This window comes from Ctenopharyngodon idella, chromosome 24 (genome assembly GCF_019924925.1).
Source record: "Ctenopharyngodon idella isolate HZGC_01 chromosome 24, HZGC01, whole genome shotgun sequence".
Classification (NCBI taxonomy): domain Eukaryota; kingdom Metazoa; phylum Chordata; class Actinopteri; order Cypriniformes; family Xenocyprididae; genus Ctenopharyngodon; species Ctenopharyngodon idella.
Genome location: NC_067243.1, coordinates 4086570 through 4158658, shown reverse-complemented (window position 1 = coordinate 4158658; position 72089 = coordinate 4086570). Strand labels below are relative to the sequence as shown.

Below are 72089 nucleotides of genomic sequence, written 5' to 3'. Positions count from 1 at the left end.
TGATTTTTATAAGTATTTTTGTCTTATTTACCAGTTCAAATATCTGAACATTCTTAAATCAAATCATTTACTTGATATGCAAAATGGCATAGGAAGAAATTTATAAAAATTAGGTCAGTTTGTTTAAAATAGAAAAAAATCTGCCAATGGGGTCAGAAAAAATCACTTAATTAAAAAGAAAAACAAGTTTATGTTTCTGACTGCACATATTTCATCTTATTTTAATCATAAATTTACTTAATTTTAATTATTTCTTAGACAAGACTTAAGGTATTCAGTCAGTTTGCTGCTTCTTCGATTTTAAGAAAGTTTAGATATTTGTACAGGAAAACAAGACAAAGATACTGAGAAAGACAATGTTGAATGCTAAATTTAACCCTTTATTTTCCATTTTTTAACCTTTTCAACAAGTAACACAGCATATTTAGCGTAAAATAGGTTTAAAACTAAATTCTACACTGTAAAAATAATTTTTTTATGTAAATAAAACAATTTACAACAAAAGTCTTTCTACGTCAAAATTTTACGTTTAGGCTAATTCAGTGTTATTTGCCATATGTTTGTAATTATTTGCTAGTAATTTCTGAGTGAACATTTCAAAGTAGATCCTTTACTTTCAAAGTAAATCCAATTTTTTTTCAGTGTATAAGACCAGATTCTGATATCAATATTGATGTGACATTTGTATGTATAAGAGTATCCCTGTGAATTTAAACCCAAAGAGTCGCTCAAGAAACCTGAGGAAGGGCTGGGCAGAACTGACCATTGCTGTTATGTGATGTGTGTTTGAAGAGAAGGGGGTTTGGTTTAGAGGGTCTTGAGCCCACGCTGAGGGCCGAGCTCGGGTTGTTGGGGGAGTGGCTCTGCAGGACTGCAGTAAATGGAAGAGCCATCTGCTGGAGTTGTTCTCCACATACTCTACTGTACACGTCCTGCACTGTCAGCTCACAAGCGTGATAACGTCTGCTTTGGATTTAGATGGGATGAGGCTCAAACTGAGGACATGTAGTCAAGGAACCACGGGACTTTTGGAGAACACTGTTTGATTTGGAAAGCACTGAATTGCCTGAAGACGTTGCTGAGCAAACAGGTATGGTTTTGAAACTTCAGTTTGGTGTGTATATCACATTTTAAAAGTCTTTCCTACAGGGGCTTTGAGTGCACATTTAACCTATATTTTGCTGTGTCACGTCCTACTTCTTCTAGTTATATTTGGAAGCTTTTATAAACTTCTCAGATCTAGGGCTAATTGTAGGTGGTGCAGCACAGATTTGAAGACTCTGCATGTGTATAAAGGTCTGTTGAAAAGGAAAAAGGTGTCAGAGAGGTGTGTTGTGGGTAAATATCAGAAGCTTCTAGTAATCTGGCTCCAGCCGGTCAGAACGCAGGTGGTCTTTCTCTAATGTCTTCAGTCTGTTGGGACAAGCCTTGAAACCATTTGGTCCTGGAATAACACTCGAGTTCTTCAAAGTTTGGCCAAAAGTTTGGGAGGATCACCCAAACTCTCCAAAATGAGTCTACACTGCTGTCCTTCCTTATAATGTCTAGTATTCTCTGATAACACTTTAAGTAATACATTCATCATAGGTTTTTGGCCTTTTTTTTGTCTGATAACCCTAGACTTATCCCTATCTTGGCATTTGAGCATTTTAACTGGAAATACTTTCACATATTTTCAGATAACAGTTGTATGTCTCTTGGAGGGTAAAAAAAAATAGATAATTGACAATCAGACTAATGTGCATTTGGTTGATTAACAGAAGTGGCTGATTCTAATGACAGGCAGACTAAATATTGAATTTTGAGCAGCCTGCATATTTTACATGTGAAATGGTGCTTGTTAAATCTTACTTTAATATATGTTGTGTACATCTAATTTGCCATCATTAAATTGTATCATGTATAATATATCAGCATTATTTTGGCTCTACACTGCATGTTGACCAATAGTAAAAACACAGACCTAATTATTTGCCCATATGAACATTTGAGGGTTTGAGTTTAATCTTGAGGTAGTTTAAGTTCTAGTTTGCTGTAGTTTTGGACTTGTTTGTTTTAGAAGATTCAAAGATGCTTTTGTATTCAAGTGTTTTTGGAAGTGACATGACATAACAAACGTCTGTATTTGTTGGACTGAAGTTTTATTACTGGCTCAACAGCCGTGGAGGGAAACTCCTCATTTGTGGAGCGCAGGAATCGCTCACATCGTCTGCCAGTTTTGCTGTTCTTAACATTAAATCCATAGACAGAATTCCAGCACTGACTCAGATCTGGACTGGGCCAAATTAAACAGGTTCTGACGGGCCGGACTAATGGAGCGGCATTGGTGCCAGTGGATCTGAGTATGAACATTTCCACATTTACTGGGCTTAATGAAGGCTTGTTTTTAAACACACACTATTCATAATCATCTTATTAACCACATAATTTTTAAAGCACCTATAATGAGTGTCATTCTGACTAATTTAGCTGAGAAAAATGTGGTGGTTATGCAGTAAAGCTATGTTATATTAAAAACAGTCACATCTACTGTCTCTCAAAAGTGGAATCTGTTGACCTAACAACCACTATGCTCACAGTCATCAAGTTGAATCTGGTTTAACCCAGTTAACCCATGCTATTTCTACCTCTCACATTTCTACACACCAAAGTTGTGGAAATGGGCTATTCAGTAAGATGTAATTTGTTGGGACTTGACCTGGTGTCCTCAGGACACTTATGCAAATGAATCTGTCAGAGCGATCATTTGCATTTAGTTTAACAGTTATATAATTTTGATAAGTCAAGTGAAGTTATGCATAATTTAATGTAGAAATGAAGGTGCTTAAAATGCATTTATTCACTTTTAAGTCTTCATGAAATCGGTTCTTTGCTATGCTGAGGGTCCATTACCATATGAGTCACTGGCAGTTACCCTTGTGTGATCACCCGGGGTCCATCCCCTCCCCAGGCCACTCACCCTCCACCCATATCTACCCCCCATTGAGGACCATTCAGGCCTCCCGTGGGTGGATCTAACAGATATGCATCTCAGACCTCCAAAGTCATGTTAACAAGCAGCTCTACAAGAGAGCAGGCTGTTAAACACTCTGGGCTGGAGGGCTTTTTCAGGGCGAGCAGTGCAGACAGGAACTGCCTTCGGTTCCCCGAGGTCCCTGCGATTCACTCAGAACCACTCAATCGTAAAATGGCTGTTTATTTTTGATGAAACATTAATGCAGTTTCTATTCATTTCAGTTGTTGATTAGATCTGGAGGCTCAGGAAGTGATGCTGATGGCATCTAAGACAGAAATTAGCATACTTAAGGAGACTGTTTAGCAGAAAGGGTGTTGCCACTTTGAGCTCCTTTCCTGTGTCAGTGACTTCCTTTGAAGAAAATATCATATCCTAGTGGATTTTGCACCACCAGAAGGAAGACTTGAACACATTTGTAACATGGCAGGAAATGTATCACTTCTGATAGAATTGCATTACCAGGTTAATGATTGAGGAGTCTCTTACAGGAACCTTTGTCCGGTTCTTCTGAGAAGAGTTTGGGGTATCTGATCACCTAAATTTAAGTAGTTAAGAAGTCACAGTTTTAAACATTCTGGGCCTCTGTTCTAGTGGGTTTGTCAGGGAGTCTGTATGATTTCCACTGAATTCAACTGAAGAGAATTTAAGGCCTGAACAAAAAAACAATGTTGGGTTGTTTCAGTTGTTCATCTGTAGATGGGATTGTAAAGGAGTCTGGCATGATTGCTTCAAAATCTCAAATGTGAATGAGCACAGATAAAACATCAACTTAACTGCATTGCAATACATTTATCCAGTGTTAATTGATAGCTAGGCATTCTGATTATCGTTGTATTGTGTTTTTGTGAAACCTTAATAAACAACTTTAACTACTATTTTAGATGCATGCATGTTTTGTAGGACCATTAAGATTTTTTTGGCATTACTTTTAAGAAAAATAATCACATTTTCCCTCGTCCTAAATCCCTATATATCACTACAATGCAAAAAAAAAAAAAGTCCACTCGTTCTCTTTGGTGTGAAATATAATCTGACATTTCTTGCCACTTTTTGTGAGATTCAGCCTTTCAGTGTTGATGCACATATTCTGGATGTATCTTCTCGCTCGAGTCTAAATTGCTGTGCATGTGAAACTAACACCTGTCATTGGGTTCATTCCATCCATCTCACCTGTTTTCATTCCAAAAACAGCAGCTCCAGAGATCAAAGCATCAGATGATACGTCACTCAGCAGGACGTGATGCGGTATGGCAGGTTCTAAAACACTGTCCTCAACAAACAGCACAGGGGCTTGAAGAAAGACATGGTATTCAAGCATTACCATATGGCTTTGTTATGCTTTGTGTCCTGAATGGACTTCAAAGGAGTGACAGGGAAGAACGCAAGAGATCTTGTCTTGAGAAGTTTCAGTCTTCCGTCTGTTTCAGCTGAAAGACTTCTGAACAGAGACAAGTAAACTATGTTGTTGGGAAAAATCATAAATGGCATGCATTAGTGCTCAACTTAACCAGAAAAGAGTCCCAATAGAAGGAAATGGAAAGTACCAGAAAGCTTCCACGGTGATGATGAGTCAGGAAAATGCATTAAAGTAAATAGACTGTAAAAGAGTTAGGATGGTTGAAGTTTGGAGGGAATGTCCGACCACATCACGGCAAAACTCGGCACAATAGCAGTAACAATAAAACTGCCATCGTTTTATGAGCAGAATCTCTTTAATAGGCCTCCACCCTGGGCTGGAAGTCACCGTAACTGCCATGAAATGTTTTAGGGCGCTGCATTATTCCAGTTGCGTTACTGTTCTCATCCCAATACAATGTATCTTACGAGGCGTTTTATCATGTGGTTTCGTGATCCATGACACACTGTTCCCTCTTAACCACTTCAGGAGGTCTTTCTGATGAACCTCGAGAATTCCGGCAGTTTCCACGGCGCCGCGAGGCAGCTGGACATGGAGCCGAAGGTCAACAAGCTCACGTTCGGCTTCCAGCGGAGCTCCACCTCAGATGACGACTCGGGCTGTGCCTTGGAGGAATACGCTTGGGTGCCACCAGGACTTCGACCAGAGCAGGTAATCTCTATGGGCTAGTCTAGAACTTATTGGAATATTGTCTTCACAACATAAAGCATTTAACAGAGAACTTACATTAATGCTTTGGTGTTTGTGTCAGAACAGTACACACTTCAGGCAGGAAATGGTTAGAAGGCAGCATGAAGCCAAAATGGCAACATTGTTTTCAGAGGGAAAAACTGCAAGTCCAATAAAAACCATGTCACAAAATGCAAAGCAGTCGCATATCTTCAGTTTCAGGGAAAGAGTCTGCTCTGTAATGACTGAATAGTATCATGCAGTTCAAGATGTGATATCTTAACACAATGTGCAAGTTGTTATACAATAAATATACCAGATGTGATCTTTATTAAAATTCCAAACTGTTGGTCAATCATTCTGTCAGCAGACCTAGTCACAGTCACTAAGATTTAGAGGACCTTACTGCATTTTTGCAGGCACAGCTAAACACTGTGAATGAAGCACCCCACAGGCATTTGGGAACAGGAAATGCTGCTTTTTATTTACAAACTACTTCATGGAAAATCTGCAAGTCATTATCTCAAGCTGCCAGACAAAAGGGCTTGAAATGATGAGGAAAAGCAGTTTGCTAACAGCCAAGCTCGCAGCCACAACTTTTTTTCCTGGCATTGTCCGCAAAGGCGGTCCTCTCGTGCCTGGAGGCGCGCTGATGTGGCGCTGATTCCAGTCTTCCCCCGGCTGTCCTTAAGAGCACCCTTAAATAAAATCTGAAGTGATGGGTGAGGATAAAGGTCTAAAGCAATTTGGAGACCCCTAAAATCTCAGTGCAGCTTTTGTGTTAAATGCAAGAGTCAACTGTAATGCCTTTATAGCAGCCATTCTGTGAATTGCCCTGCAGATTATAGGTGATCATTGTGGGGAAGAACACAAACACTCAGGAATAGTGTTGTTCAAGTGCCTAAGGCTCAGTACCAGAGGTAATATCAGCTTGAAATGAGGGTGATTTATGGTGCTGCTGATCATCACGTCTAAATGCCATTCCAGTAGACTGACTCGACAGCAGCAGGACTCTCTTTATGCAGGAAAAGACAAGCATAGTTCAGCTATTTATCTGGGGGCTGTTACGACCAGCACTCATAAAGAGTTCCCACTCACAAGGCATAGGTCACAGTGTAATAGAAGCACAATAGAGTACAGTAAAAACCTTTACTCAGCCCAAAACTGGTGGCTCAAGTTTTAGAAAAGGTAATTTAATGGAAATGGTAATGTTGACAGATGCACAGAAATGACAGGCCAAAAAAAAAAACAACCTGGTACACATGGTATTAACATTTGTCTCTGGAGATCTGATCACAAGTGCTCAGCTGAGAGAGATGGATTTCATTGAGGGCAGGGCAACAAAACAATACAGTGTAACTGCTTTTTTGCATACTCTACATGGAATGACTGACCCGATCTGTCTCCGTCTCACCTCTAGGTCCAGCTGTACTTCTCTTGCCTACCTGAGGACAAAGTCCCTTATGTGAACAGCCCCGGGGAAAAATACCGCATCAAGCAGCTCCTGTACCAGCTACCTCCTCATGACAATGAGGTGAGTTTACAGAAACAAAGGAAAGTGGGGCCTTCATCAGCAGCCATGAAAGCCCCTATTGTTTCCCCAGCATCGCTGCAGTCCAAAATGCCCACGCATCACATTTCAAAACCCCCTCAAATAGCTTTTTAACTGCAACGTGGTGTGGGTGTTTTTAGCTTCATGGGTTTAGAGCTTCACCACATTCTCTGTCATCACAGAAAGATGCTTTGTCACTTCATATCTCTGTGGGTGCTTGTACAATGAGACTTTTGAGCTGAAGATGGTGTGATGCTGCTTGGGGAGATTCGATCTGAGACATTGCTTTGGGTCACATAACATACTCTTTCATTGTTATCTGTGGCATCTCGACTTAAAAAATGCAGAGTGTGTGACTCTTAATTTTGCTCATTAAATCAAGAGGTGTTCCATTTTCTTGTATTAAGGTATTGTTAAAACAAAAGTACTCCATACTCAAAGAGGATGGTTTAAGCAAAACTTCCTGGCCATCCATAAAGGTGCCTACACACAAGTGTTTGCACTGCATCAGAGAAGGCTTGGAATTTAATTGGGATGAGCATAGAAGGATTGCCAAACTGATGAACCATCATGCAAAGTTGAGAGAATTTTACCTTTTGCAGCAGTGCACACTGTTGTAGACTTTTGTTGGATCCAGATGTGCTTTTGGAAACCAAATTCACTGTATTCCCAGTTGTCTTTCCACACACTCAAAACACATTGTATTCCTTTGTATTTGTCAAACTCTCCCTCAGTGCTTTCTCTAGTGTGTAAGCACATTAAAGGAGCACTCCCTTTGCTCAAAAGAACCTGCATGCGGTCTACAAGGTCTTCTTTCTTAATAGTTTAACAGCAAACATGTTTTAAATCTCTCCCTCAGGTGCGATACTGCCAGTCTCTCAGTGAAGAAGAGAAGAAGGAGCTTCACATGTTTAGTGTGCAGAGAAAGAAAGAGGCCCTTGGGCGAGGAACTCTAAGACTGCTGCCAAGGACGATGCTTCATGCCATGTGTGAACACGTAGGTGTTTAATCCAAGAGTACTGTGCTGAAGGAAGTGACTGTTTGAAGCTGATTGTTTCATTTAAACATCTTGCCTCTTCAGTGTGGAGAGAACGTCAGTGGAGGGGAGATGGTGGTGTTTGCTTCACGAGCAGGACCTAGTCAGTGTTGGCATCCATCGTGCTTCACATGTTCCACCTGCAATGAGCTCCTGGTTGATCTCATTTACTTCTACCAGGATGGGAAAGGTCCATTGTGGACGGCATCACGCTGAATTGCTAAAGCCACGCTGTTCCTCCTGTGATGAGGTAAGTTTAGTTTTTCAAAATCCAGACATATTGTTCTGTGCATGAAACAAGGCCTGTTATATCATGGATGCTATTATTCATTCATTGGTGTAATTTTCCTCACAGATAATTTTTGCGGACGAGTGCACAGAGGCAGAGGGTCGTCACTGGCATATGAAGCACTTTTCCTGCTTTGAATGCGAGACCATCCTGGGTGGTCAACGGTACATCATGAAGGATGGTCGGCCCTACTGCTGCGGTTGTTTCGAGTCTCTGTACGCGGAATACTGTGAGGCCTGCAGCGAACACATCGGTAAGCCCAAATGTGTCTCTCTGATGTCTCAACTTCATTTACCACAAACCACGTTTCGCTTTTGCCCGTAAGAAGCTGACCTTTAACTTTAACTGTTTATTTTTCTCTAGGGGTGGACCATGCCCAAATGACGTATGATGGCCTTCACTGGCACGCCACAGATGCTTGTTTTAGCTGTGCTCAGTGCAAGAGCTCCTTGCTCGGTTGTCCCTTTCTACCCAGACAAGGCAGGATCTACTGTTCCAAGGCCTGCAGTCTAGGGGAGGACGTCCAAGCCTCTGATTCTTCTGATTCAGCCTTTCAGTCCGCAAGATCTCGGGAATCACGGCGCAGTGTGAAGATGGGAAAAAGCAGCCGCTCCGCGGACCAATGTCGACAGTCTCTTCTCTTCTCACCTGCAGCCAATTACAAGTTCCCCGGACTCTCAGGGAACGCTGATGACACCTTGTCCAACAAGCTGTCACAGCTAAGCTTTGCAGACAACCACTTCTGGAGGAACAGGGAGGAGCAGGAAGCTCCCGAGGACCACGAGGAATGGGCCGAGCATGAGGACTACATGACCCAGCTCCTCCTCAAGTTTGGTGAACATGGAATGTTCCAGCAGCCGGAGGACACTAGGCCAACTGACCTCTGGACGACTGACTCTGATGTCAAAAACAAGACTGAGCCAAGGATGCCAGGCAGTGGTGGGAATGGCAGTCTGGCCAGTAAAAAGTACAAGGCAGACATGTACTGGGCACAGTCCCAGGATGGACTAGGTGACTCTGCATATGGTAGTCACCCTGGACCTGCAAGCAGTAGAAAGCTCCAGGAGCTTGATTTGGAGCATGGAGCCAGCTTTAAGCTTGAAGATAAACAGTGGTATAATGACTCATTGGAGTGTATCACAGATGAACTTAAGCAAGCAGAGCAGAACATCAGAGACTCAATGGAATCCTTGGCGCTTTCCAACATCACAGGTAAGTCTGAAGGATTGATGTCTGGGATGTTATTCTAGAAAATCAGGCACACAGTGTAATTTAAAATTCTATTTCTAGAGTATTGAATGTAATTTTGTATAATCTGAACTTCTGTGGTCCTTTCAGGTGCTTCAGTAGATGGGGATATAAAAGAGAAACAGTTGCTCTACTCATTACAAAAGTTCTCTGGGCTTGAACACTGTGAGAAAACCAGCAACATGGGTACTCTGAATTCATCAATGCTGCACAGGAGCACAAACTCCCTGAAAAGCCTCACATCCGAGCTTGAGCGTGTGGAGGTTATTGAAGAGGAGGAACAGGAGCAGGTGGTTCCCCTTCCAGAGGAGAGGCCCAAACCACCTCGCTTACCTGTCTTAAGAAGGTCCAAGTCCCAGTCCAAACCTCAGCAGGTAAAGTTTTCAGATGATGTTATAGATAACGGACGATATAATGACCTGGAGGTGCGGCAGCCTCCCATGAGCGAACGTACTCGTAGACGAGCGTACCACTTTGACGAGCAAGACCAGCAACGCCACCGGCATCACCATAGGCGAAGGAGGAGTCGTAAGTCTCGTTCGGACAATGCTCTTCACTTGGTGCCCAAAGAAAAGGCCCGTATGTGCTTTAAGGAGGACCGTCGCCAGCACGGGCCGGGTCCCAATGCTGACTACAGACAGCCTCCTTATGCCCACGCTGACTCTGACTACGGTTTACACAACCAGGCGGCAGAGAGGTTTTTACGTCTTTATGGGGACGAAGACGACTGGTGCTCTACCTGCTCCTCTTCATCATCTGAATCAGAGGAGGAAGGATTTTTCCTGGGCCAGCCTATTCCACAACCAAGACAACCTCGGTACCAATATTATGCTGATGAACTTCCCATCGGCACAAGGACAAAGTCCAAACAGAAGAGAGGACGAAAGGGCAAAAACTGTATAATTTCATAGAATTGGCAAGAACGTTTGAAACAGTTGATCTGCATCTTAATACGTCTTTTATCGAATGCCATTATGGAACTTGCTTTAAGCTGTTATTTTGAATTAGAATACATTTTGGACACAGGTTTCTCTGTCCAGGACATATTGCAGTGGTCTTGCCATAAAGTGATGTTGTTGGCCAACACAGTATTTAAACCATGCTTACTTGCTGCAATAATGCATATTAGGTGATAAGTGATTATAGTCTTTGAAAGAACCAGAAGAATATAATATTTATAAAGCCGCTTTTAGAGACTAATGGAGAGAATAATTTAACTTTGCAAAAATGAATGTATATATTGTAAAATGTTGAGTTAAAGCTAATATTTTTATATCCCTGAGTTTCAAAAGATTTTTTTTTTTTTTTAAAGAATGTTACTGATAAAAAGTACTAAAGAACAAAGGTTTGCAGCGACTCCACTTTTGTTAATCAGGGTTTTAAAAATAAATATCTAACACGCCACAGGTCAGCATTGCTGCTCAATTTGTACTAAAACATTGACTACAAACATTGTACATTACGTATTATCCAAAGCCTATTTGGGTGTCATTTTATTGATGGGTCATGCAGACAGATCACTGTAATCTGTATAAATGCAAACTGGAACGCAAGGCTAATAATAAAAAAAAAAAAAAAAGATATATATATAAAAATATATATACATGCACATTTTGTGTCTACTATGTCTTTATGTCTACAGTCCACATTAATCCTTTCTGTGGTTGAGTCTGTCAATCTGGGACACACAGGATGTTCTAGTATTCCATCTGCTGACATTTGATTGACTGTTGTATCACATCTGTATTTTAGTAGCTTGTGCCATGAGTGCAGCTTTTTAAAGCTTTTAAATCCCTAACAGATATGTTTGCTATATATGCACTGAGCCTATATATACTGTGACAAAGGTAAGCTAAACAACACTGTTAACACCAAACACTGAGGAAATAACAGTTTAATATCAAACATGTTGCTTTCTTTGGCATTCTTTTCAAAACTGTATCATCACGTAACCGCAAAAACACAACATTTCAAATGGAGATGAAAATGTGAGAAGTAAAGCTAAACTGCCAAAAAAGTATGAGTAGTATTTGGAAATCACCACGTGTATAGTTCAATACAATAAAAACACATTTACTGTAGTTACAAAATATAAGGTGAACATGAACTGTTAATTTAAACTTAACAAATGGGCTTAGGACATGTAGCTGTGCTGAATAACATGACAGCTATGTTGGCAAAAATCAAACAAGCACTTCATGGTCAGGTTATGGATTGTGGTTAGGTTTGTCTGGTTTGAGCAATGCATTCACCTCGGAGATGAATTGGCTGAGGTTTTCCAAGCATTTCGCCCCTGATATCAACCAGGTTCTTTTTCAGCGCTGTCAGGAGCTTCTGTTCAGGAGTTGGATCTTTGGATATAAGCATCTTCACCACCATTCCCAAAGTCTCGCAGTCCTGTTTGTACAACTGGAAAAGACGGACAGCTGTTGGACTCATCTGAGCTTTTAACACAATGTGAGGTACTTTAAAAAGATAAACCACTTTATTACATGTCAAAAGTATTAGTCAGGAAACATTTCTACGATAGACCTGCACAGAATCAGCAGACCTCATATTTTCTAAGCTGATTGTAGGTGAAAATCTGTAGGATTCTTTGGAATAGATTTAAATATGATCAAAATTTGTTCAAATTTTGGAAAATTCATTGGTTGCTTGTTCTGTGCAGGTTTATATATGATTAATTTTGCTGATCTATCCTGTGGAAATGATAACCAGACAAACAAATTTGTTGGCAAGTGATGTCGTGTCTCTCTGTGGTTTTTCTAACCTGAGCATTGCTTTTAAAGAGCTTGACAAAGCAGTTTCCCTGTGTACTAAACGACACTTTGACCTCCAGCGAGTAAGTCATTTGGCTGTAAACTTAACAGCCGTGTGTTGCGAGGACAGAGACTATGGGAAAATGTCCAGCAACAGGTGTGTGACAGCGCGTTTGCATGGAGACCTAAAGGCAGGAAAAGTGTTGAAGCTAGTTAGAACTGCTAAGTTATTTCACACCAGACTTTAAAGGCCAACAAATTCTCCTCGAGTTTAAAGACGTGCAAAAATGGTGCTTAAAAGGTTTATTATGCCCTGCAAATGTCCCAAGTGTGACGTCCCAAGACCAGCGGACGAGGTGCGATTCGCTTTTATTTGATCCGTGCTGTAGGCAAGGTCTGGAGTTTATGCGCATAAATGCAGATTAACGCTTCCTGTCAGGTTTTTAAGGAACGTTTTGGTTCAATATAAGTTAAGCTCTATCAACAGCATCATGTCCATTACCACAGAAGATAATTTCGACTCATCTCTTGATTTAAATATGTGAATATTATCTCACATTAAACTGGTGTGATGGAATCAGTTGCTTGTCTATGTGAAGTTGAAATATGGGATATAACTTTAACTTACCCACAGGCATCTATTAAACACTGTTTATATGAGTAAACTACAACACAATCTCACGGCAATTCATAAGTGTTTTATGTTTTGGCGAAATGGCGGCCAATTAAGAATGTTTAGATATTTGTACTGGAAAACAAGACAGAAATACTGAGGAAGAACATCGCACTAAAAGAGCAATTTAGACACTTTACAGCTAAAAATATCAAATAAAAGAGAGAAAATGAAGGGTTGAGTGCTAATTATGTTCGGATACAAATGCTGTTGTTGGAACTCAACTTATAGTGAATGTATAAAAGTAAAAAAGTAAGAGCGCTTCATTGTAAGAGATCATGAGAAAATTATAAAATTACAAGGTCCGATGGGTTAATCCTCCAGAAGTCTCTCATTTTTTTTCTTTGACCAACATCATAAAGCATCTTTAGATTTGAGCCACATCTCAGAAACAGCTTTATAATCAAGAGCTTTTGGGTCTGGAGAGGAATTATTCCACACAATCACCCTGGAGCTCTTCTGAGGTCTGAGCTGAGTGACTGAATTATATTTGATATTCCCTCAGAGAAAGAATATAAACCGGAGAAAATGTTCACATTTATTTGGAAGCATGAGAGGACAATGTGACTGATTATTTTTGCACGAAATTCAATGCCACTTTTTAATGACAGTTTCTAGAGAGAGAGAGAGAGAATCTGTCTATTTGAACACAAAACTATGGATAGAAATAAACCTTTCCATCTCCAGAAGAGAAAAGGAAATGAGGAGGATAAACATAAACCTGCTCTGGTACACAAACTCTTCTAAGATAGAGGTTTAGGTTCAAAGGTCAAGTCTAATCAGAGCGACTGGACCGGAAATGCCCATTTATTCAAAGTTTAGGTTGTGGCTCTCTGAGGACGCTGTCTTTGACTCCTGACCGGCGTCTCGCTGGTTAATCTGAACGTGAGAGGAAAAGCAGAAGCGCTCTCAGACCCGACAGATTACTGAAGTGAGTTCAACAGGGGACGAGGTCTGTTTCCTCTTATCGACAGCGTGTAGTCGGTCAGGTCCAGTTTAAAAACAGCGCAGAGATTGGAGGGGTTCTGGGCTCAATCAAAAGGTGAGCCAAGAAGAACAAAACTGCCTGAGAAAGAGAAAACATGACACGAAAACCAAAGATATTCAGGGTTTGAGACCATCCAGGTTGAATTATCTTAAACTGTCCACCTTATTTTTAACGTAAGAGCGAATGCCGTCAGAATGTTCATGGCTTGAACAGTCCATTATGCTGCTTGATATTGTTATTGTCATATTATAATTTACTCTCAAAATCATAAACACTCTGGTTTGTAGCAAATAGTTTTACCGTTTACTGCACTTTTGTTATTGTTCTAGTTATTTACCTATAGATTAGAAGTCTCACACATTCACTCACAGAAAATAACTTACATTGAAGAGTAATATTTTGATATTTATGAAATGTAAACATTAATATGTTAGGTTACACTTTAGCAACACAGCAGGGTTTCTGAATGAACTCCCATTTTGAACTAATCAATCAGGATTTATGAATGGTCCATTCATAAAGAGAGCCATTTACTTCATTCCTGAATTACCACCAACTACTGGCAGTTTTAGTTTGTTATTTAGAGTATTATTTCATAAAAAAACATGTTCCATATTAATAAAAAATTCTGTCATATATTCTCCCTCATGGCCATTGTTAGCCTAAAAGTTTGTGTAATAAATTCTATGTTGAATCAAATATAATATTTCTTTCTAAATCTACTTTTTGTGATATTTTTTCTCATTTAACACAATAATGACTTTATCTTCCAAATTTGATGTGTGATTAATTTGCGATTCATTAGTTTAATTAATCCCAGCATTGTGTAATTAATAAGATTAAAAATTTTAATAGTTTCCATATGAAGGTGGTTGATAAATAAGATTGATGACATCAGCTGAAAAGCAAAGTTGGTTCAGGAGCAAGTTATGAAATATGCCTTTTCTTTTTTAAAAGGATATTTTCAACTAAATTAAGGAGGCCCTATTATGACCTTTTACAGTCTTTGTTGTTTTTGTGCTCTACTAGAGCAGGTTTTCCTGCTTGAATGTTGATTATTTTCCTCATATTCTCCATTGTTCAGCTCCTCTCTTCCCAGTCTGTCAGTAACGCTCTGTTTAGTTCCTGTCTCTATGAAGCCCCTCCTTCTGAGAAGCACAATGTGCTCTGATTGGTCGGCTGGAGCAGTGTGTTGTGATTGGTCTTTGGGAAATGTCCCTGCCCCTTACCATAACCTCCAGTTTCAACACAATACTAACGAACTCAACCAGGCCCCGCCCCTTTATTCTGCATATGAATTATTTAAATGAGGAATATTGTGAAGAAAACTCAAGACTACAATGTGAGTTCAGAAACACTGACACTGATATAGAGAAGAACTGGAGGGACTTTTTCATGCTCAAACAGAAACACTAAAGAAGCTGAACATGGAAAAAAGCATCATAGGTCCTCTTGAACAATTTAGTTATCTAAGCAAACATCTCTCCGCTAACCCAAGGGAACTTATAGTTACTTGTCTCAACTTGGTTAAACGCTGGAGATTCCCACAAGCATCCCAGAAGGACGTAATGAGCAGGTTTCCACCCATCTGCCAGTTACAACTTCAGACTCAATTAGAGGACATTTGTTCTCGGAGCCTGTGGCGATGTCTGAAGAGTTATTGCACTTCCCAGATCCGAACGCAAATCTGGGCGAGTTTCGGTGTTCTGGCACCTGGCCGCATTCAAAAAGCAGAATCTTCCTCAGTTCTCAGGAGCTTAAAGTGCGTCGGGCAGCTTTCTGTCTCGCTGGCAAACACGCCTTGTAATCATGTGTGGCAACATCATCACGTTTGCCATGAATGTTGTGTGTGTGGGAGCGTCTGAAGCTCGTCTGCTGTCAGAGCTCTTGTAATTAGAGATTGGCACATGTACGTGACACTGATGTTTCTGCAGTCAGTGTTTTGTGTGCTTCACTTTGTCATCTGTACTAGTTTGCATCATGTTTCCACAGCTCTCTCTCTCTCCTCCAATGTGTGACACTGATTGTATTTTCACCCAAACGACGTCATTCTGTGTCTGACTCTTCAAATAAGTCCAAAATAGTTGAATCACCAGTGATAATAAACACTCAGCTAAAATTACAATAATTTCTTGTGGCGTTACAGGATCTTGTAAACCACAATGTAAAACCACAAAGATTATAATAAAACAATGACATAAAAAAGAAAACAAAAGCTCATGTTCACGACGTACAGAGGAAGTTCTCCGCCCCAGAGAGGATCTGTATTTATAGTGGTGATATTTACCAGTGAATGCTGGGAAGGTTTGTTAAAGGGAGGAAAGGTTTGACCCCGGTGTGCTTTGTTTGGTGTGGCAGCGTTTGCGTTGTTTCAACCCCCAATTGGATAGAGAGAAAGACGTGATGTGAAGCTACGATAACCGAGGACCACACAAACAGGGGCCAAACTGTCCAACACAGTGGGAACGCAATGGTCTGTAACACATTACAAATAAAACACACAACTATGGCAGCAAGTGAAGCGTCGTGCTCAAACACACACTCAAAACAAGCGGAGGTCTGTTGCAATCACAGAACGGGGGGCAATTATTTGAGGGCTGGGACACATTAGGGAATATTAGTAGGCATTTTATCACTGAGGGTCTAATAGGTCCGGGTGGATGTATTTCGTTGAGGGCGACTGGAGTGATGGATGAAGTCTGAGCAAAATCATTCCCAGCTCACGAAACGGAGCTGCAATGTGCTTTAGCTTACATGTCGAGTAAATCATATAAAACATGCCGAACGCACCTTCTCGATCTCCCGAGCTTTGTTTATGATGGCCTGAGTACAATGTTCTTCCAGAGTCGGTTCCTCCGGTTCTCCGCCCAAACCGGGAATCTTATCCTGGTCAGAAAAAAATATCTGCAACAGAGGAGATTTATTTCATTGTGCGAGGTAAACGCTCTGAGGAACAGAGTATTGTAGCTGTTTTGTTCTTCCTCAGTATTTTTGTCTTGTCAAATATAATTCTGTGTGTGTCAAGTTTCGTTAAGCTTGGTGTTCAGCAGCTATAGGTCAACTCATAAAAATGGGCATTGCCTGACCAATACTGATTGACTATTTGACTAATCAAAATTCTTTTGATAACTTTTTTCCAGCACCATCATTGGCTGCTGTGTGCCAATTTTGGTGAAGATCGGACCAACAGCCTATGAGGAGTTCGAAAAAGTAGGATTTTGGGAAGATTCAAAATGGCGGAAAAATTGTATAGGCAGAAATTAAACTAGAGATATACATTTTGTAGGGCTTGACCCAAGGATTCAACAAATTGTTTATAGCCCTTAGGGTTCCAAAGTTGCCTTATTATAGCGCCACCTAGAGCTGAATGGGTGTGTCTGTGCGCCTGTTCCAGATTCTCTCCATCTCAGCATTTATTATTGATTTCTGAGCATATCAAGAATCAGTTCTTGAGTTGTGTAAAGACACAGTTTGAATATTATTTTGCATGACCTTTACAGCTGTACTGAAAACACCAATGGAAAATTGGACACACGCTCTTCTCATTGGCTGTGATTTTGGATTGATTTTGTTGCGTCACGACAGGTATTGACAGACAAACTGCATGTCGCTGGAATCTTATGGCGTCTGATTAGGACACGGTGGAAGTTCAAGTGATAACATGGCATTGTTCTGGCTCAGAAGTAATCGATACCTTGCTGGCTGACACAGAGGCGGGTGGAGAACCTTCTTTCGATCCTCCAGAGAGATCACCGGATGGCCTGTGTTTCTCTGCAGTCACAGTGAGACAATGAAGAACGTCAGGAGAAGCAATTGCTCTTAAAAATCCAAGTCTTTAAATGTCAGACTGAGTTGAATGGAAAAAGAATCCGTCCAAAACAATATCAGAGCCATCCTTGTATAAATGAATTGTCAAACATCATCTCGGAAACGCGCTGCTGAAGGAGCATAACTGAACGTCGGAGAAGCGTGTTTATGTTTGCGTTCCCGTCGTGCCACTGTGGGTTTGAGATGTTTCTCACTACAGGCACCGATTCGCCTACAAACAACAAACATGACGGTGAAAGAAAGTTCAATCCGATTCCAGGAGTTTCCAGTTGAAACTGAACAGAATGTTTTTTTCTGGTCTTGATTCACGTTTTAATTTGATTGAACAGACGGCAGTTAGAAAAATTTTGATTTTAGTTTTTAATTAATTTAAATGATTTTTTTTAATTACATTTTGTTTGTTTATTTTCTGCTGCAATAATAAACTAATTATTAATTATATATTTTATTTGTAAGACTAAATGCACGGGTAACTTATGTACCTATACTCTGAAATCTTTTATTTTTAGTCATTTGTTATTTTTTTTATTTGTGTGTGTGTATATATATATATATAATATACACACGTGCTAACATGAAGTTTTGCTTTATCCCGGCAATCCCAACAGTGGCGGACATTCCCTGCTTTCATGTGTCCGTTCATTAGCGTCGCGGTCAGAGCAGAAGAAACGGCTTCTGTTTGCTCCAGTTTTTATTGTGTCTGTAAAAGTGAGGCGACACATTCCGCCCGTATGAGTGATGATGGGAACAAAACACAGGCCTGTTGTGAGCCGACCCTCTTAACACCAAATAAATAATGACTTTAAAGTTCACAGGCTAAAAAAAGAGCCTTAAACGGGACGTCTTGTGACTGGACGTGTCCAATTAAACCAACTAACCTGAAGTACTAAAGCTGCCTGAATGAAAATGACCCAGAATATTCATAAATGTGTCCAGATGCTTTTAAGTTTCAGCAGGGATGTGAATGTATGTGAGGATCTGATAAGCATCATGTAATGTTTATGTCATCAGTGAACGTCATTCTGAAGTGTGACTCTATTTGAGTAATGGTTGGTTCCTAACTAACTAACTAACTAGTGGAAGTTGATGGAAACAAACTCCTAATGGATTCAGCCTTCATCAGTGCCGGCTGCACTGGAAGAGTCAGATTGGACGCGGCTCCTCAAGTTTCTCATGACCGGACTGGTGAACCGTGCGGAGCTGAAACCTCATCGGATCCGTTCCACAGGCCGAAGATTCCTCTCCGAGTTTCCCCACCACAATGGAGATGAGCGTAACGCCACACGATTCAAACCAAAGTCACGGATTCAGAGCGTTTACAAGGAGGCTGTGTGGAAAAGCCATCAGCAGCTGGATCGGAGCGCCGGTGCCGTCGGTACGCTGGTCTGGAGAGAGGTTTCCAGCCGTAAAGACACGGGAATTATAGTAGGAAACATGGAAAATAAACCCACACCCCAAACTTCAACTCAGGCCACTGGATCAAGAAAACACAAACAAAGACTCGCAGAACAGCTTTAGTCTCATCGGGATTGATCGGAATGGTTCGATTATACTGTATGCAAATAAACAGTTTTATTAAACCGAACACTGAGTAAACTGTTCATTAGTTTGATTTAGTTGAACTCAAACATGGTTATTTAAGTTTCATTAATATAATACAATACTTTTTATTAATATTTTGAATATTAATAAAACTTGTTTTAATTTTAGTTGAAGTTTTATTAATTTTGTTTTGTGTTTTTGTCAATTTAATTAGGTTTTTCATAAATAAAATGTATAAATTGTCCAAACATTTTTCAGTTTTTTTTTTCATTCTTCCATTTTTTTCAGTTTTTAATTAAACTGAAACAGTATTGTTTTAGTTTCATAAATATACATATTATAGTTTGTATTAATATTTTGAATTTTTTTTATAAATTGTATTTTTTTATTTTAGTTAAAGTTTTATTAATTAAGTTTTATTTGTTTTGCGTTTCTGTCATTTTTATTACTCATTTCATAAATCATATTTTCAGTTATTATTTTAGTTTTTATTAATATTTCATTTTAATATTATTTTAATAATGTCAATATTTAGTTATTTTAGTAGTTATTTTATTTTACTACTTCAAGTTAACTAAATAATTACAAATGTCGCCTCGGCAATTAGTTGATTTAAATTTTATTTCAGATAACTTTTTCCAAGTAACAAAAATAAAATGTTTTTAGTGGTTTTAATTTTAGTTAATGATAATAACCTTGAACTGAAGAGAGATTTATAAACCTCATAAAAACATCTGGTATCATAAAGTGTCCTGACAGAAAGGCAAGCAGAGTAAAAGGTGAAAAATGAAGTGAATTTACATGATGTGAATTAAACAGTGATTGTGTCAGACCTGGTTTAGTGCAGATCTGCGGGCGAGCAGGCGGGGGCGTCGCGGCGCTGGTGTTTTGGTGTTGTTTGTGCACACAGGCGGATCTGGAGCTGGACGGGGCGAGTCTGCGTCTGACGGAGTCACCATCAACCCTGATCACAGAACAGCATTCTTTACTCAGAGTTTTCATGTCATGTATTGGTTTGATCTTAACGTGACGTGCTGCTCACTCTCGTTCCAGACTCATGATGGCCTGCAGCAGAGCGTCCTCTCCTCCGTTCACTGCAGGCCGAGGACGGGGTAACCTCTGACCTCTGACCCCAGGCTGAGAGGTCACTGCACCGCCACCCCTGAACAACCACAAATGACAAAACACACAAACTGTCTAAAAACAGTCATGAAAATATAGTTTATGTTTTTAAAAAGCTCATTTCTGAAGCTGAATGGTAAGAGTCAGAGAGATATCAACAGGTCATTTACATTTTTATGAATAAATGCATTTTTATTTTATTTATCTTTATTCAGCTTTCAAACACTTAAACACACGCGAGGCCCCAAAAAACAACAGTAGCCTACTGTGGATTTAAAATAACAGAAGTGAAAAGTAATGAATGTAAAGAGTGTCAAAGACAAATGTTCCTAATAATTAAATAAATCAAAAGATCACAGCGCTTACATCCTAAAAGCATTACATAATAACAATAAATAATAAAAATAAAATATAAAATAATAATGAAAATATCAAAATAATATAAAATAAAATAATATATAATATATAAATATTAAAAAATAATAATAAATAAATAAAATCATATAAAAATAATAAAATAATATAAAATAAAAAAGATAATAATAATAATAAATTAAATAAAATAAAAATAATATAATATATAATAATAATGAACATTATACAAAATAATGTAAATAATAATAATAATAATAATACAAAAATAAGATGCAATACAAAAATGTACAAGGCAATCATAATCTCAGATCACAGTGGTTACGTACTAAAAGCATAAAAAATTATGAAAAATAATAATAAAAATATTAAATAAAATAATAATATTAATATTACTAAATAATATTAAATAAATTAATATATAAATAAAAATAATAATATCAAACAAAATAATAACATTTATATAGTATATTATGTTAAATAGTCTAGATTTCAGATCACAGTGGTTACATGCTAAAAGCATAAAAATAATAAAAAATAATAAAATAATATATACATAAAATAATATGTAAATACAATTAATAATAATAATAATAATAATAATACAAAAATAAAATTAGGTAAATAAAAAAGGTATATGGTGATTATATTCCCATATGGTCTAATAAAGCCTTTTAGATTTTCCCAAATAAATTAAATATTTTTTTATTAATAAACTGCGATTTCTCTACACACAGAAGTCTTACAGGAGCAGCAGCACAAGCGTCTGTTTAATTATAGAATTATCATGAAAAACTACATTAAAACTACATGGTTTGTTGCAGGAAATGTTATAAATGGGAAAATGAAACGTGTTTGTCTCGAGACGCCTCGTGTGGTTCATTACCAGTGTTTGGACTAGTGATAATATTGACGAATCAATTAATAGAGCGCTGCTGAGACCTCCTGAGCCGTCCTGTGCAGAAACAGTTTAGTGTGAATGTAATGAAACAGCTGAGCTTCATAAACCCAGAGGTGTCCGGCGGACTGACCTCTGCGTCTGCTGCTGATGAAGGTTAAGTAGGGCCAAAGGAGAGAAACCTACAATTTCTCCTCTACGTCTAATTCGATTGTTTGTTTTAGGAGTTCAGCCGGGCTTTTAAGTTCTCTGTGGAGTCTGTCGGGCTACGGCCCGCTGACCTCTGACCTCCGGCCTGTTTGGAGGGAATTTGGAGGCCAGACGGACGGAGCAGACGTGTTGGATGGGACACAGATGTGGCGTGATGTCACCGGATCATCCCTGTAGAATCTGCATCAGAGGATCTCAACTTATTTCTATACTGTTAGAGTTTTCACTCATTATTATGAACTGGGTTTTATGTTTATGTTCTCAGAATTCATTTTAATTGTATTTTATTTATATACTATTATAGTTTCTATTTATATTTTGAATTAAGTTTTATTTTTATATTTTCATAATTTAAATTTTATTTTATTTATATATTATTATATTTTTATTTATATTGTATTATATTTTCAGAATTAATTTTGATTATATTTTATTTATTTACTATAATAGTTTTTATTTATATTTTGAATTGATTTTGGTTTATATTTTCAGTTTTTATTTCATATATATATATACTAAAATAGTTTTTATTTATATTTTGAATTAGGTTTTTTATATATATTTTCAGAATTCCTTTTAATTTTAGTTTAATTTTTGTAATTTTTGTTATGTGCTTTTGTCATTTTCATTGTTTTTTTGTTCTTTTTAAACATTACTATTTATGTTTAATTTATTTATTTATTTATTTTTTTCATTTCAGTTTTCAGTTATTACTTTTAGTGCTTCAACTTATTTCAGTTAATTTCCAAGGCAACATTTTTAATGTTCTCATCTAATATTTCTTTTTAATTTAATTTCACTTAATTAATTTAAATTTAATTTAAATTTATTTTACTTAGTAGAAATGTTTTAATAGTTTTAGTTTATTTTGCGATCATAACTACATTATGATTATATGGTTAGTTGCATCGTATTATTAATATTTAACGATATTTCCCTGTTCAGGACAGACCTGCAAGCACTTTATAGATCATTTGTTGGAAATATCTCAGATCTATGCATCTACTAAATACATAAATATAAATGTAATCCTTTATTAAATAAGCACATTTAGTCTGATGAATGTGATTCAGTCCATATACTGATTTTCTCTGTCTTCTCTGCTGTATATTAATGTTTTGACGGTTGCTTTGATGTAAATCTTGTATGGTACTGTCGTGAGCACTAGTGCACGTCATGATAAGTGAATAACTGTACGGTCGACTCCCTCTCTCAGTGATCTCTGTTATCTTCCTGTCATGTGCTGCAGGTCGTCTCTGCAGACGCAGCTGTTCAGGCTCTGTTTTCCTTGCGTCCAGCTCATTGTTCCAATGTTTACGGCTTTGATTTGGCAGCTGGTTATCAGCCGTATACGACCCGCCGTAACACCGGACCGTACGCGACCCGCCGCTGAACTCAGACCCAAAACACAGAACACAGAGGAGGGACTGAATGACCTTTCTGAGACAGAAGCAGAGTCACCTTCAGACACTCACAAGACGCCACTGGAGAAATACAAGGTACAGAGCGTCATCTTTAGCAACCCGACATGTGAAATAATGTCTGAAAACCTGTCAAAACACGTTATATTTCACCTCAAAACACAAAGGAAGATGTAAGAAATCAAACTTAATGTGTGTATAGGAAATGGGCGACTTCAAACAGGATATCAATACAAAGTCAGAGCTGCAGGGAGTCACACACACACACACACACACACACACAGTAAAGTAAACATCAGGGCTCTTCACACACAGCAGGACGGACAACTGCTCGGGTCTGCGGGCCGCAGGGAGTCCAGACCGACACACACACCTCTAAACACCAGACGCACAAACACTGCTTCACTAAAACCAGCGCATGAAACCTGTCAAGAACACGTTCAGCTCACACTTCACCCCAAACCAACAGACGACAATGACAAACTGGAGTTTGTTTGGAGAAAATAAAGCACTGTGACTTTTGTTTTCATAATAAATAAACATTTATCTTCCAAATTCTAATTAATTTAATGTAAATAATGTAAAAAATAATAATACAATTTAAATAATTAATAATAAATAAAATAATAAAATTAAATTTTTTTAGTATTTAATTTAATTAGTATTTTTGTCATAAGGAAAAAATATTTCCCGTTTCACTCAAATAAATGTCACATTATGGCCAAAACATAATATAATATAATATAATATAAAGTGTCATAAAGAAAAAATCTTCTGAACATAGGCTCTATTTTCTATATACAAGATATAAGTTCTCATTTAATTCCCTTTTCCCTTTTAGTTCAAGCTTAACTGTGCCTGTGCCTGTGTTTTCGTGTGATTCACCCATTTCACTGCTGTTTTTTTCTTCCAGGCAACAATCAAACGTCCGTTTAAAGGCCGCAGTGTTTGTCTGTGGAGGGTGAGGTCACTAAACCATCACAAAACGCTTCTTTTTATTAGCTAAACACACACAAACCATCACTGTAGCCGTGACCGCATGGCACCGGTGCGTAACTGAGCAGACCTGTCATTACCACAATGAGTCAACAGAGTAGAAATCATAATTAAGATGCTTTGAAATAACCATTATAACCAGAGGAGCCTTTGAAGGTTCAAAAGACACTGGCAGCCCATTCCTGAACGGACGCCATTTTGGCTCATTATCTGCCATTCATCATCTGAGGTCACAGGCAGAGAGAGGCGTTTTAGGCTATATTAAGAGTTCGCAAGTGAATCGTTCTGAATGATTCAGTGATTCACTCTGTGAATAAAGCGCAGTTGTTGGGCTGTGTTCACTGACAGCGCTGCTCTCTGTGCCGGGCTGGAGTCTGGCGTCGCTCCGCTGGGAGATCCGGATCTAAGTGTGTGTGTGGTCTGGATCCTTTAACATCTGACGAACACACACACTGAAGACTGACTAACACACCACCGCACTGAGCATTTACCACAGTAAACTCACACATAAGACTTCATTATCTTGAACAGTCCAGTACTTGATTACACCAGATCTTCATCTTAAAGCCTCTATAAAATCATTAATCAGATTATCGAAACTGGATTCAGGATTGATGTATGCAGGGTTCTCCAATAGTTTACTGCGCTTAGACTCCGCCCCTTTATTACACTCCACTGCAAGCTCAAATTCAGCCCCGCCTCTGTTTTTGAGAGCCACGCCCCCACATCTCAACGTCCAATCAGCAAACGATGCCCAGAACCAAGTCTCCGCCGACATTAGTTTCTTGTTTCAGTTAAACGTCACAATGCACAAGAAAATATTTGCCGCTCTGTGTCACATTTCAGCATTTTTTGAGTATTTAATGGCGCTAGTAAGTGTGTTTTTAAGTTAAAACAGCAGAAATACTGTAGCGCTCCATCATCACTCAATACAGATAGATTGAAATATATTAAATATAGTTATTTAATTTAACTATATATTGTTGTGATGATACTTTGACAATATTGGATGTAAACACAAAACAGTTGAGTATTATTGTGCATGGACAGAGATTCTGATCATAAAGTCTACATACAAACATTTCATTTTTTTTAGTTTCATTAATATACTTTTATAGTTTTTGTTAATATTCTAAATTAGATTTTGTAAATTTTGTATATAAGGTTTGTTAAAGTTTTAGTAACTGTGTTTAACAACATCTGATTCGCAAATGAATCATTCTGAATGACTCAGTGATTCACTGGTAGATGACTCTGAGAGAGTGAATCAATCATGGGGATATGGATGGATAGAATTATATATATGAAATATAATAATTTAATTTAACTATATATTAAATATAGAAATATATATTGTATACTTCTTTTTCTTGACAATATTTGTTGTTTATAATAATTGTATGTAATTATCATGCACTTTAAATTGAATTGATATTGACAGAAGTTTCATATCTACCAGGGTTTCCGATCATAAAGTCTGCAAACATTTCTCCAAATCTACTGCTGGTCACAGATTAATGTACTCCAATGTTCTGATTGTGCTTATGAACACTATTGCCAAAGCATTATTACAGACATTATCTGAATTAATTTCTTCCACACTGACCATTCATTCAGATCAAGTTCAAACAAACTCAGTGTTTCACCTGTCAATCAGACGATCTCTTCCTCTGTTAATGGATGATTCTGGGTCAGAATGAATGTTAAAGAGTTGCAGACCACATGTTTATCTGTGTCTCACCTGAGATGCGGCTGTGGTCCCTCCGGACGATCCTCACGCAGTGTGTTACAGAAATACAGCGCCTCCTGCTGGAGAAACACTACAGTCAGACTCAAACTTCCTCAGTGTTTCTGTCTCGTTTTCCAGCACAAATATATAAACATCCTTCAATCAAGATATATTTACTGGAGAAGAAAAATGACTGAAGATATTAAGTCTTGGAAAAATCAAAATGAAGTGAGTTTGTGCTTAAAATGCCAGTGGGGTCAGAAAAATAATCTTGTTTTCCCTTTGAACTAAGCTTATTTTTCTGAGCCCATTGGCAGATATTTGTTCTTGTTTTAAGTACAAACTCGCTTCATTTTTCTTCTGTCAGTGTGTCGTCTCACCCTGTGGTACAGCAGTGCGTCTCTGTGTTCCTGAGATCTCTCGCTGCCCTGGATGAGTCCTCCATCTCCTCCGTAATACGGAGCGGCAGGACGTTTGGTCACGACTCTCACCCTCCGATACGGCCCCTGATGACAAACACAGATCTCTGAGCATCACAGCACTGAACTCTAGCATTAAAGGCACAGTGTGTAAGTTTCCCCACTAGAGGTCGCTAATTCAAAACTATAACAAAGGTGTAGCGTGATGACCAAAGCAGTCGTGTTCACAGATGAGCGAATGTTTTATTAACGTTACTGTGGTTTGAAGGACATTTTACTCTGCTGTTATTATTATGTTTATACGCTGCAGTCACCGCTGCCGCTCCTTTCCTTTTGTGTTTGTTTATTTTACCATTAAAACTGTTTAACATTCGTCTGCTTTTCCAAGAACTTGAACTTTGTTAGTTACGTTTGATCACCTAAATAACAATGATTAGTTTTCTGTTGATGAATACATCCAAAGAGCGGTTCACCCGTCTAATAAAACACATAATATATATAAGCTATGGTTTCTACGAAAGCGAAACCGGAAATTGAGGGTCACGCGGATATGATGTCACTGACAGGCGACGCAACGACACGGGACGTTACACTGGGTAAAATTTCTCTGGATTTAAACATTGTTGGAAACATTTGGGATAATCTAAGTCAACAAAATATTTAACATTGTTCTAGTGGTTTTTAGATCCAAAAATCTTACATATTGTGCCTTTAATTGCTGTAAAACGAGTGTAGAAGAAGAAGCAAGTGTGTGTTTGGTCTTACGGCTGATCCTATGTATCTCTCATAGATCTGTCTGATGCTGAGCTCCCTGTACGTCACTGAAACACATTCACAACCGCATCACTTCCTGTACGTCACTGAAACACATTCACAACCGCATCACTTCCTGTACGTCACTGAAACACATTCACAACCGCATCACTTCCTGTACGTCACTGAAACACATTCACAACCGCATCACTTCCTGTACGTCACTGAAACACATTCACAACCGCATCACTTCCTGTACGTCACTGAAACACATTCACAACCGCATCACTTCCTGTTCGTCACTGAAACACATTCACAACCGCATCACTTCCTGTTCGTCACTGAAACACATTCACAACCGCATCACTTCCTGTACGTCACTGAAACACATTCACAACCGCATCACTTCCTGTACGTCACTGAAACACATTCACAACCGCATCACTTCCTGTACGTTGTCACTGAAACACATTCACAACCGCATCACTTCCTGTACGTTGTCACTGAAACACATTCACAACCGCATCACTTCCTGTACGTCACTGAAACACATTCACAACCGCATCACTTCCTGTACGTCACTGAAACACATTCACAACCGCATCACTTCCTGTACGTCACTGAAACACATTCACAACCGCATCACTTCCTGTTCGTCACTGAAACACATTCACAACCGCATCACTTCCTGTTCGTCACTGAAACACATTCACAACCGCATCACTTCCTGTTCGTCACTGAAACACATTCATCTGTTTGTTCTGCTGATGTTCATATGAAGCGTTCAGATACTCACTGATGATGATCTGATTGATCTGAAACAGAAGAAAAATATGGTTTTAATACATTTTAATTCTAACAATCACATCTTGAAGATTGATCATCTTGGCTTTAGTAACAGCAGTTTATCACTGTTATAGATTAACAGATCTTCAGATTGTGTGAGAAGCTTCTTCATTTTACTTTAGTTTATTTTAGCTGATGATATTGAGATTCCACAGTTTTACTGTTAAACCAGATACTATGGTGAATTTAACACATTAAAAATGTTAATGTAATAAAGTGCTACTAATTATGTTATTCGCCGCTTGTTATAATTAGCTGATTACTGACACGAGCAGAGATATAATTAAATCACGCTTCTACGGCAGCTGCATTAGGCCTGTTGTCATCTTTACACAGTTCACAAACACCATATGAATGTCAGATTAATAATCAGAAGTGTAATATGGTCGTTTTAATATTGATCAATTAATCTTGATTAATCTAATTTTGGCACCTGATGATGATTATTATTATTATGACGATGTTCTTCTTCAGCAGAAAGTGATTAATGAGAATCGGCGAATCACTGCCGCCCCCTGCAGGACACACTCCAACTGTACACAGGCATTTTATAGTTTTACCTCGAACTAAAGATGAAACCAGCAGTGTCGAAGGATTTTGGAAGTTTGAAATGGGAGGAAGAGCTGAAATAGCGGGTGGAGACTGAGGATAAGATTATTGCAGTACGCCGTGGAGGTGTGCATCACACAAGTATCTGACATTATTTCAAGCATTTCTTCATAGTCTTAAACTAACTGAGCTTTTCATTTCAGCCAGCATTACACAGAAACGTTCTGGAACAGGTCAGTATCTCTTTTCAAAACTCCACAAATGCTTGTTTTCTCTCAGTTTTGTGTTACGAACATGTTATAATTCCATGTTTACAGCTTTTATACACATCAGGCCTTTTTTTCATGAGTTTTGTGCTTCATTTTGTGGCAATATAAACTGAAGCTTTATTATGATGCGTGTAAAATAACTTTAATTATTGATCCTTCACACAATTAAGGCACCAATAGACTGGAAAAAAAATCAGTTTAGTTTCTTTCCCAGAACCATATTCCTCTGAAGATGATGATGATGATGAAGATAAAGAAATGTCTACGTCTATTGAACATTTTGCTCTGATGAAACAGTCTGATGTGTATTATAGTATTATAGTTCAGTACAGCTTCACATGATCCACAGAAATATATTCGTACTGTCATCAGTTAATGTGTAATATGATTAAAATTTACACCCCTGAACAGTCACTATCATATATGTTCCTCTGAAGTCAGCATCTACGTCACGGGACGTAATTTTCACTGAGTTTTGTGCTTCATAATTGTGTTATTGTTTTATCAGTACGCAAATGAATATACCCTCTACCTGCAGATGAAGATGAAGATGAAGGAGCCAAACAAAGACCACCTCTACCTGAAGATGAAGATAAAATAATTCCCAGGTCCCGCTCTATGGATAATCTATTATGTGATATGCAGCAGCCTCAGTGAATAATGTTGTTTATTATAGTTCAGCCTCACATAATCCTCATAAATACAGTTGCAACAAAAAGTATGTGAACCACTTGCAGAATCTGTGAAAATGTGCAAAATTTTAACAAAATAAGATCATACAAAATGCATGTTATTTTTTATTTAGTACTGTCCTGAGTAAGATATTTTACATAAAAGATGTTTACATATAATCCATAAGACAAAAAAATAGCTGAATTTATTAAAATAACCCAGTTCATAAGTTTGTGAACCCTTGATTCTTAATACTGTGTGTGGTTACCTGGATGATCTACGACTGTTTGTTTGTTTTGTGATGTTGTTCATGAGTCTCTTGTTTGTCCTGAGCAGTTAAACTGAGCTCTGTTCTTCAGAAAAATCCTCCAGGTCCCAAAAATTCTTCAGTTTTCCAGCATCTTCTGCATATTTGAACCCTTTCCAGCAGTGACTGAATGATTTTGAGATCCGTCTTTTCACACTGAGGACAACTGAGGGACTCAAACACAACTATTAAAAAAGGTTCAAACATTCACTGATGCTCCAGAAGTAAAAATCCTGCAAAAAATCCTGGAAAACTGAAGAATCTGCAGGAGCTGGAGGATTTTTCTGAAGAACAGAGCTCAGTTTAACTGCTCAGAATAAACAAGAGACTCATGAACAACCATCACACAACAAACAAACAGCCGTAGATCATCAGGTAACCACACACAGTATTAAGAATCAATGGTTCACAAACTTATGAACTGGGTTATTTTAATAAATTCAGCTATTTTTTGTCTTATGGATTATATGTAAACATCTTTTATGTAAAATATCTTACTCAGGACAGTACTAAACAAAAAATAACATGCATTTTGTATGATCTCTCTTATTTTGTTAAAATTTTGCTCATTTTCACAGATTCTGCAAGTGGTTCACAAACTTTTTGTTGCAACTGTATATATGAGGATTATGTGAGGCTGAACTATAATAAACAACATTATTCACTGAGGCTGCTGCATATCACATAATAGATTATAGCTTCTGACTGATTGCATACAATTTAAAGAATGTTGACCAAATCATTGGCTTGTTTACAGTTTTGAGCTTCATAACTGTTTTATTGTTTAAAGTGGATCTATAATGCCCCTTTCATAAGATGTAATATAAGTCTCTGGTGTCTCCAGAATGTGTGTGTGAAGTTTCAGTTCAAAATACCCCACAGATCATTTATTATAGCTTGTCAAATTTGCCCCTATTTGGGTGTGAGCAAAAACACGCCGTTTTTGTGTGTGTCCCTTTAAATGCAAATGAGCTGCTGCTCCCGCCCCCTTTCCAGAAGAAGGCGGAGCTTTAACAGCTTGCGCTTCGGTTGCTCAACAACAACAAAGCTGGAGAATCCAAAAACCACTAGGCCAGTGTTATATATTTTGTTTACTTGAGCACTTACAATATCCCAAATGTTTCCAACTATTTGTAAATCGTGAGAAAATTACAATTTTAACCAAGGCTCCGGGACGTGTGAGGAGTCGCCTGTCAATTGCGTTATACCCGCGTTACCCTCGGTTTCTGGTTTTATTTTGTAGAAACCATGGAAACACCAAAGACTCTTTAATATTTACATGTTTTAATAGACAAGGGAACAACTGTTTTGATATATTTATAGACAGAAAACAACCGCAGCTGCTGAGTGAACGCACAGGGTAATGTTATAACATCATTTTCAACACTCTCAAATGTATCTAATATGATAAACAGAGCTGTTACCTCATACTCATGACCGGAAAAGCGGAAGCAGCGCCGGTGACTGTGGCGTAATAAAAGTCCCGCTGCTCGTGAGGCGTGTGTTGCGCAATCGCTCCAGCTCCTCATTCAGCTCCCACAACACTCGCTCCTGCTCTGCTTCATACTACAGTAACGTTAATAATCGCATCCATGAATATGATTTCTTCCCGAGTCCTATCCCGATTCTTTTCCACCGGCTGTTAAGACCACATGTCCCAAAATTCTGCGCTCAAACTTGCCGTCATCAAGCTACGCCTTTGTTTTGAATAGACCTCTAGCGACCTCTAGCGGACAGAAATCTTACATACTGCACTTTTAATATGGGGAATTTTGTGTTTTGGTGCATTGAAAAAAATTGATCTTATGTCTGTTATTCTTTTCTCTGACATTTTATCTGGCCAACAACACAAAGCGATAGTTGTTTAAATATGAGTTAGATTCATAGGTTCACCACGCGGTCATGTTATAATTATTAAACTATCTTGCGTTCCCCATGTAGTATTTTAGGTTTTGTCTGGGACAGAGAATGTCAGCAAGCCACTTAACATCATATTTGAGCAAAACCAACACAACGATAGATCAACAATATTAATATCAGTTCACACACAGGCTTATCGCCGTGTCAGTTGTAGTGGGTGACTTATAACAAGCTGCGGTATTAAACAAGCTACCAAACAATAACAGCTAACATAGTGGACTCATGGAAAAATACATCAGTTATCATCATTTTTTGACATGACTAATTTATTAATGACTCAGCATCATCTGTATTAAAGAGAAACAAACCACTTCATCCAATGTTTAAAGTATTGGACCATCAAAATGAAGTGTTACTGAGAATTTTTATGCAATACAGTTTATAGACTGAAAGAAAATGTTGTTTCACAAGATAAAGCAAGTTACATGGTGAAAGATTATGAAAACAAACATTGTGCTGACAGTGGACGCTTGCTGAATACAAATGAAACTGAAACTAATACTGCATCACATGCTCATGCTGTATCAGTTCCTGTTAAATCATACATTAATTTTGTAGCAGGTCGAGCACATTCAAAATGAAATATTATATCTATTTATTAGATAAAGGCAGCAATATAGATGTATCTGTGGCGAACTCAAAGGAGGAATTCAAGAACATGAGAGTTGAAGAATTAGAACTCAAAATCAGTAAGTCGATTCTGTAATTCATTTAACAATGACTAATAACTATAAAGAAAATCTGTATTATTGTTTGACTGTAGCTTCAGCTCTTCTCAGTGAGGCTGTGAGACTGAGAACTTTGCAAAGAATCAAAAACATAATCTTAATGAGCAAAACGTAATCTATCAGTGTAAATTTAAACATTTTGCTGTTCATCGTGTGTTCATTTCATAGATGTCTTCATTTGTCCTAGTCTACCTTGTCCACTTCTCTACAAAGGCAAGCGACTAGACAGAAATCGGACACTTGGTTCTTATGGCATTAAACACAAGGATGTTATTTGCAAAGAATATCGAAACAGTGATCAGGATCTCTACGGTATTTCAAATGATTTAAAGCATCTCCTTATAGCCTTTAACTGACTTTTCATATTAGACGTCATGATAGAGTCAAAAGTCCACATGATTTTTTTTTTGTGACATTTTCATAATCCCATATTTACACACAAATACAACCTTTAAACACATGTTTTATGTTTTGTTCCATTTAAAATGTTGACTTTTGATTTTCATTTTGTGGCAGTATAAATCAAAACTTCATTACGATGAAGCAAAAGACCTTTAATTATTGATTCTTCACACAATTAAAGCTTCTGACTGATCTTTTGTTTCTCTGTTTCACATCACCTCTCACAGGTGTGCTTTCACATAAATCTAAAGAGAAAGAGAAAGACAAGACTCAGTCTATGGATAATCTGGCTCTAATGCAGCAGACTCAACCTGAACCCAATAAATCCTGTTGCATACTGTAGTTTCATCAAAACATTGGTTCACTTCATAATTGTGTTATTGTTGATCTGTTATTGTTATTGATGTCTGACTGATGAACACATGAACATGCTCTCTATGAGACTCACGCTGTATGATTGACATTTCTCTTCTGTCCTGAGCTCTAACAGAGGAACGTGCACAAATTTTGTTTACGATGAAATTGTCACTGTTTTTATCTAGAAAAAACTGACAGAAATGAACTATTATCCCACAGATCCCCTACATAATATAAAAGTAAACTTTATTATGATGATTGTTGATCCTTCACACAAGTACAGATTGAAGACACGACATCATTCGGTTTCTGATGGATCTTTTGTTGTTCTGCTCCACATCAGGTATCGCAATTTTAAGACCATGCAAACGAAGATACCCTCCACCTGTAGATGAACATGTAGGAGCCAAACAAAAAGATGAAGTTGAAATCATTCCCAGATCCTGCTCTATGGATAATCTATTATGTGATATGCAGCAGCCTCACTGAATAATGTTGCTTATTGTAGTTCAGTCTCACATAATCCTCATAAATATATTGATCGTGTGATGTGATCAGGTATAGTTCAGAAGTGTTTGAGTGAATTTCTAATGGACAGTAGATCAGATCTCATCAACACACGTGTGTATCTGAACTGAGATCAGAATATCAAGCTTCAGTTCACAGATTCACACTGTCTGAGGAAATCCTCTGAACCTCTCAAACTCTTATTATTCACTCTTCAACATCGACTGCAGACTGTAGCTGGTTTCTTTTTAGTACAAAACCACCTTACAGACATTCAATACTAAGTAAACAAAGTAGGGTATCATGAGAATACCAGTTTACTGTGTTTAAAATTACACACTTTAAAGTGTGATAGATTTTCTCCTACGCACCAGACTCAAGTCTCTCAAACGTCTACAGTCGACGCTTCATTAACAAACTCTAGCGCATCTCCAGTCAACGTCTTGACCCTTTTTGAACACTATCATTTGGGAATAAGGTCTCTTATTGCTGCGCAGCAGAAACCAGACAGACTCCAGACTATGCTTTATAATATGCTGTAGTCACGGCCGGAGGACCTCGTGTCAATCACAGAGAATCCCAAGAAAACAACAGTTTATAAAGGATAGAAGCATTATGAATATGATTGGTTCTGGGTCTGATAAGCCTAGGGCTTCAAACGGGTTGAGTATTATACTGAAATTTTGTTTTGTTCATTCTGTTATTGATTTGTACATATTATTGTGTTTTTTCTTCTTTTAATAGTTTGAGTTCGAAATTAAGATTTCATTAATTCTTTCATAAAAGTGTGTATAAAGGATATATATTTCTATATAAAGGATCAATTTATAGTTTTAAAAGTGACTAAATGCATGTTTTCTCTCTGGAAGAGCTTTTATATTCAACTAAACTACATATATTGTGTTATTTTAGTGCAGGTACATGAATTGAGACGCACCTACTTTGTGTTTATATAAAAATGAACATAACTGAACCTGTAGGTCTTTATTACCATTAAACTGAATAAAAATTATAACTACTTTAACCTCACCAGTGATTGATGTGTGTTTTATTTTCATGAGAGACTCGTTTAATTATTAATAAATCAATTTCCATCCTTTTGAATGGAAATAAATGCATTGATCTTGTTCATTTTTTGTATAATTATGGTGTGCTGACAGAAGAGTTTTATAGAATTAGTGTAGAAGTATTAGCTGATATATGCAACAGCCGGAATCCTGAATCCACCTGATCAGTTAAAGTGTGCTATCGTCCAAAACATTCACTATATTCTCTTCTGACTTCAGCCTCTTAAAGTAAAATATTTCATGACACAAGTGAATTTTGTGGAAATAGGCCTATGCAAAATAGAAAACAGTAGGTCATAATGAACGAATCACCAATATCAAAAACACCAGGTATATCTGAATTCGACAATGCCCAACATGATTTGATCAGAGCTCTTTGGCAATGTAAAGCATTTTTACCACAAGACTAGAATCTGAATTTGTCAAGTTTTTCACCACAGACCAGTTGAAGTCAATCGGCACCAAAACTGTCCGGTTCCCAACATTCCTCAAAATATCTTCTTTTATGTTCAACAGAAGAAAGAAACCCATACGGGTTTGGAGCAACATGAGGGTAAACTAACACTTTAACCTATTTTCAGGATTATTGGAGGTCATGTATCATTCTGTAATCTCTACATGTGAACTAAAGTCATTTCAAGTTCATTTATTTATTTGACAAGTAATCTTGTATTGTGTGATAGTGACAAAACACGTTCAATATAGGCACTTTTCTGACACATAAAACAAAACAAACTGATAACAAAACAAAGAAATCTTACAGATGGGTCTAACACAAATCAAAAAAAAAATTATCTGTGATATTATCATGCTAAATCCCTGAGTCCGTTTGTGTAGACCTTAATCCACCCCTGGTGTTAATGACTTTAAATATTTCACGCACGCATGCATCAAATGTATTTTTATTGAAGATTATAAACAAACAAACCCGTACATGCATGCGAACATATAAAAACACTTCCGGAAGAGAGTGCTGGAGAAGGTGGGCGGAGTCCATCTCTGAGCGGATGTTACGAGAGTGAAAGCAAAACACTGCGCCATATTCATTTCATATTCGATTTAAACTCTACACTAATTCTGCAAAATGAGGTGCGAAATTTATGTAAAAGACCTTTCCGGAAATACAACACGAGTAGATCTAGATGTGGATTCAGAGGAGGAGCTGAAGAACATGACTGTTAATGAGTTCAGAAGAAGTTTCATTCCCGAAGATGAAGGTTGAACTCTCCAGTGTTTCTGTGCATGTGTGGTTCTGTGATTCGATTAAACATCACATCATAACTACAGGCGAAAATGATTTAAACATTAGGGAAATCAGATCTGATCAAAGACCCTGAACTTCACAAAGGTTGTAAAGAAATAACATCTGTCTGATTTACCCTGATTTACAAAAATGAACCATCATTTACTACAGTAACCATATTTTAACGGTGATGTTTATAGTAAAATTATGCTAATTAGCCTACAGGAAACCCCTCTTAATGATGAAATGATTCATCTTCAGCTCTTAATGAGGCTGATGTTTTGATGCTGTTGTTTTTCATAGATGACATGTGGAGGCTAATCTACGCAGGCAATCAACTGGACCATGATCATACACTTGGCTATTATGGCATATCCAATAAGTGTACTATACACATGGTTAAACGTCTGCGTGGTGGAAGAGGTAACATCAGTGTTCATCACTAATCTTCAGTCTGACCCTCATGTCGTCACGCTCTATAGAAGTGATTTACTTTAGTGAATTCTGCTCTTAAACCGAATGTCTGTGTATATTATTTTAATATATATCTGTTACACAATAAAACCACAGAAGAACACCAGACAAGTGTCAGCTATCATCAAAGTTTAAACTAACCAGATAAAACATCTTGAATTATTGATCCTCCTTACAAGTACAGTTAAAGGTACAGATTCAAGACACAATATCATTGAGTTTCTGACGGATCTTTTGTTGTTCTGCTCCACATCATCTCTCACAGATGAAGGTACACCTCCAGATGGAGATAAAGGACTTCCCAGGACTGAATCTATGGAAAAACTGGCTGATATGCAGCAGCAGGATTCCAGTGGATGGTGTTGGATAATGTAAATTTTAACACAACACAGTTCACAGACTGAGGAGAAAAGTGTTTCTGAGGTGAATCAAGTTATTACTGTACGATGAACGATTATGAAGACAAACATTGTGCTTCTTTATAATAACATGAACTGATGGATCCATATCAATAACATTTCTTATAAATTTAGTGTTTTAGTATTTAGTATATTAGTATTCGCCGTCTTAGCCAATAGGCCTACAATTATCTTTATAACAAGAGTCCGTCCTAATGTAGGCTAGCCTACCTATTAAACAAAAGGAAAGACTTTTATAAGTGAAAGTATTTTTTCAAGATATTTTAAAATGTTTGTTGCATGGTTACAAATAGCGACGATATTCCTGAGAGGAAAAAAAACGTCGCATTTTATTATTCTGAAATAGGGCCTAATGTATTTGTCGGTAGCTAAATAAAGTAAAATGTTTACAAATAGCCTAGCCTTTGTTTATAATGTTTGTAAACATAGGCTAAATTATGACAAAACTGCCCTATTTTATTTTACCACAAAACCTCCAAACTTAACAGTTGGCCTATTCAGGCTAAATAAACGTAATTAAAACAATTCACTTTTCTTTTTTAACGCCATTCCAGCTTCTATTGCTATTCAAGGCGAGAAACAGGTTTATTTATTAGAAATAAAACTAAGTAAGATGCAAAACGAATTAATTTAAAGTGAATCTGAAGCCTACCTTTCTCATTCGGCACGGTTTCCATTTTCGAGATGAATGTTAAACTATTATTTATTATGTAAGCTTTATACTTCACTCGCATTATCGACATCATCCTTCATATCAGCGCAGATTGTATTACAGAATTGAATTGAGCGGTGTAACATTTTATATGTTTGGTTGATTGTATTTTATTTTAATTATTTAACAGGCTGCGACATCAAGTAAGCAATGCAAGAATTTGTGCGCGTGCGTGAGGCGCCGGCGCGAGCACTGGATTTTTTTTCCTTCTAAGACAGTAAACTGTACTCCGTAATTTATGGTCATGCAGGTAAAATCAAGACATAATTCATACATTTACAAAAGACACTTAAATAACGAAAACAAGCAGAATGTCTGTTTCCTTTCCTAGATCTCTGGAGTGCGCCACAATAAACCCCTCTTTCGTTTTGTTAATCCTAATTATATAGTGAAATATTTGGCGTAGACTATAGGCCTAAATATTCCCTTTTATTTTATATGTGTTATGTAGGCCTATAGTTTTTTTCTGTTTTCTCCGTTCACAGAAGCTCTGCAGGTGTGTGAAGTGGCGTTGTGTGAACTCATGTTCTACTCTCGCACAACAAGCTGCATATTACTTGACATTCATTTTCACTTAAATGTAGGCCTATTGCATGACGGTTGGTGACAGATATCATCGGAAAAACTAACACCAGGGCATTGCCATTGTGTCTTACCTAACCTATGATGACTTGACAGCTGAGCCCGAGCATCTCACTCACTTTCGCTGCGTCAGCGTCACATTTGCATAGGCTGTACTATCTGAATTCGTGATTGGTTGACTGGCAAATCAAAATATTAAAGAGAACGAAAAAATAACGTTATTAACCGGTTAATGGACATTTCAAATTAGCGTTTCTGTTCAGAACGATTAAATTTGATTTCGTTTCCGTTTCTGGTTACGCTCCAGTCAACATTTCGTTCGTTGAAAATTTTCGTTTTCGTTCCTTGAACCGGTTCAGAGCCCTGCTACCTGTTACATTAGACACGTTTCAGTTATAAACGTTTTAAAGGATTAGTTCAGTTCAGAATTAAAATTGCCTGATAATTTACTCTCCTCCATGTCATCAGATGTTTATATCTTTCTTTCTTCAGTGGAAAAGAAATGAAGGTTTTTGAGGAAAACATTCCAGGATTTTTCTCCATATAGTGGACTTCACTGGGGTTCAGCGGGTTGAAGGTCCAAATGTCAGTTTCAGTGCAGCTTCAAAGAGCTCTACATGATCCCAGACGAGGAATAAGAGTCTTATCTAGAGAAACCATCGGACATTTTCAAAAAAATAAATAAATAATAATATATACTTTTTTATTATTTTTATAAAATGGCCGATGGTTTCTCTAGATAAGACCCTTATTCCTCGCTGGGATCGTGTAGAGCTCTTTGAAGCTGACATGGGGGTGAGTGAATTATCAGTAAATTTTCATTCAGAAGTGAACTAATCCTTTAACTAGTATTTTAACTGCCAGATAACAGGGAACGTTCTGTCAAGGTTCTCTCAATGTTATGAACAAACGTTCCTCCAGTAACATTAATAGAACGTTTTCAGAGTTATCTGGTCTTTAATGATGTTCTCAAAACATCAGCACTTTCTCAAAGTCAGTCTGTTATCATATGCTTCACTGTTTATGTGATTTTACAGAAAGTTGGTTTGTTTGCATTTTTACTGTTTCATGAGTTTTGTGCTTCATAATTGTGTTATTGTTGATCTTCTCTGACTGATGAACACATGAACATGCTCTCATACTCTCTACATTTCTCTTCTTCTTTCCTGAGCCTTACATTTTCGTGATAAAAATCCCCCCAAAAAAACACAATTGATACACTACTCTATGCACTTATACACTACGTAGTCCAACATTTCACACTTCATATTCTTCATTTATTTAGTGCATCATCCGGGTCTTTAAAGTGCAATTTGTCTTTTCAGTATTTTCAGAGTGAACACATTAATCACTACTGATACTTAAAAACATCATATATAATGTAGAAGTGTGTGAATTGAGACGCACCTACTTTATGTTTACACTAAAATGGACAGAAATGAGCCTGTTGGTCTTTATTGTCGTTAAACTGAATAAAAATGACTGATATTTTAACCTCACCAGTGATTGATGAGTGTTTTATTCTCAGGAGTATAACTAGACTCGATTAATTATTAATAAATCAGTTTCCTGAAATAAATGCATTGATCTTGATCATTTTTTGTATAATTATGGTGTGCTGACAGAATAGATTTATAGAATTAGTGTATATAAATCTGTGAAATACTTATAGATCATTAAATTATGTTTAACTTTTTATGAACTGAAGAAACTAAAGGAAATAAACACAGAAATCAAACACGGTTCAGGTGAAATAATCCGTAACTAGAATCAGAGGAGTTTGATCACAGACACGACAGAACGAAAGTACGAGTCTCTGAATCAAACACTTTCAGGTCAAAGGTCACTGAATCCAGATGAACTGAGACTAACACTGCATCATGTTAAATCATAAATTAATTTTGTAATAGTTCGAACACATTCAAAATGAGTTATATCTATTTTTCAGATAGGCCTGAAGGCAGCAATATAGATGTATCTGTGGCGAACTCAAAGGAGGAATTCAAGAACATGAGAGTTGAAGAATTAAAAGACAAAATCTATAAGTCGATTCTGTAATTAATTTACTAATAACTGTAAAGAAAATCTGTATTATTGACTGTAGCTTCAGCTCTTCTCAGTGAGGCTGTGAGACTGAGAACTTTGCAAAGAAACAAAAACAATCATTCTGAAGCCATTTCATATGAGCAAAACATATCTATCCTTGTATATTTAAAACATTTGTGTTTGCTGTTCATAGTTGAGCTCTTAGATGGTTCTGGACGTTGTCTATCTCCACTTCTCTACAAAAAGGAGCGAATGGCCAGAGGTTTTATGGCATTAAACACAAGGACATGATAAAACATCGCTCCCATGAAGAGCATATGTGCGGTATTTGAAATTAGTTAAAGCATCTCTTTATAGTCTTTAACTGACCTTCATTTCAGACATCATTATAGAGTCAAAAGTCCACATGATTTTTTTAAATAGTTTTTGTAACATCTTCATAACATAAGTCCATATTTACACACACATATATACACATTGTGTTTTCTATTTAAAATATTGACTTTCATGAGTTTTCATTTAATGGCAATATAAATGAAAACTTCATTATAATCAAAAAAGATCTTTATGAAGCAAAAGACCTTTAATTATCGATCCTTCACCCAATTAAAGCTTCTGACTGATCTTTTCATGTTCTGCGTGGCTCTGGATTAAAAATAATCACGCTCTACGTCACGACGAGCGGATGTTACAACAGTGAAAGTAAAACTAAACACAGCAATGTTTATTTTACGGTGATTCATTTTATCTTTAATTCTTCAAAATGCGGATTGTCTTTCATGTCAAAACTCCTACCGGAACGTCTTTTACGGTGTGTGCGGATTCAGAGGAGACTGTTAAAGAGATCAAAACAAGAGTCTATGGCGACCAATGTAAGTCGAACTCTTCAGTATTCTGTTTATGGTTTTGGTCCTTGTGTGGTTCTGTAACTCGTTTAAAAATACCATCAACTTTCATTTGCGAAAATTATATAAACATTTAGGAAAACCGTATCAACATTTGAATGTCGATTCATGAGCTCTGCTCAACTGAAACACCCTGTAGCCTACTACAAGAAGCATCTGTTTGATTTACCCTTACCAAAATTAACCATTACTGCAGTGACAAAATCACCAACATGATATTTGTTTTTTTGTTGTTGTTGTTGTTTTTTTATAGGGGAGGAATACAGACTAATCTTCGCTGGCAGCCTACTGGAGGATGATCGTACACTTGGTTCTTATAACATACAAAATGATTGTACTATTCACGAGGTTAGGAGGCTTCTTGGTGGAGGTAACAACAGTGTTTAAAGTGATTTAAGGCTCCGATTATAGTCATCAATCTGACTCTTCATGTTTTAACGCAATACAAATGATTGTTCAGTTTAGGCTACTGAATTCTGCTTCAAACTAAAATTCTACATAGGCCTATATTGTAATATCGTATGTCAAATTTTTAATAGCTGGGATGCAAGATTCTGCTTCTGCTGAATGCCTTTTACAGAGTGTCAATTTACACTAGTGCAAATAGCGTCCCTTGTTGGCAAAAGCTATTTACACTAGCTTCGCCCCCCAATGTCTGGTTGCAACGTGATCTCATGAGAAAACGTGTGTATTTTTACGTAAATACACGTACATTTACTTACGTTTTCATACACACAAAAACGTACAACATTGACGTATTTATAGCACTAAAACGTAAAAATACTTACTTATTAACAGCAATAAAAACGTAAATCATGTAACGTAAAGTGTGAATGTATATGAATTCCCATGTATTAATATTAAAATCGTGGCTTTAATGATTTAACGATGTTTTTAGTCGAATTTATTGAAAGCAGTTTACTCATCTACTTAATATGAAATAACATTTCTGTTCGTGACTCGTGCTGCTCGTTTCGGAGGATTACATAATGTTAAACAAGACTACAATTTGAAACCTTATGAATAAAATTTCTGTAATTGTTTAAGCATTTTGTAATATTTAGTTTATTTGCTGTGAGACACAGAAGGCGTTTTCTCCTATGCAGTGACTGACAATACAACCATAAGATACACCAAAACACAACATAAATTCACAAATCACATCCATTTTATTTGTTCGCTGTACTCCACATCTTTAGAATCCATATGTTTGTAAGGAACAGATCCAAATTCAGCCCTTTATCCATCGATCTTCATCTTCATTCTCAGCAACAGCGACCGTCACAGTCAAAGCTCGCGCTCGTTATGTTTCAGATCTGAAAGTAGCGCCACCCTCGAGAAGCGTTACGACATGGTTTACGGCACTGATATCAAACGCTCATTGGTTCTCACCTGCTCCGTCACAGATTGCGACATGCCGTGTTTCAGTGGATTGACATTTGAAATGAGTGCGCGCCTTCACGGAGAGAAGCCGGATTCATCATATTTTCATGGATTAATAAGTTAAATTCTGCTCTGTACCCTATAAAAAACTATTACCGCCAGAGAGGACTGTGACTGGAACTCATCAGCATTTGAACTACTTTTGGTACCACTTTTGACATTTTCGCAAAAAATAAATTATTGTGATTACGCTTGTTTGTCTGTCATTCTTTTATTTATAACAGTGGGTAGTTTAAAGAATGGTTAAAGGTGTTAGGTTTAGGGGTAGGTGTAGGATTAGTGGCTCAAAATATCGTTTTAATGTTATATTTTTCACTAAAATTGTCATTTTCCTACCAATTTCTGTTCTCTATGTTTTATTCTGTTCTCTATGTTTTATTCAACATTCTGTATAAAATGGGTAGGTTTAGGTTCGGGATGGGGTTTAGGGATCTTACATTTATCTACAAAACGATAAAATGGAAATTATACATATATCTTTATGACATGAAATATACGTAAATATTTTACGTTTTTTCGCTGTAAAAACGTAAGTATTTTTACGTTTTAGTGCCATAATTACGTCAATATTGTACGTTTTAGCACCTTTCTAAACGTACAAAAATGTACGTTTTGTGTCTTTGAAAGTTACGTATTAATACCTACGTATTAACAATGAGACTCAAGTTTAAAAAAAGACGCGCAAAACTACAAGTCTTCACTGGCACAGCAGTAGCGTGAGACTCGCAAACTTGGCTTTTAAACCAATCAAATCCGCCTTGACAAGCTGACATTTATTTTCAATAAAAACTATATTAATGTTCTAAAAGTGGAAATAAACTGTGAATGAGTGTTTAATAATATTAAAAGTGTTTATTTGGTAGGGTTTGTGGAAGGTGTGGGGAGGGTTTTTATTCTCCCAATAAGACAGCATCCATGTAATAATTTTAATAAATATAATCATTTTACACTTGCATTTACACTTACATTGAACTTGCATCTTGTTCACATATTTTTGTTTTTAAGATGGAAAATGGACAGGTATGAAATACAGGTATGAAATTTGGTAGACACATGTAACAGCCCAATCCCTACAAAAAAGCCCCTGGGTGCAAAATCTGAAACCCAACAGGAAGTGAGATATTTTGAGTTTTCTTTGGAAAATTTGTGCAGTTTTTGTCATTTTCATACATTGTACTTTACTGAACTCCTCCTAGAGCTTTAATCAGATCAACGTCATATTTTATCAGTCTAATCTAAAGGCCTTTGCAACTTTAAATTGCGAAGATCTAGAGTTTTCGATGAAGGGCGTGTCCGTGGCGGCCTGACAAAATTCGATGTTTCGTCATGAAACAGGAAGTTGTTGTAACTCGGGCATACAATGTATGATCTGCCCCAAACTTCACATGATTTATTACAGTCCTGACCTGAAGACATCTACATGGCATTATTCAGTTACAGTCATAGCGCCACCTGCGGGACACAGGAAATGACATGTTTTACTCTGTGATTAATTTTAAAGGGTTAGTTCACCCAAAAATGAAAATGCTGTCATTAATTACTCACCCTCATGTCGTTCCACACCCTTAAGACCTTTGTTCATCTTCAGAACACAAATTAAGATATTTTTGATGAAATCCGATGGCTCAGTGAGGCCTGCATTGCCAGCAAGATAATGAACACTTTCAAGAAAGCTACTAAAGACGTATTTAAAACAGTCATGTGACTGCAGTGGTTCAACCTTAACGTTATAAAGAGACGAGAATACTTTTTGTGCGCCAAAAAAACAAAATAACGACTTTATTCAACAATATCTAGTGATGGGCGATTTCAAAACACTGCTTCATGAAGCTTCGAAGTTCTCTTTTGAGTCCACTAGATTGTGAACACCAAAAGGACTGAGGTCACTTTCAGCTTACTATAAATTACTATAGTATTTTTTTCACCTGGGACAGGCCAAAAACACATGCTCAGACCCCTGAAAAGGACCAAGTATGAAAATGTAACAGATGTAGGCTAGTAAGAGCTGTGTGTAAACCTCACTCCCCTGAACTCAAGAGATGCTCTAGCGACTGACACGAGAGATTGCGGTCTTTAGCCTCCTTGTTAGAGCGCCCGACTTACACGTGGACTGGAGCAGGCAGGTGCGATCCGGAGGGGTTATAACCTTTATGGTTCACAGAGAGTGTCTTTCTATAAAAACATTTTGATATTGTTTTTTTTCTTGTTACAATTCCTAATTCAAGGCAAGTAAGTAACCTTTATTTCTTCAATTAAGAAATAAGTGCTAATTCAGCTGTCTTTAAAAAGACAAAGTAATTATTTAAATCAATTTGGTTCAATGTTAATTTAATGTAGTTCAATAACAGTGTAATGTGTCAAAGTTCATCAGGAAACATGCTGAATTCAACAATAAAGCCTCATAAAGCACAGCTGTGTCATCATTCAGCTCAGTTCAGTTCAGTTCTGAAATCCATACATTGAATGATACTGAAAAGTTAATCAATTATGAAACAAATTTGAATAAGCTCAGCTATTATGAACCTTTACTGATATTAATAAGATAATTATAAGAATCTTTTAAACTCCAGCCAAGCCCAGGGTCACAGTGGCATTGAAAAAAAAAAAGGTATTTGCTGTTGGTTTAATTGTCAAAAGTGATGCTGAAGATGTTCTTGAAACTCAACTATTGTGAGAAATCTCTCAAAGCCTCCTAAAGAGTGTGTGTATTACTGCCCCCTAGAGGAACATGATGAAGTTGTTTCCGTCCACATGGAGACGACACAAATTTTGCTTTCAATAACACGAGTTGTGCTGTAGTTTTCGGAATGAAACCAGCCTTAAATTGTTCTTCTATGAACCAGTAACGACACACAGCGTTTAAAGTTGAGTTAGATCACTTTATTTATTTTCAGTGAGTTTATGTCTGTCTTTGAATATCAATAGCATGCCTTGTGCTTCAGTTCTGTGAATAAAACCAACCTTAAAATGCTCTTCTAAGAGCCAGAAACAGCACAGCCTCTAGATTCGAACAATTAATATAAATTTATTATCACATCTGAATCTCGGTAGCATTGTTTCTGCATCTCTTATCATAGTAAACCAACTGAAAGCAATTCTTTTAGGTCCTAGTTATAGATCACACTATTTGAATTTGGAACTAAATATTATGGTTTTTACTCAAAATGTAAAACTTCTTTTTCTTCAACACTATTACCACTACTTTTATTCTTTCAAATATATAACATTTACAGTGTTTTTACCATGTGAGACTGTGCGTGTGTTTGTGTGTGTGCGCATGTGTGTGTGTGTGTGGTTGAGTGAATGTACACAGTTTGATCGCCTTTTTCCAAGAGTAAATCATGGAACAATTGAGCTTTTTTCCTCTTGGTTTTGTACTTTGTAGATGGTCCCTATCTGCTATTTTACATTACAGAATGTATATGTTTCTAAACCGCAAAGCAGATTAAACACATAAACTACATTGTGTGTTCTCTTATACATTTTAAAACAGTTTGAACACAACCTGTTTTTTGTTCTTATACTGAATCATTATTGCTCTATTGAAGTGTTTTCTAAGCTGAATATCTGACGAATGTCAAATGTCCAACGTCAGACCAACTTTATATCAGTTGAGGAGGTAACATCAGTGTTCATCTACTCTTCATGTCGTTACTGAAGATAATCACTTGTTTTCTCTATAGCAGTGATTTTAAATTAGAAACACGTTAGTGAATTCTGCTCTTAAACTCATGTACGTTTTGTGTTTTTAGAAACATTATTTATACATTGCTCATGGTGTGAAAAGTGTTTTCTGAAACGTTTCAGTTAGATGTGTCAAGTGTTTTTTAAATGTTACTGCTTGTTTCAAAACATTCAAAAGTAACATTCCCATGATGTTTGTAAAATAATAATATGGAACATTCTCTTAATGTTTTACTAATCTTCACATTCTTAGCACATTTCTTTGTTATCTGGGAAGATTGAACTATGTTTTAGGGCGACTTCTCAAAATCATGCCATTACTGTAAATTATTTTACACAGTTTATAGAATGTTGGTCAAAACATTGGTTTGTTTATATTTTTACTGAGTTTTGTGCTTCATAATTGCTTTAATGTTCTCTGACTGATGAACACATATAGTGTAAAACATGCTCATACAAAAATGGACAGAAATGAATAATAATCCCACAGATCTCCTACATAATATTAATATAAACTGTATTATGATGAGTGTAAAACAGATTCAAGACACAATATAATTCAGTTTCTGACAGATCTTTTATTGTTCTGTTCCATATCAGGTACACCTCCAGATGAAGATAAAGGAGTTCCCAGGACTGGATCTATGGAAAGACTGGCTGATATGCAGCAGGAGGAATCCAGTGGATCATGTTGCATAAATTAATTCAGTAAATATAAAAATATACGTATACATAAATATATTCATACTGTGATCTGATCAGGTAAAGTGAGATATCATTGAAATGTACATATATATTCTGTTCAGATGTCTCCCTCTTACAGTAAAGTGTTTGAGTGAAGTGAATTTATAACGGACAGGAGATCGCACTGAACGACTCTCCTGTACCAAAAACAGTATGTTTATCTGAACTGCAGGTGAAACTGAATATTAAACCTTTAATGTAGCATCCATAAAGTTCACAGAGAATATATTCCAACAGTAGAGAACTTGGTTAAAATTTATTTCAATAGTTCACTTTGACATTCTGATAACTATGAGTAACTTTACTACTGCATACAAGTTGTAAAGTTACTCATAGTTGAATGTCTGAAGTGGATCATCAAAATAAAGTGTTACTGTGAATTTTAACACAACACAGTTCACAGACTGAGGAGAAAAGTGTTTCTGAGGTGAATCAAGTTATGATGAAAGATTATGAAGACAAACATTGTGCTTATATATATATATATATATATATTTATGATCATTATGTGAGATTGTAGTTGGTTTCTTTTTAGTACAAAACCACCTTACAGACATTAAACACAATACAAAAAAAAAGAGCAAGTAGTAAACAAAGTATAGGATATCATGAGAATACCAGTTTACTGTGTTTAAAATTACACACTTTAAAGTTTAAATATTTGGTAGAAATTAAAATTGCACAAATGATCTATAAAGAAAAAAATAAACAGCTGATTCGTGGGGTGGTTTTGTGGAATAGTCTGAACGAATCGATCAAACAAAGTGTAAATATGTTGCAATTTAAAAAAAGGTAAAAAGATTTGTTTTTGATAAGCACAGAAGTGAGGAGGGAGAGTGATGATTCAACACTGTTGTTGATGCTTGATTTTTGTTGTTTGTTCTTATATTAATAGCTAGATAAAGTAGCATGTAAATTGGAGTAGCATTTTCATATGATTTAAAATGGTATTTCTGATTTGTCTTGTTTGATTTGGTTTTGGTAAGCACTGGGGTAGTGTCTGATAAGCCTACAGCCTCTGTCTGTCTCTTTTTGAGCGGGTTGAGTATTATGTCAAAATGTTGGTTTATTCTGTTATTGATTTGTACGTATTTTTTTCTTTTAATAGTTTGAGTTCGAAATAAAGATTTAATTAATTCTTTCATAAAAGTGTGTATAAAGGATATATACATTTTTATATAAGGACCATTTATAGTTTTAAAAGTGACTAAATGCTTGTTTTCTCTCTGGAAGAGCTTTTATATTCAACTAAATATTGTATTATTTTAGTGCAGGTACATGAATTGAGACACACCTACTTTGTGTTTATATAAAAAGGACAGAAATGAGCCTATATTAAATTAAACTGAATAAAAATGACTGATGTTTTAAGCTCACTGCGGTGATTGATGAGTGTTTTATTCTCATGTGTATAACTAGACTCATTTAATTATTAATAAATCAGTTTCCATCCAAACTCTTTATTAGTAGTACCAAAATGTCTCTGTGTGGGTACATTTCCAAAACAAGTGAATGAAATCTTCCTCAGCAGAGCGACAGAAAGAACAATTCACTTCAATATCTGACTTATATTTCTTAAGAAAGGCTTTGGTCAGGTAACATCTGTAAATTAATTTAAATGTTATTTCTCCAGTAAGCAGATACTTAGGAGACAAGACCACACTTTTTTCATTATTCCAGTATGGTATTACAAAGAACTGTCATTATCTCTCTCTGGAAAAGAGCTCTGATTTTATAATTATTTTGAAGAGTGGATTCTGGGATCCACTGCTGCTTCAATATATATATTTTGAGTGATATATAATCAAGTTATTAATAAACATTTCTCTTTCTAAAGATTAAATTATTTGACTTCTTGAATGTATGTTAAAGCATTTATTTTCCTTTTAATCGTCAAACACTAATTCTGAATGTTGTCTGTACCTCTCACAGAGAGAAAAGTACAACTTATCAGTATGTTTTGGGAATCTTTCCTGTTTATAGTTAAAGCCTGGGCCAACTTTAGCCTGAAGAAGCTGTGAATCATGTGTATCTGTGTATGTCAGGTCCATCATGGGTACTGATGAACAACTGGCACTCTGCTGGAGACCTGCAGACGCCTTTTCATGACTCATCAAGACATCCTGTGCCCAAGTTCAGGGTCTGAGCGTCAGCATCATTATAGATGGAGATATGCTTCTGACAATCTGTCCATGTGTGGAAGATTACTAATTTTGTCTGTTTTTCTGAGCCAATCAGAATCATTCAACCTGAAGTAATGACGTATTTAGTTGACTCTGTTAGAGTAAAATTGTTGTGAGGATTTGAATGTACGCAGAGCGCCTACAAACTCCTTGTGAGACTTGAAGCTGGCTTCTGCTGATTAAACTGCAAACTACTGCAACAGCTTCCGCCTTCTGTTCGATTCCTACATTTTGGGAATGGAGTCCGATTCCTGGTTCAGGAAGTGACTGGAGTCGATTCCAAGAATCGATTGCTCCTGTTTTCGGTTCTTTTTCAATTCTTGTTTTTTAGATTGAAGGAACCTAATCTCACCATGACTACAGGGTATTAAAGTCATAGAAAGTAGCCTTTCCATAATATGAAGCTGAATTAATAATATAAAGGTATATTTCCACAGCTGTGATTGATTTTAAATTGTAATTTTGGCTGCATTGCACCTGAAATGGGTCATCTAGTATCGCTTAAAAACTGAGACACTGAAATAACCAGAACATCAACAACACTGGTATAAGAGCGCGTGATTTATCTGTCAATCAGATTTTTGATCTGTTCTCTCGACTCGTTTTCTTTCAGAGTTATTGGCTGATAGAAAGAATAAAAGGATAAAAAATATCATTTTACCTAAATGAAAATAATGAAGAGCCTGGATCACCATGCAGCACTTAAAATTGTATGCCAGTTTCACTGTAAAATAACCTAAGTGTTGTGTTTCTATTCTAATGATATGTTTCTGCAATGTGAAATATACACATAAAGGAAGTCAGTAGCACTTTATTTTACAGTCCTGTTCCGCATGTACATGTAATTTAATTAGGTACTGAACCTAACATTAACCCATGTAATTAGGCCTACCTTACATTATCCATTTTCTTAGGTAAGTACACGCATTGTAGAATAACGTGCAACAAGAGAATCTGTATATTTGAATGTTGATTTAGCTCTTATCAGTTGAAAGACTGCAAAGAAAACCCATAATTCTGAAGCAGATAGCACCTGTGTCTGATGATGATGTTGTTGTTTCTTTCATAGATGAAGACGGCAGACTCGTCTGCAATGTAAAACAGCTATCGTGTGTATTTCGTACACGTTACAGTGCCATTCAACACAGGGCTCTTATTTACAATAGGAGACCACCACAGACTGGAGGAAGAGGTGTGTAAAAACTGTTGAAAAAGTTGTCACTAGAACACTATGTCTCAGTAACTGGTTTTAAAAGTCCACAAATGCTTGTTTTCTCTAGGGGTTTTAATAGGAATATTAGTGACTTTACAATAAGGCTAATGATTTAACATTAAAGTTGCCATGAAATCAAATTTGTGTGCAGAAATTAAATATAGCCCAAGTTCCCTTCATGGCCATATGAATTCAAACTTTATTAGTATAGACATGTAAAAGATCTTCACACAATTAAAGGTACCGATAGACAGATCTATGTCAACAGAGATCACTCATCTTGTGTTCTTCTGCTCCACTTCATCTCTCACAGGTTCAGGTCCATCTAAAGAGGAACATGAAGGAATGTCCAGGACCAAATCTATGGAAAAATTAACCCTTAGCTTGTAAATGCATCATACTCACACTGAATTCAAAGAGGAAGTTTCAAGCATGTTGCAGTAATGAAACGGCACACATAATCCATTATAAATGTATATTCATACTGAGGGTTGAAGTGTAATATCAATATTATTTACTAGGGCTGGGTATTGAGACAATTTTCACGATTCGATTCGATTACTATTCACATGCTTTTGATTCGATTATGATTTCGATTCGATATCGATTATTTTGGATGTAGTATTTCAGTTACAGTACATGGCAAATTTTCTAGAGGAAAAAAATCTCTCAACTAATGCTGTAAGTCAGTTGGTACTACATTGCTATTATATTGAAGGTTAAAATGAACTTATTTATATACAAACACTTAAATTACACTCAGTGATGTTTTTTATAATAAAGAAAGTTTAGAATTACATAATCATATTTCTACTCCAATTCCAGATTTTTGAAATGGAAACCGGGGACATTTCCTATTTGAGTGGCCAAATATCGTAGAAATCTCATTTGACCAACTCTTTAAAGCAAAATTTATAAACAATTTATAAAACATAATATAACTGATTTCAGTGAAATGGAGCAGCGTAACCAAAGCCCTTTTACCCATATTTGTACAGACTTTCAGGAAGTTAAAAGATGATAATCTTGAGAATGAAGACCATAATTCTTTACACCTCATACTGCTGTAAATAAGAGGGCTATAAATGTAATATGCAATATAATTGCATCATATATAGTGTTCTCTATGAGACCACGCTGTATGATTTCCCAGTGACATTTATATTTTTTGTTAGATATTTCAGCTATAACAGTGGAAAGTGCAAACATTTTGTTTGTTGAAAATGCCACAAGTTGCACTGCAAATAGCACACTATGTACTCATCCGTGTAGTGTATGAGTTTTATAATGTTATTTTGTCATTCATCATTAGTGTCTGAAGCTCCACCTCTCCTCTAGATAATTAAATCTGTGACAGTCGAGTGAAAGAAGTGTCCAACATTTTCTTTTTGTTTAGTGCATCATCCGGGTCTTTAAAGTGAACACATTAATCATACTCTTGATACTTAAAAACATAATGTATAAGTGTGTGAATTGAGACGAACCAAATTTATGTTTACACTACAATGGACAAAAAGTGTGGAGTGTGGAGAAGTGACATTTGTCATGTTAAAAAAAAAAATATAATCGAAATATTACAGTTTTTTCTGAATTGCTAAAACGTTTATCAAAACCGTCACTCATCTAATCAAAACATTAAACACAAATCCAAATCTTCAAACTAAATTCACAAAACCTCTGACTCTTATGGCAAAATCAAACAATTGCTTGGTTGGGCAAGTTCAAAATGTAATAAATTATATATTACTAGTTACTGTCATTTGAAAGTAATTACAATATTACTATCTCTGAATTGTAATGCGTTACGCTACTTTTGAGTTACTTTCACCAAAATAACCACAGAAGTATGACGGCATAAAATGCTAAAACGTAATTTATTGCTGCTCACTGTAGATCCAGTGGAGGGCGATGTGGTGTAGCAGAATGACTGCAGTGATCCTCAACGGAGGATCTATTTTACTTTTAGATTTTTTTCTCTGGTGCTGAATGTCTTAAAGTGTTGGTAAAAAATAAAACTTAAACCCACTTAATTTCGGGTTAAAATGCGTTGTACTGAGATTGTAACGAGTATAATATTACCCAGATTTTATTAGTAATGCGTTATGTTACTGCGTTACAGCAAAAAGTAATATATTAGACCTACTGTAATATAATGCGTTACTCCCAACACTGCACAACTAAAGATGAAGTTAAGGCTAACAGTATCGAAGGCTTTTTGGAAGTCAAGAAGGAGCTGAAATAGGTGGAGACTGAGGCTAATCAAAGTTAAACAATAACCACAGTCTCACAGATAATTCTACATTCAAAGGTAATTCAGTACAGGTTGGATCTCATTCAAAATGAGTTTTCAGATCTACTTTAAAGATGAGATAAACAAACATGAGAGAATGAAAGTGTGTGTGTCGAACTCAGAGGAGGAATTCAGGAACACCACAGTGGAGGAGCTGAAGAGAAAACTCATTCCTGAAGACCAATGTGAGTCACTTCAGTCTTCTGTTTCTGTCACATGTGAAGAATAACAAAGAAAATCTGTGTTTGAATGTAGATATTATCAGTTGAGAAGCCTGAGATTAACGCGTTTGCACATAAATAACATAATTCTGAAGGCACGACCTTAATGAGGAAAACGTGTCTGCTGTTCCTCTCACAGATGACAACACTATACTTCTCTACCATTACAACACACTGAAGAAGAATCGCACACTTGGTTTCTACGGGATTAAACACGAGGATGAGATTAGAGCAGTACGCCGCGGAAGTATGCATTACACACGTATTTGACATAAATTAAAGCATTTCTTTATAGTCTTAAACTAACTGAGCTTTTCATTTCAGCCACCATTACAGTGACAGTTGAGTTTCATTCTTTTCCTGCTCAAGTGACAGAAGGTCAGTTTTGAGTCAAAAGTCCACAAATGCTTGTTTTCTCTATCAGTGGTTTTGTGTTACGAACATGTTTATAATTCCATGTTTACAGCTTTTATACACATCAGGCATTTTTTGAGCTTCATATTGTGGCAATATAAATTGAAACTTTAATATGATGAGTGTAAAATACCTTTAAAGCTGCAGTCTGTATCTTTTGGCGCTCTAGCGGTTAATAATAAACAGAACTGTTGCATGTGTCTTGCGGAAGAACATTGTAGCCGGAACTACTTCTCTCTGTTTATGTCTATGACGAATCACGCAGGTACTGTGATCATCCGCAGCGGTACGACCCGATCCAGTCTAAAATAGTCCCGATATAAACACTTATTATAGGTGTACCGTAGTGATTCAGGATAATACAAAAACATGGTTTGGAAAATAGATTCATGATGTACTCGCTCATTATATAATTTTTGTACATTTTGAACACAAAAAAGTTACAGACAGCAGCTTTTTAAAAGGTACCAGATCTGAGGAAACTTCTGTTTTGTTTCACGTCATCTCTCACAGAAACACTTACCTTTGAAGATGACGATGATGAAGATAAAGAAATATCCAGGACTCAGTCAATTGACAATTTGGTTCTGATGCAACAGATTGACCACCACAGCTTCACATGATCCACAGAAATATATCCATACTGTCATCAGTTAAAGTGTCTCATCTTTAAATTTGACTGCCATCAACATTCACTATCATATATTCTCTTCTGAAGTCATCTTAATGTAAAATGTTTCCTAAAAAGAATTTATCATGAATTTTTAATGGTTATAAAGTTAAAAGAGTTTTGTTTTGACATTCTGTGCATTTCCTGTATGTTTCTGTACATTCATATGCAAATATTGTGCTTAGCCCTTTATTTTACAGTTATTAAATCATACATGCAAGTGAATATTTTTATTTTGTCGAATTTTCCCTTTGCACTTTCAATGGATAAACAGTTTTTGTACAAGTAAATTCATCCATTCCAATTTGCTTTAATATCACGTCAGTTATGATTACTCAATATGGGGTTTTTTTTGTAAAAAAAAAAAAAAAAAAAAATTCAACTTAAAAAAGTGAGTGTTTGTACTGTCTTAAAATGTTAAGTTTGGTCAACTCAAATATAATATATATAGAATATAATTTATGTAACACTTCACTTAAAGCCCTTATACATAATGCACTATAAGGTATTCATAATGTACATTATAATGCATTATATCTTTTCATAAATAACTGTAACCAAAGTTAAAATACATTAGAATATTCACAGATTCTGAAATTTTTTTTTTTTTGTGATGTGTTTTAATGTATTATAATTTCTAAAGGTGTGTTCAATGAATAGATGAGTATTATAATGTATTATAATTGTGTTTACAATTATTAATGAGATCATACAATGCATTACAAATCATAATTACTGCATTATAAATACTTTTATAATGCATTACACATAAGGGCTTTAAGTAAAGTGTTACCGTAACATCTTTTAAAATGAGAACATAGTCTATAATAATGCTTCATCCAGTGAAAGTTGTCTTCTCACATCAAAATCCACCCACATATTTCTTTAGAACTGTTCTGTGAACAGTGTTTGACCTGTGCGTGTTTCTCTCCTGATTCAGACATTTCACTGGAGGAATCAATAGGACTCATCCATTGCTGAGTTTGTGCTGTAATGCTGAATTCCTCCAAATCTGTTCCCATGAAGAAACAAACTCATCTACATCTGTGGTGACCTGAGGGTGTGAACATCTTCAGCAAACTTTCTTGTGTGTGTGTGTGTGTGTGTGTGTGTACTGCTCCTTTAAGGGCGCTGAAAAAGTGGTTGTAGACGTGTTGGGTTTCTATCCACCTTTTTCCCATGACGATTTGTGAGAATTATAGGAGTAACTTCCATTAAACTGTAAACAGTCAGCAGAAGGTTCACTCTCTGAAGCAAAAAACAATGAATTGGTGTTGATAATGATTATAAGGTTTTTGCTCAAGCAATCATAAATCTACTGTTATGGCAATCAAATCCAACTTTAAATTATTTTATTATATTCTGTGTTTTTATTGAAGATTATAAACAAACAAACAAATAATACATATACGCTGAGTCTGAAATCACTTAGGCCTAGTAGGTACTTATTTTGAATGAAGTAATTACTTCACAGCCGCTAAAATAATTATGTTCTATACAGTATGAGTGTGTGTGAATGTAATCTGGATGTATGACTGTAATCTTGGTGTGTCTCTGGCCTGTGTAAAAAGTGGGTGGTGTGATGATCTACTCTATTGGTAAGTGAAACTAACCACGACATCTTATTTATGCACACATCTGCTCACATCTCAAATGATACATTAATTCTGGAAAGATTTGAGCACATTGCAGTACCGGGTCAATTTTCAGGAAATCTTGCAAGGCAGGATCATAAATGTGTCAGAGTCAGAGGAGGAATTCCAGAACACCACAGTTGAAGAATTAAGAAGAATATTCATTCCTGATCTGGACGCAGGCAGCTGTAAGTGTTGTTTAAATGTGAATATAAGATGAAATATTTTAACATAGTGCATTAACATTTGAATGTGGATGTGATTTTATAATTGCAGGGACATTTGGTGTCCAAAGTCCTTTTATTTTAATTGTTATATATTTTTTTAAATTATTTTAATAATTTGTTACTCATTTTCATGGATCACAATATGTTACAGGCTATAACAATATGACTTTCATTCATGAATTATGACAAACTCAGTCAGGATTTTTTTCCTATGTGTTTTTATTGCTCTTATAGTGCATGAAAAACAAGATTTGATTTTTTTACACATATTTTTCAAAGAGATTTTCTGTATGCGTTTATGGTTTTAACTGAAGAGATACTGTATAATACAGTAATAACATTGTGTGTATTTAACAAACCAATCAATAAAATGATATAAAATCATGTGAAAATATATCCAAAAAATATAAATATTGCAAACATGATTAAACTTCATACAAGTTGAACTTTGCGTGTCTTTGATATCACGAGGGCGTGATTCCATCAGAGATCTTTACAGCCTGTCAAAGTACAACTCAGATTATGTAGAAGATGCTCACGCTCCCTCCAGAGAGATAACACAAATACATTTATTTACAGTCAAAAAAGTTACTGCAGATGAAGTATTTTTAAAAAAACAGTCACTGAATTGTAGCTGAAATATAGCTATTGATGCATGATGTCCACTATGGTGGACAGATGATTAATCAGAATTTCCTCCCAATTTTAAATCAATACTGTCATACGACTCATTAGATTTTGCTTGATGCTACAACATTTTTTTTACCTGCAAGAGTCTGCTAGGATAGAAGGATATTCTGGAGCAGCTTGGCATTTCTGACTGGACATCAACCATCTTGGTTTGGACAGGGGAAAAATCAACATACGACATACAAATCAACACGTGTATAGGAAGTATAGGATGATGCACAAGATGCAACCTCTACAGTCGTATCAACTATGCCATCAAAACCCATGCATGTGCAAGAAAATGCTTTTTTGTCCACTAGTGACCTCTATGCATAAAAGGGATATAATATTTTCTGTAAAAAAGTGTTATATAGCTAAAAAATGTGTCTATAAATCTTTGACTGTAACACAGTTGACAGACAATACTATAAAAAAAATCTGTTTTTTCATTAAAAGTTAAAAAAAGGAAGTAACTTGTGTTTGGCAAGCACTGAATTATTAAAACTAAATAAAGCAAACCAAAGGGAAAGAGAAAGTTTAAAGCCATTTTCTGTTTAAAATAGTTCAGTGTCAAAATATGAACATATTTTAATGACAGTATATGTATTGAACAAAAACTAATTATTTTATTTATCAAAATAAACAGAAAATAGTGCAAACTGTAACACTTTAGTATGGGGAACACATATTCTACAACTTTTGCCTTAATAAACTACTAATTTACTGCTTATTAATAGTTCAATTCAATTATGGGATGTAGAATAAGGTCATGCAGAATAAGGCAGAAAATTGACATGTGAAATATGCAGTTGATAAATGTAGAAAAGTGATAAATGTCATGAGATGTCTTTCAGGACTGGGGGCTAATGTTACAGCTTTATATTATTATTTATATAGGCTAGCTTTAATAAGGTCAAGATTAGATTATGGGTGTATTGCCTATCGCAGAACTGATCACCGCGAGATGCATGCCGGTTAGAAATGTGTCCGAAGGTGGGCCGCCTGTCTCTGATGTCATGTTGACGTGTGGCAGTGTCGGATTCTGCAGTCAGTCGAAGTTGCTCTCCACCGACTGCACACGATGGGAAACGACTTGATGACGACACAGCTTAATTCTCATTGGTTTAAACCACTGTGATGTATTGATCTCTTTTAAAATGTCTGATTTTAAAACTCTAATATCATGTTTTTATGTGTATTAATTATGTGCGAATATTCCCAAAGTCTCTTAAAGCGTGATCTCTCTATGTGATTGTTGTCATATTTATAAAAATATATCTGTAATTAAAGTAAAAATGATTGATAAACACGTCTTTCGAATGGAAATAAATAAGTACTTTGAGTGTTTTGTTCATTGTGTTTATTTTCATATTTAAGCAACAGAACTTAAATGACATCCAGTTTATCAGCAACACAGCAGGAGTGTGAATCTCGCAGGATCTCGCAGGTGTCTGATCCACTGCCTTCACGTGTTCTCGGAATGATCGGAAATACGAGTTTCCTAAAAAAAAAAAATTGCACATGAACACTCTCACATTTTGAAACCTGAATGCTCGTAATCACAACTTCAGAAGTTTTTAGAGAAGAAGAAGCACGTGAAGGCATGAGAAGAGAGAACTGTCCGTCTCTCCTGCTCTTTCTCCACTTTATTATTTATTTATTTATTTATTTATCCAGGAAAATCCCATTGAGATATCATAATCTCTTCTTCCAGGGAGACCTGGTCAAAACGGCAGCACACATAGTTTCAGACAAATCACAAAAACACAAACAATCCAACAAATCAAACAGGCCCAAGGTCAAGAAGAGCACTTACAAGACTTTAAAAGCAGAATACAAAATACATTTAAAAGTACTCAAAGGTGGCAAAAACTCTAGTTTCAGTACAAACAAGAGTTTGTAGAGTGCTCTAGAGTGTCTGTGTATACTGTATTATTTTATGCCATTTAAACTTTTTTTTTTTTTTTATATCTGTTACATAATGAAACCACAGAGGAACACCAGACGAGTGTCAGCTATATGATCAAAGTTTTAACTATTTACCCAGCTAACAGGGAACGTTCTGTCAATGTTCTCTCAACGTTATAACAAACGTTCTACAGTAACGTTAATAGAACATTTTCAGAGTTATCTGGTCTTTAATAATGTTCTCAAAATGTTGTACAAAAACATTATTTATACCTCATGGACAGGGTTTTCTGAAACATTTTAGTTGGAAGTTCATGTAAAGTTTTTTAAATGTTGCTACTTGTTATTTATTTCAAAACATTCAAAAGTAACATTCCCATAATGTTTGTAAAATAATAATATGGAACATTCTCTTAATGTTTTACTAACCTTCACATGAACAAGAGAAAATTTCAGAGAACATGAACAGAAATAATGTTTTCATAACCTAATGGGAACGTTATCAAAGCGTTCTGGAAACATTTCTAGATTGAACTGTTTTATGGTGATTTCTCAAAATCAGGCTGTTATCATCTTATGCTTTACTGTACATGTGATTTCATACAATTTATATCATGTTGGTCAAATCATTTACATTATTACTGAGTTTTGTTCTTCATAATCATGTTATTGTCGTTCTCTGACTGATGAACACATATAGTGTAAAACATGCTCATACAAAAATGGATAGAAATGAACAATAATCCCACAGATCTCCTACATAATATTAATATAAACTGTATTATGATGAGTGTACACCATCTTGAATTATTGATCTTTCACACAAAAACAGATTCAAGATTCAGTATCATTGAGTTTCTGACAGATCTTTTGTTGTTCTGCTCCACATCATCTCTCACAGCCGGACCTTCATCACCTGAAGATGAAGATAAAGGAGTTCCCAGGACTGACTCTATGGAATATTAGCTGATATACAGCTGGAGTCCAGTGAATAATGTTGCTTATTGTAGTTCAGTCTCACATAATCCTCATAAATATATTGATGTGTGATGTGATCAGGTATAGTTCAGATTCACTACAGTAAAGTGAGTGAATTTCTAATGGACAGTAGATCAGATCTCATCAACACACGTGTGTATCTGAACTGAGATCAGAATATCAAGCTTCAGTTCACAGATTCACACTGTCTGAGGAAATCCTCTGAACCTCTCAAACTCTTATTATTCACTCTTCAACATCGACTGCAGACTGTAGCTGGTGAAGCGAGTATAAAGGATATATTATATATGTATATAAAGGATACATTTATAGTTTTAAAAGTGACCAAATGCTTGTTTTCTCTCTGGAAGTTCTTTTATATTCAATTAAACTACATATATTGTATTATTTTATGTCATGTTTTATAGCTGTTACATGATAAAAGCACACAGGATCATCACTTATAGGCTATACGGGTAAGGCAACATTGCGTGCAAGATAATATAATATACACAAGTTAATATGATCATATCTTACACACTTTTCTGTCATTCTTTATTCAAAATAAAATGTTAATTTATTAATAATATACATTTCTGATTTAGGTTTGCTATGTTAACACAGGCCAAGACGATCATGTCCCTTCCCGGCCACCGTACGTGCTAATGTTAGCTGGCCTTTTTTTTTTCTCTCTCTGTTGAATTAGAGAGAGAGAAGAAATAAAAGATTTTTAAAGAGACAAAAAAGTTTTTGCAAGAAAAAAAAATGTAGAAGCAAGACAAGTTTATAATGGAAAAAAGATTTTGTAAAGAAAATAAATTAGTTTCAAGAAAGAAAACAGAAAAAAGTTATAAAGAATGAAGAGTTTTTATTTAAAGAAAAAAATAAAAACTGCAAAGAGTAAATTTATTGTGGAACAAGCTCTTGATAAAGGTGAGTCTGTATTTTATACCCAATGTAACTTTCAACTTTTTTCTATTAATGCGTTTTGCTCCATAATTTTCAATTATATAAGCTTTCTAGTTCTTTGGATCAGATGGTCAATGTGCGCAGTCGTAACAAAAGGTAGCACATTTCACGCAGTCACGTGATCAGACCAATCATCACTTCTGTAAGAACCTGAAGGATCGGATAGACGAATGACATTGATTTGTTCCTATTCAAGCGACACGCTTTCTGCACGGTGGTGACACACTTTAGTCTCTGCTTTTCTTTTTAACATTCGATGCATATTGTCATATATAAGTAATATAAGTTAGTTTCTCTATATATAATGGAAGTAGTGTGTATATATGTACCATATACTGAAGAGTTAGAGAGTATTTAATCATATTCCTGAGAGGAGCATGCTGGGAGCTTTTCATTGGTCGGCATCTTAACCCTTACTGGACAAAACGTGGTCACGTGACTGAAGGCTCCGGGAAGTTTTCGAAGCGCCTAATTAATATTCATGAGCACGCCTCCGCCATAGTAGGTTAGTCGCAGAGCAGCGTGATTCATCTCCATGGCTGCTCTTTTTACTAGAAAATGCGGCGGTATCTTCGTGTGTTGTTCGTCTGCACGCTACTAGTCTTCTGCTCGGTGCTCTACATATTTAATCAGCTGGTGTCGTCGCTGGAGAGCGCGAATCATCAGGCGCGAGCGCAGCGGACACGCGCAGCGGAGCCAGGCCTGAGTGAACGCGCGCAAGATGACAGGTATGTAAACAAAACCACACAGCGATGTACAAAATCAACCTCACAACACCAACACACACATTTACTGCACAGACTGCCTCACGACAACACGGAGCTGAGCTCGTAAATACTGGACAGCTTTAAATGACTGGACAGTCGTTATAAATGAGGGAAATCTCAATGAATGCTGCTTTTATGAGTAATTTAGTGAATTTCGGGCTGTTTTGTTAATTTAACAGTTGTTTGGGACGGATTTCTGGTCATTAGGTCCTACTCTGTGTGTGAACTAATGGATGTTAATTTGATCACGCTGAAGTTGCTTGGCTAATATCAAATTAATATTCATAAGCTTCCACCATAGTAGTAGCCGTTAATTCGCCCGCTGACTAGCGCCCGCCTACCAGTCAGCCAATCAGCGAGGCCTACTGGGCGACCGTCACGTTACGTAATTAATATTCACGAGTCAGGTCATCTTGAGTTCATTGTATGAAACAGTTTCCCTTTAAAGACAGGTTTGCATTTTATTATTGTCATCCTCATTATTTGTGGTGAATTCATCGCTGGATGAGTTATATTGACTGTTTTTGTTGTTAGTACAGGAGTTTTCAATCGTTTAAATGCCACTGACCCCCAAATATGATCAAAAGCAGCTGTATATTTTCATGTATAAAGATCTAATTTAGACTAATTTTAAATACTGTACCGATTTAAAATATTATTTGGAAAATATTTAGTTTCTATTAAGTTACATGATGTTTTTTTTACTCTAGTACTATAGCCTACTGTTATATTTTATTTATTTATTTATTTATTATTTTAATCTAATTTTTGTTGTTTACCTATGTTAATCTTTTGTAGTATGTGTTTAATTATTTTAATTTATGTATTTATTTTAAGATAGTTAATGTATTTTTTTATATTATTGTATTATTTAGTTATTTGACATTTTTACACAGTTTTTTGAAAACCCTTGTGTTAGAACATATTTATTTATCTGTGTGAAAAGGCACATTATTCTTGCGCTGACCTGGATGTCAGGTTACAGATCGATTGTTTAAAGCGTCTCTGATTGAAACCCTGAGCTCAAGATGTTCATGTAGAGCCTGTTTGTCTCCCGTCAGGTGTAATTCAGGCTCTGTCACTCATTGGAAGCCGTATTGGAGATTCCCGGCTGCCGTGTGCCGAATCGACTGCTTTACGGACTTGCCTCTTAGGTAGGCTGCGCTGACCGGTCCTACGGCTTTAGATCTAGATCCGTCTGTCTGTGGAGTTTGATGTTTAGCTGTTGAGCGCTCATGTGTGGTATTATATATTCCAGCTCATACACCCCTTCTGTTGACAGTGTGTGGATGGGCTTTGCAGAGCCGGCTCCATGTAAATGTGTTATCAGTCCCAGCGAGCGCTGACCTGTGCTGTTCACCTGTGTGCAGGTCTCGTTCGGAGCCGGTCGGGCTGGCGGTGGTGGCCTGCGGATCCAGGCTGGAGGAAACGCTCACCATGCTGAAATCTGCCGTCCTCTTCAGCCGCAGAGATTTGCACTTTCATATCTTCGCAGAAGACGACCTGCACTCCGGCTTCAGACAGGCGGTGAGCTTCACTGCTAGGAATATAATCTATATATGTTCATATGACAGAATAAAAATGAAGCAACATTTCTTTAGATGATGCTATTCTGTGTCTGAGATATTATAGTATTTCTGATTTAAACTTAAAGGGTTAGTTCACCCAAATATGAAATCGTTTTCTCACCACACACAATCCTGTATTAATTTCAGTCTTGTGTTGAACACAAAAGAAGATATTTTTAAGAATGTTGGAAAACAAACAGTTTCTGGTATTTTTTCTATACTGTAGAAGCAACTGTTTCTTTCAGAGTATCTTCCTTTATGTTCAACAGAAGAAAGGTTTGGAACAAGTTTAATAAATTATGAAAGAATTAAAGGAGCAAAATGGCATTTGAGTAAACTGGTAAATGTAAAACTCCTAATTCAAAGGTTTATCACTCAAACTTTGAAGAGAAGAAAAAAGTTTGTAAAGAAGCAAAAGTTTTTGAAGTGAAAAAAGTGTTTTGGATAACAAGAAAATAAAAGCTTAAGATTTTCACTGGACAAAAAAAAGAATTCTACTTTTTCTTTTAACTTAATTTTTTTTTCATGTTTCTATTCATTCTTTTCTTAGTATATGGTTTTCTGTGTTTTTATCTATTCAGTTCATTGGATCAGAAGGTCAATGTGCTGAATCGTAACAGATGGTTGCACATTTCACGCAAACACGTGATCAGACCAATCATCATTTGTATAAACCGATGAGAAAGAATCATTAGATTAGCTGAGGCACATTGATTTGTTCCTATTAAAGCGACACGCTTTCTGCGCGGTGGTGACACACTTTAGTCTCTGCTTTTCTTTTAACATTCGATGCATATTGTCATATATAAGTAATATAAGTTAGTTTCTCTACACAAAAGTATATATGTACATGTAATGCTGAGTTATCGAGTATTTAATCATATTCATGAGAGGAGCATGCTGGGAACTTTTCAATGGTTGGCTCCTTAACCCTTACTGGACAAAATGTGGTCACGTGACTAGCTAATTAATATTCATGAGCACACCTCTGTCCCAAATGGCACCTACGAGTCCACAGAATGATCAAATGAAATGTTCCCTTAACGTTACTTTAACCAATAAAAAACATTTTTTAAATATTTAAAAAGCTGGAAATTTTGAACGTTCCGAGAACAGTCAGAAGTAACGTTTTTAAAACTTAAACTACTGTTATCTGTGTAGATCGAGATCTATGCTGAATATCATCAAATTATATGAACTCAATGTTTCCTAGCCATAATCTGAGTCTTATTTGAACTCATTCTTCTTTGTTTCTGGAATCCTGCGTGTCTCGTGCAGCTGGAGTCGTGGCCGCAGAGGTTTCGCTCCAGGTTCAACTACAGCGTTTATCCCATCACCTTCCCCAGCGACAACGCCAGAGAGTGGAAGAGGCTCTTCAAACCCTGCGCTTCACAGAGACTCTTCCTTCCTGTGAGTAACTGAACCACAGACACGCACAGAACCGTCAGCTCACCGCGACACGCTTCAGTTAGGATCGTTGTAATGCCCTGGAGACCAATTAAACACAAGATAGGTTTTATGCAACATAAAAAGATGTTTGAAAGAAGATGTCTGTCAGGATTGATGTTAATTACTCACACTATGACAGACACACAAACGCTCTCTATTCAGTAGGGATGCACCGATATGAAAATTTTGGCCGTTACTGATAACAAATAATTCTTTATATTTGGAAGCTGATAACTGATATATTATTCTTAGATACTGTTTTTTTCCTTTCCAATCATATTTTAAGCAATTCAAAACCATCATGGCGAACAGTGGGCACCTGAAGTGTCTCCGACATGGTGGCCGATATATCGTGCGTCACTACTCTTCAGTAAATCTGCCTGAGTCCAGATGATTTATGTGGGAGTTAATTTTGTGCATTATACATTGTATTATATTATATGACTATGTATTTAATAATATTGATGCTTTGCAGGTTCAGAGTGTTTAAAACAGGGTTTAAAGTCAAAATGAAGTAAACTTCACTCTATCTGCTTCCTTGATTAATATATGTAGTCTTTTTCAACTGGAAATGACTTTTCCAGTTGACTTTACCCAAAGTAAATTTCATTGTAATTGGCGTTTCATGTGAATGAGAAGCGTGTGCTTCTCTGAAACCGATTTGGCTGCGACCCTTTGAAGCTCCCGTTTCGAATCCAGAGCAGAACTTTGTCCTTTTCCTCCTCGCTGTGTGTCTTTGAAGTGACCGAACTCGTTTCTCAGCTGATTTTGAAGCAGGTGGACTCTGTGCTGTACGTGGACACGGATATCCTGTTCCTGCGGCCGGTGGAGGACATCTGGAGCTTCCTGTCGGCGTTTAACCGCAGTCACGTGGCCGCGATGGCACCCGAGCACGAGGAGCCGCGGATCGGCTGGTACAACCGCTTCGCGCGACACCCGTACTACGGCAAGACCGGCGTGAACTCCGGAGTCATGCTGATGAACATGACACGCATCAGAGCCAAACTCTTCAAGGTGACAAACTCCTGTGATCTCTGTGTGTGTGTGTGTGTGTGTGTCGGGCCGAAATACTTATTCTGAGATACACACCGATGTTAAAACACAAGTATTATTACTTAGATACAATAAAAATGACATTTCTCTTAAACAGATATGTACATTTATATATATGTTTATAAATATTGTACACTAAAGAGCATTATTACTTAGATCTTATACAATAAAAAAATAGATGACAATCCTGAAGAAAAGATGTCCAGACATGATTTCTTTTGTATACATATATACATTTTATTTTGATGTTGATAAAACAATGTATTTGTTTTTCATTTGTGAGCGTCCCGCCAGCAGATGTCAGTGTTGTTCTTCTGTTGCTCAAACTGTATGATTTATTTTCTCATTACAGAAGTGTTTTTTCGTTCATTTATTTGTCATACAAGAGACTGAGCAAGAGTAATTATTTAAAAACATGCACACAGATGATTAATCTGCTGAACTGATGAATAATGTGTGTTGAACAGAACGACATGACGGCAGTGAATCTGAAGTGGGCCGATCTGCTGATGCCTCTGCTGCACAAATACAAGCTCAACATCACCTGGGGAGACCAAGACCTGCTCAACATCATATTCCACCATAACCCAGGTACATGAGGTCACATGATCACCACTGGTCAGTATGTAATATTACACAATATAAGGCTATTTCCAGAATAGCATGCTTCAACACTACTCCTAACAAGTATGTAGTATGTATACTGTGCATAGTGAGAGAGCTTTCTGTGTGTGTGTAAAATACCTAGATTTGCCCAAAGACTGTAGTTTGACATCTTTATCATTGCAAACTGATTTCAAAATATAAGCGGTATGTGCTATGCAAGTGTACTGTTTGAGACGCAGCTGGAGTTCAGTAGGCCTCACTCTAAGATCCCTCTCTCCGGATCCACAGAGAGTCTGTTTGTGTTCCCGTGCCAGTGGAATTACCGCCCGGATCACTGTATTTACGGCAGCAACTGCGTCGCCGCCGAACAGCACGGCATTTACATTCTCCACGGCAACCGAGGGGTTTACCATGACGACAAGCAACCGGCGTTCAGAGCCGTTTATGATGTCATTCAGCAGGTATGATCGTTCACTAAAACAAACTAATGTCTCTTCTGCTCACCAAGGCTGTGCTTATTTGATCAAAAATACAGTAAAAATTGTGAAATCTTTTTACAATTTAAATCAGCTGTTTTCTATGTGAATATATGTTAAAATGTAATTTATTCCTGTGATGGAAAGATGAATTTTCAGCATCAAATCATCATATCAGAATGATTTCTAAAGGATCATGTGACACTGAAGACTGGAGTAATGATGCTGAAAATTCAGCTTTGATCACAGGAATAAATTACATTTTACTATATATTCACATAGAAAACAGCTGATTTGTATATATATATATATATAAAATTATAAAAAAATATTATTCAGTTATTTTATTTATTTATTTTTTTGTGGTTATTTTCAGTTCGTCTGTTGTGTGAAGGGTCGGTCGGTTGGTCTCCCACCGTGAGAGTTTAATATCCTGATGGTGTGATTTCATTAGGAGCATTTGCGTAACCCATAAAATCTAATTAGACGCTGTTAATTTGAGAAGGTTCCTTGGGGTGCGTGCCGACACACATTGACCCGGCGCTTGGTGTGCGTCCGGATCGACACCTGCTCAGGTGCTCTGATGGTCTCGGCTCTCTCGGCTCTCCGTCTGCTGCTCCAAACGCTCTAATGAGCTCAGATGTCTGCTTGGACCGGCCTCTGTTTGCGCTCGCTGGCACTCCTCTCTCGCGTGTTTTTCCACGTCTGGACGGTTTTAGGTTGCCAGTGATTTTTCCGAATCCAACTGGCAACATTGGAATATCAGGATTTGTTTGCAGGGTGTGGAGTCTTTTTCTCCCAGAGTTCACACTTGCCCTGTGCTGTCGCAGTGTTTCCTGTGCTGTGATCGAGTTGTGAATGTGACTAGAAAGTTGTGAGTGACGTGAAATAATCTACAGATAATAAATAGACTATTGCATTGTCCTCGCTGACAGCACATGATAACAGCAAATAAGCAGCGCAGCGTTATTTGTCTAAGCCACTGGTTTTCAAACTGGGCTCTGGAGAAACGATTAAAATTAAGATTAAAATAAATATATTAATTAAAATTATATTAAACTAAATACATTAATAATTAGATTGAAATAAATAAGTAAATGAATAATAAAAATCTAAAAGTAAATAAACAAAGAAAATAAATATATAATAAAAAAAAATACAATTTTAAATAAAAACATAAAAATAAGTAAATCAAATTATAATAAAATCAATACATAAAAAATTAGATTGGGATAAATAATAAAATATTTTAAAATAATTAAATAATAAAACATTAAAATAAATACATGAATAATTAGATTTGAAATAAAATTAAATAATAAAAAATATATAAAAAATATATTTAAATAAATAAGTTAATAGATAAATAATAAAAATATATAAAAATATTAAATAAGATAAGCAATTATTTAAAAAAATGATGCATGAATATAAATATGTAAATAAATAATAAAAATATATTAAAATGATTTAATAATAAAATATTAAAATGAACACATTAATAATTAGATTTGAAATTAAAATAAATAATAAAAATATATAAACATTATTAAATAATAAAAAGCTGAAAAATACATTAGCATTATATAAAAGTAAATGCATGAATAAGTAGATTAAAATAAGTATATAGATAAATAATAATATATTAAAATATGAAATAAAATAAATTATTATTTTAAAATATTAATATGAATAGATTAAAACAAATACGTAAATAAATAAATAAAAATATATTAAAATTATTAAATAATAAAAAGATTCTAATAAATAATTATATGAAATTAAATACATGCAAAATTAGATTAAATAAATAAACTAAATACAAAATATTGAAATAAGTAATGAAAAGTAGATTAAAATAAATAAGTAAACAATAAAAATCAGAAATAAATATATTATTATCATATATGAGGGTCCGTGGCATCTAAAAGATTGATAACTGGTCTAGGCAAATTGCAACATGATTCTCTTTTCAATCTTTTGAGTCATTTGAACTGATTTATGATGAGTTATCTCACTGAATCTGATGCATTTAAGTATTCAAAGATAAAAGTTAACTATGGTTTTGTTATAATAAATTGTAAAATACTATATATTTATATATTCGTTCCGCATTATCTGAGTTGGGTAGGCAAAGTGTTTGTCTTTGTGTGTGTGTGTATGTGTGTGTGTGTGTGTCTGTGGTCATTATGGTCAGTGCTGCGCTCCTATCACAGGAAGTATCGTGCACCATTAGCTAAATGAGAGCAGCCATTAGCGCCGGCCCATGATTCAGCTGGCTGGATGCGTCTCATCGTTTCTGCGCCCACGAGTTCATGTCCAGATCAACAGCCCAGAGACACACACGAATCTGTGTGTCCATCAGGAGTTCGTCACACACTCAGTGTTTGTTATTCCCTCCAGAAACATCACATTTTGATTTATACATTTCTTGTTTTCGCTCTTTCCTATTCTCTGTGTTTATCTCATGACAGCATGTGCCGCTTTTTCTTTTCATTTTGCTGCGATAAATAATTCTGTTTTACATTAAAAAATGAAAATGGTTTTTTGGGACCATTATGCTTTTTTAATTTTATTTTTATGACTTCTGAAATCTGTAAAGCGTCCAGAAGTTTTCATTTTAGACCTCATTTTTCTCAACGGTCTCGAAAGATTGTATCAACTCATATTTTTGATAATTGTAGAGTTTCAAATCAACATTAAAGCATTTAAAAAAATGTATTCTTTAAATTTGTAATTATTTTACACTATAAATCAGCATAAAGGCAGAACATGAAAAGCGTGATCAATTTCTTGAGATGCATCCACATTTTCTCAGCCCTTAATTATGTATCATCATCATCATCATTAGTTCTACACTCTCACACTCTCACTCACACACACACACACACACACACACACACACACACACACACACACACTGGTGTGGATCATCTGGTCCCTGCAGGCGTGTTTTACAGCTTGAATTGGTCTGACAGTAAAGGCCTCAAACCCCACAGAAGAGCTGTAAAACCTGCAGAGCTCATCTTCCCATAAACAGGCCGGATACGGTAAACATGCCCGTCATGTGTGCCCCATAAACCCACTGCATTCTGGGTCTGAACGCAGCCAGACAACACCTGATAGAGCCGCTGATGCACCGAGAGCTGTTCATATTCCCCTGAACGAGAGCGTTGATGACGAGATCGCTTCATTTTCACATTCAAATCATTTACAATCTCGTGTGAAGTTGAAGAAATCACAACAGAAATATATTACTGTTGTATGGGGAGGGTGATATATCGCCTAAAACAATAAACTAGCAGAAATAGATAACTGCTATGCTGAATATTCATTTACTTGTTTCAGTAAAATGTATGTATATGTATATATTAGATGATTAATTTCCTGATATTCGTTTATTATTAAGTCAATCTCAGTTATTTCTACAGTGCTTTATAGAACACAGATTGATTCAAAGCAGCTTCACCGTAATAAAGAGGAAAATAACAGAATCAATGATTCAAACTTCATCAAATATGAGAATAATTCAGATTCAGCTGTAAAGCAGCTCTACAGAAGACAATAGAGTCATTATTCAGTTCAGTTCAGTTCAGTGTTCATTCAGTTCAGATTAATGTTGATTAAATTCAGTTCAATGTTGATACAGTTCAGTTCAATGTTGATTCAGTTCAGTTCAATGTTGATTCAGTTCAGTTCAGTGTTGATTTAGTTCAGTTCAATGTTTATTCAGTTCAGTTCAGTGTTGATTCAGTTCAGTTCTGTGTTGATTCAGTTCAGTTCAATGTTGATTCAGTTCAGTGTTGATTCAGTTCAGTTCAGTGTTAATTCAGTTCAGTTAAATGTTGATTCAGTTCAGTTCAGTGTTGATTCAGTTCAGTTCAATGTTGATTCAGTTCAGTGTTGATTCAGTTCAGTTCAATGTTGATTCAGTTCAGTTCACTGTTGATTTAATTCAGTTTAATGTTGATTAAATTCAGTTCAGTGTTGATCCAGTTCAGTTCAATGTTGATTCATTTCAGTTTAATGTTGATTCAGTTAGGTTCAATATTGATTCAGTTCAGTTCAATTACAGTGTCAGTGTTGCAAAGTCCATCAAGTTCATAAAACAAGTTCAGTAATTATATTATTAAGATCATTACTGATGGAATTGTTCTTTTGAAGAGGGCTTGAATTAGTCACAGACTCTAATCTGATTGATGTTAATGAACTTCTGAGAGAGTTTGTGGCACATCTGACTCTCTTCTGCCTGGTTTTCAGTTTCCGTTTGAAGAAGATCCAGTCCGTGGTTTGCTCGTCCCGCTGGAGGAGAAGCTGGAGAGCACCGAACACACGTACTGCGGCCGAATCCGACACGTCTTCACCAAACGACTGCGCCAGACTGTCACAGAACTTCAGAGAGAGACCGACAAAACACGACATGAGCTGGAGGTTTGAGCTTACTGTACATCTGTGAGGATGGACCAGTGTTCTCACAGCCACTGACATCTCAGATATCATCCAGACGATCAGCTGCTGACAATCAGTGTTCACAAACACACGTATCTCTACTGTGTGCCTAAAATACTGTCAATGAGTCTCGCATGTGACAGACTGCAGAGATGTCCTGCGATTGATTGAACAAACTCTCATGTTCTTCCTCAGTGTTTTTGTCTTGTTTTCCAGTACAAATATCTGCCAGTGGAGTCAGAAAAATAAACTTAATTTAAAGAAAAAAACAAGATTATTTTTCTGACCCCATTGGCAGATGATGTTTTAAGCACAAACTTAATATATATGTTGATTTGATCATCTTTGTACTGGAAAACAGGACAGAAACACTGAGGAAGAACGTCATGAAGTGTCTGGTTAGGACAGATATATATTTTAATAAGAACAACATGAGTGAGTTCATATTAGTGTTCATATATCGGCTCTTCTCTATGAGACTCATGGGATATAAAGTGATTCCAGACCAGCACTCAATTATAAGTTCCACTTATTATTATTTGACTTTTTCATAACCTCCATGCACAAGACGCCCACGTTCATCTTTATTTCTGGTTCTCCATGAAATTCAGTGATATTCAGAATACTAAACAAGCTATTATGAATGTGAAAAACAATTCAGATTCTTCAGATTTACACAAAAATCATCGGTGCTTTTATACAAAAACTTGATACATTTGTATTATTATTGATCTTTATAACGCATGTCTGAAAATATAAATGTGGGATTTTATGGTTGTTTGTGATGCTCAATACCATTTGAAAATGATTTAATATTTTAATTATTGTTATTTTTTGACAACTTTGGCAATGATCCTGTTTGAAACAGTATCTGTCATAAAAAAACATTTGTGAAAACATTGGGTCACATTCACCCACAAACAAATAAATTAATAAAACATTTTTATCAGCCCTACCCTCTTTAATATTACAATAAAAATACTGATATATATCATCATTTAAATCTGTCAGGTTATTTGTAATATTAAGTAGATGTGCTCTGATGTGTTAATGAGAATTTTACTGATTAATTTAAATGTAGAAATTTGAGAAAAAAAAAAAAAACATAAGTTGAAGATATATTTGTAAATGTCTATCATTAAAATCTAAGAGTGTCTGTATTGCCAAATGTGTCTGCAGTGCCGACATCTGAATCAAACAGTATATTTTTGTAATAAAAGTAATTTGTCTCTGAATTCTCTTGAATTGTCTCTTCATTAGTGAACTAGCAGAGGATTCATGCGAGCAGGTTAACAGAAGTGTTCAGGGATCAACATGATGATGTGAAGCTGAAGTTCAGGTAAACAGGACTCCGTTACAAGAACTGAGAAAGCATGTTTGTTTGGAGAAACTGTGAACTCTTTCTGACTGTATTCAACACGGCTGGCAGAGTTTCATTAAAATACTGTGAAAATTAATCAAAGTTTATCAAATGCACTTAGTAGACAGATAGATGGATAGACGGACGGATGGATGGATGTTTGTATGGATGG

At 36.2% G+C, this 72089-nt stretch overlaps 3 protein-coding genes, 2 long non-coding RNA genes and 2 other non-coding genes across 8 annotated transcripts; 4 read left to right on the top strand and 3 right to left on the bottom strand.

The window, feature by feature from the left end:
- The first annotated feature begins 845 nt into the window (after window positions 1–845).
- Window positions 846–10824, top strand: prickle1a (prickle homolog 1a). Its single transcript, XM_051883947.1, is given in 9 exon segments — window positions 846–1090; window positions 4902–5084; window positions 6523–6636; window positions 7514–7651; window positions 7736–7873; window positions 7875–7940; window positions 8046–8232; window positions 8343–9191; window positions 9318–10824. Coding segments are annotated over 8 exon segments (2484 nt in total). The 5' UTR covers window positions 846–1090; window positions 4902–4913; the 3' UTR covers window positions 10139–10824.
- Window positions 10825–11106: 282 nt separating this feature from the next.
- Window positions 11107–26960, bottom strand: LOC127507067 (periphilin-1). The gene is made up of 8 exons (XM_051883948.1): window positions 26950–26960; window positions 26146–26271; window positions 25778–25845; window positions 20060–20179; window positions 19851–19981; window positions 17342–17418; window positions 16438–16551; window positions 11107–11636 (listed from the first exon to the last, which is right to left on the bottom strand). The coding sequence occupies exons 4-8, from the start codon at window positions 20074–20076 to the stop codon at window positions 11448–11450; spliced, it is 528 nt and encodes a 175-aa protein (XP_051739908.1). The 5' UTR covers window positions 20077–20179; window positions 25778–25845; window positions 26146–26271; window positions 26950–26960; the 3' UTR covers window positions 11107–11447.
- A 3263-nt stretch (window positions 26961–30223) lies between these two features.
- On the top strand, window positions 30224–34523 carry LOC127507070 (uncharacterized). Its single transcript, XR_007928226.1, has 3 exons — window positions 30224–32189; window positions 32397–32540; window positions 32858–34523. It is a non-coding gene; the product is annotated as an uncharacterized LOC127507070 (long non-coding RNA).
- A 1030-nt stretch (window positions 34524–35553) lies between these two features.
- LOC127507069 (uncharacterized) lies at window positions 35554–54143 on the top strand. Its single transcript, XR_007928225.1, has 10 exons — window positions 35554–35909; window positions 36108–36227; window positions 36544–36701; window positions 40231–40909; window positions 41196–41312; window positions 46670–50188; window positions 50523–52684; window positions 52860–52967; window positions 53045–53098; window positions 53648–54143. It is a non-coding gene; the product is annotated as an uncharacterized LOC127507069 (long non-coding RNA).
- A 6107-nt stretch (window positions 54144–60250) lies between these two features.
- LOC127507865 (small nucleolar RNA U13) lies at window positions 60251–60348 on the bottom strand. Its single transcript, XR_007928507.1, has one exon. It is a non-coding gene; the product is annotated as a small nucleolar RNA U13 (small nucleolar RNA).
- Window positions 60349–60660: 312 nt separating this feature from the next.
- gxylt1a (glucoside xylosyltransferase 1a) lies at window positions 60661–71792 on the top strand. Of its 2 annotated transcripts, XM_051885255.1 has the most exons (8): window positions 60661–60917; window positions 62018–62110; window positions 62327–62483; window positions 63803–63934; window positions 64736–64987; window positions 65494–65617; window positions 65921–66093; window positions 70369–71792. In XM_051885255.1, the coding sequence occupies exons 1-8, from the start codon at window positions 60748–60750 to the stop codon at window positions 70543–70545; spliced, it is 1278 nt and encodes a 425-aa protein (XP_051741215.1). In that variant the 5' UTR covers window positions 60661–60747; the 3' UTR covers window positions 70546–71792. The 2 variants fall into 2 exon arrangements, with proteins under 2 accessions (XP_051741215.1, XP_051741216.1); XM_051885256.1 differs by lacking the exon at window positions 62018–62110 and having other exon boundaries at window positions 60663–60917.
- Window positions 63113–63213, bottom strand: LOC127507866 (small nucleolar RNA U13). The gene has a single exon (XR_007928508.1). It is a non-coding gene; the product is annotated as a small nucleolar RNA U13 (small nucleolar RNA).
- Window positions 71793–72089: the final 297 nt, after the last annotated feature.

Bases quoted from the DNA above. Each gene is read 5' to 3' on its own strand.
- LOC127507067 (XM_051883948.1), bottom strand. The intron at 17,419-19,850 runs GTCTGACACAAT...CTGTGACTGCAG, and splicing joins GCAGATCTGCACTAAACCAG to AGAAACACAGGCCATCCGGT. The intron at 11,637-16,437 runs GTGCGTTCGGCA...CGTCTTTTCCAG, and splicing joins AAGCTCGGGAGATCGAGAAG to TTGTACAAACAGGACTGCGA.
- gxylt1a (XM_051885255.1), top strand. From the start codon at position 60,748: ATGCGGCGGTATCTTCGTGTGTTGTTCGTCTGCACGCTACTAGTCTTC. The intron at 62,111-62,326 runs GTAGGCTGCGCT...ACCTGTGTGCAG, and splicing joins TTTACGGACTTGCCTCTTAG to GTCTCGTTCGGAGCCGGTCG. The intron at 65,618-65,920 runs GTACATGAGGTC...CCGGATCCACAG, and splicing joins CATATTCCACCATAACCCAG to AGAGTCTGTTTGTGTTCCCG.